Here is a 72,089-nt window from a genome sequence, read left to right on the forward strand (position 1 = left end):
TTCCCGCCTCCCCGAAAAGACCGCGAAACCCCCAAGCTCCCAGCCTCACAAGACAAAATAACATTCCCCATTGGTTAACAAATGAATACAATCCCCATATCAGCAAGTCCAAAGCTAAACAACTGCGAGAGAAAACACTTATCAAACATAAAAGCATTCCTACTCTAGCAAACCAAAGAAGCCATTTTGATTAACATGCACAGTACATTGTACATTCTCCCCCCACCAGCAAATGTCATGCCCTCATGACATTACCAGAGTTCCCCAAGGCTTCTTGCAACACTCAAAACCCAACGCAGGTACAGAAAGCAGCGACATAACTACCCAGAGCAGTAGAAATCACACTCGGTTCTCCTGGCACCACATATGTCAACCGTTCTGGGGGGCGCCTACTCCTGTGAGATCTCCGTACTCCTTCTGCCGACCCTTCCGCCTCACTGGGCTTCCTCTTCACCTGCGAACCCTCTGCCTTGGACACCCCAGGTCTACCTGTCAGATCCTCACTCCCTCCCTCACGGGATTCCCCCTTCACCCGAGAACTCTCTGGCTCATGTTCGGGTTCCCCCCTCTCTCCCCCCAACACTGGCTGTCTCTCCATCTGACCATCAACACCTTCCCTCCTCTCGCCCAACTCAGTAGGGGAAGGGCCAGGAGCCTCCTCTTCTGGTACTGGAGCGCCAGCGAATGGGAGCAGGGGCCACTCATCTGAGTCGTCATCTTCCGAATCGGTATCCATTCCCGGGTTAAAGACCCGTCTCGTCTCTTCAGCAGCGGGCTCTTCCCTCGCTCCGCGCCCTCGCAGAGTCCTTGTACTAGGCACAACCTCCCTCTCTGGCTCCTTGTCCACCCGCACCGCTTGGCCCAGGGGCAGCAGGTGATTCCGATGGAGCACCTTGATAGGCCCATTCCTAACCTTAGGTTTCACCCGGTAAACTGGTAGATTCGGCATCTGACTCTCTATTACATAGGGGGCTGGCCGCCCATCGATCTGCCAACTTGTGCTTACCGGGGAGTCCCAAATTCCGTAAAAGGACCCGGTCGCCCGGCAATAATTGGGCAAACTTCACCTTTTGATCATACCGCATCTTATTCCTCTGATTTTGTTTGGTAGCCGTCGCCTCGGCCAACTCGTACGCCCGCTGTAACTCCCTCTTCATGTCGGATACATACTTTAGATAGGGCTTCCCGGGCAATTCACCCACTCCAGCCCCAAGTCAATGGGCAACCTCGCTTCCCGCCCGAACGTCAGACAATAAGGCGATTACCCTGTAGCATCATTGCGTACAATTGTAACAGTGGACCAATTGTCCAATATGACAACTCCACTTATTTTTCTGCCCAATCTCCAGCGTCCCGAGCATGTCCAACAGGGTCCTGTTGAACCTCTCTGACTGAGGATCTCCCTGTGGGTGATGAGGGGTATTCCTGGATTTCTCAACCCCAAGCACAGTCAGTAATTCATGGAGAAGGCGGCTCTCAAAGTCCCGACCCTGATTACTATGGATTAGCCTGGGAAGGCCATAATGAACAAAATACTTCTCCCATAACACCTTCGCCACTGTCGTCGCCTTCTGATCCTTAGTGGGCAATGCCTGAGCATAGAGGGTGTAATGATCGGTGATGACTAAGACATTCGCGGTGTTGCTGCTGTCAGGCTCAATCGACAGGAAATCCATACACACCAGGTCCAGAGGTCCCGCACTCTGCAAGTGCGACAGTGGAGCCGCCGACGCTGGTAGGGTCTTCCTCCGGATGCAACGACTGCAGCCCCTACAGTATTCTTCGACCTCCCCCCTCACCCGGGGCCAGTAGAACCGGTCTTTGAATAATCTATAGGTCTTTTCTACAAGTGTCCGGAATCATCATGTAAGGCCTGGAGTACAGTCTGCCGATACTCCTCCGGCAGGACCAGTTGCCAACGGCGGGGTTGGTCCTGAGGTGCCGTGACCCGGTACAAGATTTGGTTCTTTAACTTCAACCGACACCACTCCTTCAATAACAGAGGCACGGACGGGTGTTTCGCCTTCTCAGCCAACGCCACATCCCCCTTCTCGACCGCTCTCCACACAGTGCCAAGACCCGGGTCATTCTGCTGAGCAGCTGCCACTTCCCCCGGACTCAGTTCTGGCAACTGTTTAGTCCGCAGTGCGGTCAGGTCACAGTAAGCTAGGGGTATGGCGTCGTCAAAAACCCCCAAATGGTCCACGGCTCTCTCCAGCCTTCCTCTTCCCTCGGCCTTCACCGTGATAGCAAACTGACACATAGCCTTCACTCCAGGGGCAGGGACACTCTCCCACTCCTCGTCCTTCTCCTGTTCCCCCGGCTCCTGACGTGACAAAGCATCTGCATCGACCTTCTTGCTTCCTGGGCGGTACCTCAGGCTGAAATCATATACCGACAAGGCCGCCAGCCACCGATGTCCTGTGGCATCCAGCTTAGCCGAAGTCAAAATATAAGTGAGAGGATTGTTATCTGTTCGCACCTCAAACTTGGCTCCGTACAGGTAATCGCCCAACTTGTCCACCACCGCCCACTTCAGCGCCAGGAACTCCAACTTGTGAGTGGGATAGTTTATCTCAGATGGCGACAAGCTTCGGCTGACAAAGGCTACCGGTCTCAATGCTTTGCCATGCTCCTGGTACAGAACAGCCCCTAGACCCTCTCGGCTGGCATCCGTGTGCAGCACATATGGCTTCTGGGGATCGCCAAAAGCCAACACTGGGGCCTGGGTCAGTGCCCTTTTCAAAGATCGGAACGCCTCTTCACATCGATCATCCCATCTCGATCCAAAGGCCAACACCGGGGCCTGGGTCAGTGCCCTTTTCAAAGATCGGAACGCCTCTTCACATCGATCATCCCATCTCGATCCAAAGGCCAACACCGGGGCCTGGGTCAGCGCCCTTTTCAGAGATCGGAACGCCTCTTCACATTGAGCATCCCATCTCGAGCCAAAAGGTTCCGCCGGGCTCCAGTATCCTCCAGCGTCTTGTCCCCGGTCCCCCTTCCTCTACTTTCCCACCGGGGGATAGCCACACAACAGCTGAGTCAACGGGTGACACATTTTTGCGTATCCTTTCACGAATCTGCGGTAATACCCACAGAACCCCAAAAATGAGCGCAGAGCGTTCACGTTCTGGGGTCTCGGCCAGGTGGTCACGGCCTCTATCTTGGTTGGATCAGTAGTCACTCCCTCTCGCGAAATGATATGGCTAACGTAGCTAACCGACGACTTGCAGAACTGGCATTTTTCCAGGGAAAGCTTCAGCCCTTCTTCATTAAGCCGGCCTAATGCCTTTAACAGCCGCTCTTCATGTTCCTCCAAAGTCGATCCAAACACTATCAAATCGTCCAGGTACACCAGCACATCCAACAGGTTTATATCCCCTACAGTCCTCTCCATGAGCCTCTGGAAGGTGGCTGGGGCCCCCGATATGCCTTGGGGCATTCGTTCGAACTGAAAGAACCCCAGCGGGCAGATGAAAGCGGTCTTCTCTTTATCGCCCGCACTCATCGGGATCTGGTAATACCCACTTCTTAAGTCCAGCACACTGAACCGCTTCGCTCCGCTCAGGCAGGCCAAAGCGTCTTCGACCCTCGGGACGGTATATTGATCAGGGACAGTTCGCTGATTCAAAGTCCTGTAGTCAACACACCCTCCCATTCTTCTTCCGTGCCACCACTATTGGGGACGCATAAGGACTTCGAGACTCAGCTATGATTCCGGCTTCCTTCAATTGGCGCAAGTGCTGCCGCACATCCTCAACATCCGCCGGGATCTCTCTGGGAACGGGGTGTCTTCCGTCACCCGGATGGTGTGGCGAGTGCTTTTGGAGCAGCCCACGTCAAACTCGCCCCGAGAAAAAACAGCTTCCATCTTCAGCATCTTCTCCACTAGCCTGCGTTTCCACTCCGGCGACACTGGGGAATCCCCGAAGTTAAAGGCTTCAGCGGTCAGCTCCCTTCGATGCTCCAATCCCTCCCCGTTAGGGGTCCTCACTGGTGCGCTAGACATTACCGACACCGGGAACAGATGTGCCAGCGGCATTCCCCTCTTAAAGGTGATTTCTCTTGCCGTGGTGTTCCTGACACTTATAGCTATACGCCTCGCATGTACCACCCCTGGTCTCTGCACTTCGGGCCTCACCAGCGCCCCCGCCGGAAATCGTGTCTCCACTTCAAGATCGTCCGGGGCGTCTACTAACAGGGCTTCGCTCGTCGGCACTCCGGGGAATCTGGGGGTCCCCATCACGAGTGCTACCTCCCCTGGTCGGATCACCTTGGGCCTCGCCTGCGTACACCACACCGTCCCTCGTTTACACTCCGGGTCCAGCCCTTGGGGGGCAACCCCTTCTTCGAATACCGCTCGAAACACTGGATGCACCGAGAGGGTCTCCAGAAAGTGTTCCCTCCCCCTCTCCTTACAAGCTCCCAGGAGCCGTCGCACAACGGGGGAGTTAGTCCCCACCAGGAGGGCAGCACCACCGGTTTCCACCGGGTCCGGACACACCAACACCAACGTCTCAATAGCTTCGGACACTCCCACATCGCCCTCCGAGAACTCCAATCTCACCGATAGGTACCCATCGTACGGGTAATCACCCTCGTTCACACCCCAAATCTGCAGGGCGTCAAATGGGGTTACGGGCAAATGCTTTAGATATTGGTTGTAGAAAGACCGGTACAATAAGGTCACCTGCGATCCCGTATCCAGAACGGCTTTTGCATAAACTCCCTCTATCCGTAGACCCACACTGGCACGGGGTCCTACCAGCCCATCTGGAATAGAGGCGTGGGCACCCGGTGGTCCCCTGGCTGATCTCTGGGAACGTGTTCCTACAGAGGCTCCAGTCCGTTCCCTCACTGAGCCTCTCCTAAGTTTCCCGACACCTCTCCCTTCTTAGTCGCGGGGGGTTTGTCCTCCGCGGGACTCCTTGTCTCTCACAATCCCACCGCAAATGTCCCTCCTCTCCACAGCTTTAGCACATCCTTGGCCGCCCACAGTCCCGCCTGAAATGCCCCTCTTTCCCACAGTTAAAGCACAAGATGCCTGCCGCCCCTCCTCTCCCAGGACGGCCCCCGCTCCCAACCCACTGCACGGGCCGCCCCCGGGAATGAATACCTTTCCTGTTCTTCCCCTCCAGAGGGGGGGGAACCCCCTACTGTCCTGGGGGTTTTCAGTCCTCCACCCAGCCACCACTTCCTGTATGGCTGAGGATCGCTCCCGGTGACCCGAGCCCCTTTTCCACTCCAACGCTCTCTCTTCCTCCCGCACCTCTCTGATCAGTTGCCCGAAGGATGGAGGGGGGCCCTTCCTATAAGCCTGCCGGATAGTCCACGCCACCTTGTCCACCTCCAGAGAGCCACTGAATATCTGACTCACCCTCACGCTAGCCACGTCAGGCGCCTTCACTACCCCCCGGCGCCGCAGCACCGAGAGCATCCCCTCCATCCGAAATATGTACTCGGAGGGCTTTTCCCCTCTCCATTGATCCAGGCGTTGGAACTCTACAAAAAGCAGCCAGGGTTCCCCTGACAACCCAAACACTCCCTCCAAAACTTCTATGCATTCCTCCCCAGGCTTTTCAGCTTTCAATTCCCGGACTGTTTTGGCTGCCGAACCACTCAAACTTCCCACCAATCGCCGCCTCTTCTCCTCCTCCGAACCTGGCCACTCCTCTAACATCAAAGACGTGTGCTCGATCCAGGTCTCATAGTCCACCTCCCCATCCGGGGTAGGCTTGGCTCCGGAGAACACCCCCAGCTTCAGCAGTGGCCTCTCGGCCACTCCCACTAGGGAGTTTAGTGTGGCTGCCAGCTCCGAGGCTTCCCCCCCTACCTGGGGGACGGGGCCTAGTCACGCCTCCCTCCTCTGACCTCCCTTTACTAGTGCCGGGCACCTCTCTGGGGGCCACCCCTAGCTCTAGCTCCTCTCCGGTGTCTCGTCATCCTCATCCTCCGAGAGGGTGTGGAGCCCCCACGGCCCCGCCTCCCCCGGAACACTGACTGTCGCCGGCAGTTCCAACGTCATGACGTCAGCACTCGTACGAACCAACACCCAACTAGACTCTACCTCTTTACCACACCGTCTAGCTACCAATTCTACCTGCCCAATACCCTTCACCAAATTCAACCCCCGCACTAATGCGTCTCCCGAAACTCAAAAATCCACTCCGCTCACTGCACAGGCATACTGCACCGGTACATCTTCCAACTCGCACCAGTTAACAATCTTATCTCTGTCCATCTCCGCGCTGCTGCCTGCGCGATTCCACAGCCCCTGACAATCCAATCCCGGATGAGCCCCCACAAATGTAACACTTACCCAACAGGCTGGTACATGTCTAGGGGAAAAGGAGATCCAGCCACTCACCAACCCCACCTCCCATACATGCAGGTGCTGTAAGAATCAAGTTTATGCTGCGTGTTCACACACAATATCAAACTCACACCAAATACCGTTATGGAATACACTTTAAAGATTTTACTAAAACTAAGAGAGTACTGTGCAATACAGTATATATGAAGGAAAAGAAAATAAAGTAAAAGGCGCCAACTTATCAAAGTTCAGTCTGTTTAGTGCACATCGTTGGAGCTCAACCATCGAACCATTCGACCCCTCGTCACTTTCCTCCGACCTCCACGTCCTTGCACCTGGGACCACCCCCGGTGGTCGACCGAGCAGTGCAGCGCACGTCCACCTTCCTTGGCGTCTCCTTCCCGCCTCCCCTGAAAAGACCGTGAAACCCCCAAGCTCCCAGCCTCACAAATAAAAATAACATTCCCCATTGGTTAAAATAGGAATACAATCCCCATATCAGCAAGTCCAAAGCTAAACAACTGCGAGGGAAAACACTTATCAAACATAAAAGCATTCCTACTCTAGCAAACCAAAGAAGCCATTTTGATTAACATACACAGTACATTGTACATTTGTAAGATGCATGTTATGAATATTTAGAATTAAAATTAAAAACTCAGATACTTTTGATCTTATATATTTATAGAAGGGTGATACATAGTACAACAAAGAAGACCTTTCACGTTGCATTCAGCGGGCAGGCGGCTTATTAACAATGAGCTACCAGCTTCCATTCTGTGTTTATTGTTGCAATTTGTAATAGTGTTGTATCTTGAAACCCTGATACTGTAACTATGTTGAATCCCTAAAATGCTTCAAAGTAAGGGTTGTGGCACGTCTATTATTCAGAAAAATTATGGATTATATTCATTAACAGAGTATCTCACAATTATATTAACACAGATTTCAAAATTATATTAACGTGATTTCAAAAGGATATTGACATCGAGGAAAATTCCAGCTGCACAGCAACAAAGGCTATGTGTGTGTGAGCATTTCAGTCATGGCACAACCACACACACGTGCAGCTTAGAGACAATGGTGATCTGCACCAACTGCACATCTGGCTGCTGAAATTGTAATGTCAAAATGTTACTCAAGTTTATGTTGTGCTGACTCTCCCAGACAGAATATCTGTCACCACTGAAGGCTCCTGCCTTCAAATGATTTCCCTGCACCTTGCCCGCTGATCCATGGGGAATGTGTCTACGTGTTCTCTGAATCCAATGGTCCAATTGAGGGTGAAAGACCGGAGATCTGTTACCTGAGAGATAAATTGGTTTATTATCGCTAAAAGCACTGAAGTACAGTGAAAATTTAGTCTTGCATGTTGTCTGTACAGATCAATTCATTGAAACAGTGCATTTAGTAATGCAAGGTAGCACAATTGCAAAATGCAGATCCTTCCCTCTCTCTCTTGACGGCGAGTGAGAGCCTGTTGGACCTCAAGTCGGAGGGGCTTGGAGAAGCATTGTGGATGATTGTAACATTGGAAAAGCGAGTTGCTGATCTCCCCTCGTGTTATTGCAGGAGTGATCTCTGTCTCTCTCCCTCAAAATGCTGGAGGAACTCAGTAGGCCAGGTAGCATCTACAAAAGAGTACAATTGACGTTTTGGGTCAAGACCCTTTGGTAAGACTGGAACATTTTTTCTCCAGTCCTGCCGAAGGGTCTCGGCCCGAAACATTGACTCTGGTCTCCTTTGCTTTTGCTAATACTTGCATGGTGGTGGGGGGGGGGGAGTTGTTCAGCGATTCTGCTGGTGCAAGTGGGGGGAGGGGGAGGAGTAGATCGATGCTTTTGCTGTTGCTTGTGTGTGGAAGGGGGAGGGGGCCTCATGGTTCTGATGTTACTATCTTCCATTCTTTGGGTTTTTTTTTGTTTTGGGGATGTCTGTGAAGAGTCAAAACTTCAGGTTGTACACTCCATACAAACTCTGATATTAAATTGAACCATTTTAGCAAGGTGTTCCAGTTACAGAGTAAGTGCAGTGCAGACAGACAGTGAGATGCCAGGTGTAATAGGGTAGATTCTGAGGTTAAGTGTCCATCTTACCACCCAATAACAGCAGAGGTGGAAGCTTCCCTTGAGTATGTGTGTCCAGGCTGTTTTATTGTCTACTCAGCTGGGTATGTATGTATGTGGCGATGGGAAGGGGAGAGAATGTTTGGGGTGGATTGTGTCTAGGATGCTTTAGTGACTCGTTGTGAAGTGTAGACAGAGTCCAGAGAAAGGAGGCTAGTTCCATGAAATACAGACCTATGTCCACTACACTCTGTAATTTCAGAATGGTTACCATACCAAGCCATGGATAAACACTTGTATATAGCACTATCTAAATGTCTTAGGTACATACACATATGTACTGTAGTTAGGATACCTAAGAATTTGTAGGGACTTCTGGTTCGATGCTCGACTGCTCACATACCAGATGGAGATACAACTTGTCAGGATGCTCTCAAAGGTGTTCCTATAAAATGCCATTAAGATGAGGGTGGCAGGCCTTGCTTTACTCAATCTCCTTAGGAAGTGGAGACCCTGCTGTGTCTTCCCATTCAGGGAGGTGATATTAAAGGAGGTCATCTGTGACGTGAACTCCCAGGAACTTGGTGCACTCTGCGTTGTATTCTGTGTCGAGCATTTATTATGTGTATGACCAGTTACCATAATACACATAATAAATGCTCCAAGCAAAGGGAGTAAGTTATGTAAACATGAGGAAATCTGCAGATGCTGGAAATTCAAGCAACACACATAAAACGCTGGTGGAACGCAGCATCTATAGGAAGAAGTACAGTCAACTTTTTGGGCCGAGACGTCGACTGTACTTCTTCCTATAGATGCTACCTGGCCTGCTGCATTCCACCAGGAATAAGTTATGTAAGTTATGTACTTGTGTTTTGTTATAGACAGTTTAGTTTGGTTATGGGGACCGCCATGTGTCATATCTTTTGTCAACTGCTTAATTGTGTTTAATTGCATCGCTTTAAGATTGTATGTTTTGCTCGTTGCTAATAAAGGATCGACTTTTGGAACATCATTACTGGAGTGATTGAAGAACACGTCATATGAGGTGACAACTTGTGTTAAGTCGCCAGCGGGGGGATTGGTTGTTAAAACAAGATGCTACCAGTTGTACTGTTGGAAGTATCCAGACTGCTTGCATTAAAGACTGGTACGGTAATCTGAGCGCATAAGAATGTAACAAAATATGCAGAGAGCAGTGGGCACTGCCCAGGACATTGTGGGCACATCCCTCCCCATCATGGGTAGTGGCTACAAGAGACGCTGCCTCAAGAAAGTAAGATTTATCATCAAAGATCCCCACCATCCAGGCTGTGTTTGCACTCATTTCAAGAGGACTAAGATTATAAAAGCAAGGATATAATGCTGATATAAGACACTGCTGAGGCCTCACTTGGAGTACTGTGAGCAGTTCTAGATCCGTTATCTAAGAGAGGATGTGCTGACATTGGAGAGGGTTTAAAGGAGGTTAACAAGTGTGATTTTGGAATGAAAGTGTTATCATTTGAGGAGTGTTTGATGGCTCTGAGCATGTACTCGCTGGAATTTAGAAGAATGAAGGGGTATCTCATTGAAACCTATTAAATGTTGAAAGGCCTAGATAGAGTGGATGTGGTGATGATGTTCCCTATAGCGGGGGAGTCTAGGACCAGAGGGCACAGCCTGAGAATAGAGGGATGTCCATTTAGACTGGAGATGAGGAAGATGGCTATGAATCTGTGCAATTTATTGCTACAGGCAGCAATGGAACTGGGTCATTGGGTGTATTTAAGGTGGAGGTTGATAAGTTCTTGATTAGTCAGGGCATGAAAGATTACAGGTAGAAGGTGAGAGATTTGGTTTGAGAAGGAAAATGGATCAGCCATGCTGAAATGGCAGAGCAGACTCAATTTTTCTCCCATCTCTTATGGTCTTATCCTCTGACTTCATTTTTATACAATGCTTTATTCTTTATCATTGTTGAATGTTGCTTTTATTTGCATGTTCCCTGACCAACACATCACAGCAAATTCCTAACACATGTAAATGGAATGTGCGTGGCGAATAAAATCAATTCTTGATCCTTGATCAAGACCGGCTACTTCCCTTCCATCATTCTTGAACCAAGAGGCTAATCACTGTAATTTAGCAAAAACATGACAACTCTGATCACTTTTACATAAAAATGAGTACTTTTGTTCTAATCTTCTTTTCTTATGTGAGGCGGGGACACCTCTTTTCCCCTTTTCGGCGAGAGAGAGTCTATGGTGTGTCGAGTTGCTGGGTGAATGAGTGGTCGTCGTCTTTACTGGTGCTTTGCTGTACACTTGAGTGTTTGGTGGAGGGTGCTGATGCTATTTTGCTGGTGGGGATGGGGGGGTCATTGCCTTGCTGCTGCTTGTGCTTGGGAGGGGGAGTTGGGGGGCTTTGGGGTTCTAACATTTAACTGTCATTCATTCTTTGGGGCACTCCTCTGTTTTCATGGATGTTTGTGAAGAAAAAGAATTTCAGGATGTATATTGTACCAATTTCTCTGACATTAAATGTACCTACTGAAACCTATTATAAAAATGAGGTGGTTGAGTGGAGGTGCGTCTCTACCAAAGATGGTATAAGGCACACCTTCCACCGCCCCCCACCTGACCAGGATCACGTGAAGCCATGGGAGCAGGTGGTGGACAGTCGTACGAGCAGCCAGTGCAGATCACAAGTCCTGGTTATGCGACCACTGAAGCCAGGCAGACAATCTCTGAAGAGTATTGATAATGGCTGGGGGTCGCCCGTCTTGTAAAGACGCTGCCCAGAAGAAGGCAATGGCAAACCACTTCTGTAGAAAAATTTGCCAAGAACAATCACAGTCACAAGACCATGATTGGCCATCTCATAAGACAAGAATCGGAATCAGAATCAGGTTTAATATCAGTGGCATACGACGTGAAATTGGTTGCCCTTGCGGCAGCAGGACAATGTAATTGCCAAATGAAATAAGTAGTGCAAACATAGAAATAATAAAAGAAGTAGTGAGGTTGTGTTCACGGGTTCAATGTCCATCCAGAAATCGGACGGCAGAGGGGAAGATGCTGTTCCTGAATCTTTGAGTGTGTGTGCCTTCAGGCTCCTGTTCCTGATGGTGGCAATAAGGAGAGGGCATACCCTGGGTGGTGGGGGTCCTTAATTATAGACCGTGCCTTTTCAATGAATAGTTTTGTTCTAATTTGAATATGATAAAATATGTATAACGTAGACTCAATTTCTGCTTTTCTTGTAAATACTGCTCATATGTTGCTACGACGTGCTTGTAACCGCACACGTGTATACATGGAGTGGCATCCGCGCCGGACTCCGAGGCGTGTGGTGTCGGGTTCGAATCCGGCCGGCTCCTTGCACGCTTTTCCATCCGGGTTGGGTTGAGCGTCGAGCCTCGTTTAAAAAAACACACTGAAAGAAAAAAATGATAAGGAAACGGCAAGGTTGCAGCCCGACTTGAGGAACAACAATACTTGCACACATGACGTGACTTTGGCTTGAAAAGAGAGAGAGAGAGAGAGAGAGAGAGAGAGAGAGAGAGAGAGAGAGAGAGAGAGAGAGAGAGAGAGAGAGAGAGAGAGACAGAGAGACAGACAGAGTGAGAGAGAGAGAGAGAGACAGAGAGAGAGAGAGAGAGACAGACAGACAGACAGAGAGAGACAGAGAGAGAGAGAGAGAGAGAGAGAGAGAGAGAGAGAGAGAGAGAGAGAGAGAGAGAGAGAGAGAGAGATCTCCCCAACTCACCTCAAGACCAACATTTATGTGACAGCTCACCGCGGGAGTTTCCGTGCAGTGAGCACTAGCTGTTCAGCATTCAGTAAATAAACTTTTTTAAAAAAAAAATGGCATAACTGGCTTTCCGTGAAATATCTGGTACTCTGACTTAACTCCTGTTTGTCTCTCTCTTGCACGTTGAGTCTACACTTCCTTCAGTACAGGTTGCGGGTGAGGAGTTTGTACCGAAGCCTATTTCCAGTCGAGTCCAGTTTCCTCGTATGAAATGTTGGACAGGACTGGAAAGGAAGGGGGAAAGACGCCAGAATAAAAAAAAATATGGGGAGAGAGGAAGGAATTTTCTGTCATGTGCAAAGAAAAACTTACTTGCAGCACAGGTGGCGGACTGTGATATTGTGACTAATCTCATCTCGGTCTCGGCTCAACTCTCCTGCCTCCTGCCTGCAACCCTCGGTTCGTCGCTGATGAGTCTTTTTAAGCACCTCGGCCGTGCAGCGGAGCGTTGCTTTAAGAGTTAGGGAGACCCTTGTTCCTTATATGGGAGGACAAGAGGCTGCTGAGAGACCAGGCGAGGGGGGAGTGAGGGTGAGAGCGTTCCTCCAGCAAGCCGCACTCACCCTTTGGGAAGTGGCGAGGCATGGGCTGGAGGGGTGGGGGCGGCAGGTGCTGCTGTTGCTGCTGCCCGTTCTCCCGGCTGAACGAGGACAACGCGCGCTTCGCCTTGCTCGCCCTCTTCATCCTGTGCTACCTGGTGCTGGGCGCGGCCGTGTTCTCGGCCATCGAGCGGCCGCGGGAGCTGCGGGCTCAGCGGGCGTGGGGCCGGAGGCTGGCCAACTTCAGCCGGAGTCACAACGTCAGCCGGGGTCAGCTCGCCGCCTTGCTCCGGGAGTACGAGAAGGCGTACGGCGCCGGCATCAGGGTGGACCCGCTTAGACCCAGATGGGATTTCACGGGAGCGTTCTACTTCGTGGGGACCGTGGTCTCCACTATAGGTCAGTGTATGTGTGTGTATTGCAGACTCATTGAAAGCGGGAGGAACTGTGCGGGTCGAGCAGCATCTGTACTGTGTGTGTGTGTGTTTGGCGGGGGGTGGGGGGTTGGTCCGGGGGGGGTGGGTGAGGAAGGCAAGGAATAAAACTTCAGATTTCAACGTATATCGTCTCCTGTGCCCCCAAGAACATAAAAGTGTTCCTTTCAGTTCAATCTGTCCTATTTGGAAGGATAATCTTGCAGTTTCCTCAAACAGAATTTCAAAAATCCTTGGAGCGAGCTCTGATGCGAATCCGCGGCTGCAGTTTAAATACTGTACAGCTCCAAGACCCCCCGGTTCGATCCCGACCCCCGGCGTTGCCTGCACGGTATTTGCACCTCCTCCACCGTGACCGCGTGTCTTCCCCCCCCCCCCCCCCCCGGATGCTCGTGTTTCTGCTCACATCCCCAAAACGGTTAATTTGCCGCGGTGAATTGCCGCGGGTGTGTGGGTTAAATGGCTTTAAAAAGGTTTCGGAAGGAGTTGTGGAGCTACGTGAGAGGGGATGGGGCTGGTGGGATAGTTGCCTTATCGACCGGCATGGGCTCGATGGGCTGAAGGTACCCCTTCTGTGGTTAAAAATAATACGATATATCCCTCTTAATTGATTTGACCCACGAATAATCTTTGTTATATAGCACTGAACTGCTTTATGGCGGTGAGGCAAAAGCTGAGAGACATGGGCTCTTTGTTCACCTCTTTTTGTTTAACTGCTTCCTTTCCTTCAAAATTGGAGGCTGACTGAAGGGAGACTGACAACTGCCATCCACTCCCCCTCCCCCTCCCCACCCCTTCCTCTTTTCCTCCCCACCCCTTCCTCTTTTCCTCCCCACCCCTTCCTCTTTTCCTCCCCTCCCCTTCCTTTCTCTCCTTCCTCTTTTCCACCCCTCCCACACACTCCCCCCACTCACCATCCACCCTCCTCCACCCGCACTCCCTTTCCCCTCTCCCTCTCCCCTCCCCCTCCATACCCTTCTCCCTCTGCTCTTCTTTTCCCCCTCCCACCTTCTTCTCCCCTCCCTTTCTGCTCCCCCTTCCCCTTTCACCCTCCTCCCCTCCCCTCCACCCTCCCCCTTTCCCCTCCCCCTCCCCCTCATTCCCTTCCCATGCCTCCCACTCCCTCCTGCCTCCCCCTTCTCCTCATCCTCTCCCTTCTCCTCCCCCTCCCCTTCCCTTCCCTCTCCTTCCCCTCCTCCCCTCACCCTCCACCCATCTCCCCATCCCTCTCTTCTCCCCCTCCTCCTCTCCCCTTCCACCCCTCTCATTCCCCTCCTTCCCCTTCCACCTCTTATTCCCGTCCATGGATACTGCCTGACATGTTGAGTTTTCACACACATTTTTGTGTGTTACTCTGTATTTGGTTTCACTAAATTCTCACCAACTCTGTGTTATTACAGTCCCTTCTCAACCACTCTGCTCCAAGACCTTGATATGACCACTCTTCCGCCTAGCCCCTTTCCAACTCCTATCTCTTCCCTTCAACTCAGCTCCCACCCGTTACCCTGTCCCAGTGCACCCAAGAGTCAATTGACGACACAATTTGTGGAAACTAACATCCACTCTGTGGCCACTTTATTAGGTATACTTGTACATCTGCTTATTAATGCAACCAATCATATGGCAGCAACTCAGAGCACGCGGACATGGTCAAAAGGTTCAGTTCTTGTTCAGACTAAGCATTAGAATGGGGAAAGAGGTGTGATCTCACTGTGTAGGACCATGGAATGATTGTTGGTGGTTTGAAGAAGTCAGAAACCGCTGAACTCCTTGGATTTGCCCACACAAGAGTTCAAACTAATTTGGTTGGGTGATGGGGACTGGAGCGGAGGGTTGTTGGTTTATAGGCAGAGGCAGTGTGTAGGGAGAACAGGGCAGTTGATAGGGCAAAACTGCACCCTGTGGGATGAGCTGCACTGTAAAAGGGGGACAAAATCAAAATGTGTTATATATGAATGCATATAGTATATGGAATAAGGTAGGTGATCTTGCAGCACAGTTAGGGATTGACAGGTATGAGGACGTGGGCATCACTGAGTTGTGGCTGAAACGTTGAGGGCTAAATGTCCATGGATACGCATTGTATTGAAAGGATAGGCAGGTAGGCAAAGGGGGTGGTGTTGCGCTCTTGGTAAAATTGAAATCAAATCCTTCGCAAGAGTTGACATAGGATCGGAAGATGCAGAATACTTGTGGATAAAATTAAGAAACTGCAAAGGTAAAAAGACCCTGGTGGGAGTTATATACAGGCCTTTGAACAGTCGCCAGGATGTGGGTTACAAATTACAATGGGAGATAGAAAAGTCACGTCAAAAGGGGAATGCTGCAATGATCACGGGGGATTTCAATATGCAGGTAGATTGGGAACATCAGTTTGGTGCTTGGATCCCAAGACAGGGAATTTGTAAAATGCCTACAAAGTAGCTTGTGGTCGAGCCCACTGGGGGACTCAATTATTCTGGATTGGGTGTTGTGTTATGAACCAGATTTGAGTCAGGAGTTTAAGGTAAAGGAACCCTTAGGAGGTAGTGATCGTAATATGATGGAATCCATCTTGCAGTTTGAGAGGGAGAAGTGAAAGACAGATCTATTAGAATTACAGTGGAATTAAGGAAATTACAGAGGCATGAGAGGATCTGTCCATAGTTGATTGGAAGGAAACACTAGCAGGGATGATGGCATAGCAACAATTGCTGGAGTTTCTGGAAGCAAATCAGAACATGCAGGATAGATACATCTCAAAGAAGAAGTAGTGTTCTAAAGGCCGGATCAAAGGATCAAAGGTTCATTCTATTATCCAAGTATGTATGCAGAATACAACTCTGAAATTTGTCTTTGAATGACGCAACTGTGGCTGAAAGGCCAACAGAAAAGCCAAAGAGAGGGCATATAATAGAGCAAAAATTAGTGGGAAGTTAGAGGATTGGGAAACTATTTAAAACCAACAGGAAACACCTAAAAAGCCATAAGGGGTGAAAAGTTCAAATAAGCTAGCCAATAATATGAAAGAGGATACCAAAAGATTTTCAGATATTAAAGGAGAAGCAAGAGTAGATATTGGACTGCTGGAAAATGACTCTGGAGAGGCTGTAATGTGGGACAAGGAAATGACAGATGAACTGAATAAGTATTTTACTTCAGTCTTCACTGTTGAAGACACAAGCAGTACACTGGAGGTTCGAAATTTTAGGCCGATTAGTCTGACCTCAGTGTTGGAAAGATGTTGGTGTTGATCGCAAAGGATGTGGTTTTGGGCTACATGGAGGCACATGGTAAAATAGGCCCTAGTCGGCATGGTTTCCTCAAGGGAAAATCTTGCCCGTCTAATCTGCTGGCATTCTTTGAGGAAATAATAAGCAGGATAGATAAAGGAGAATTGGTGAATGTTGTGTACTTGAATTTTCAGAAGGCCTTTTACTAGGTGCAGTGCACGAGGCTGCTTAACAAGATAAGAACCTATAACCTTACAGGAAAGATACCAGCATAGATAGAACATTGGCTAATCGGCAGGAGGCAAAGAGAGGGAATGAAGGAAGCCTTTTTTGATTGGCTGCCGGTGACTAGTGGTGTTCCACAAGAGTCGGTGTTGGGACTGATTCTTTTTGTCTTCTATGTCAATGATGTGGATGATGGAATTGGTGGCTTTGTGGCCAAGTTTGAAGACAATACGAAGGTAGGTGGAGGGGCACATAGTATTGAGGAAACAGGGAGGTTGCAGAGGGTCTTGGACAGATTAGAAGAACCGGCAAAGAATTCAGTGTTGGGAAGTGTTTGGTCATGCACTTTGGTAGAAGAAGTAAAAGTGTAGACTATTTTCTAAAAGGGGAGAAAATTCAAAAATCTGAGGTTCAAAGTGACTTGTGAGTCCACCTTGCAGGATTTCCAAAAGTTTAATGGAGAGGTAGGCAAATGCAATGTTAGCATTCATTTTGAGAGGACCAGAATACAAGGATACAATGCTGAGGCTTTATAAAGCACTTGGAGAATTGTGAGCAGTCTTGGGTCTGACATTGGAGAGAGTTCAGAGGAGGTTCACGAGAACGATTCCGGGAATGAAAGGTTTACTGTAGGAGGAACAGTTGATGGTTCTGGGCCGTACGCACTGCAATTTAGAAGAATGAGGGGGGATCTCATTGAAGCCTATCAAATGTTGAAAGGCCTTGATAGAGAGGTTGTGGAGACAATGATTCCTATGGTGGGGAAGCACAATGAGGGATGTCCATTTAGAAAGGAGATGAGGAGTAATTTGTTTAGCCAGAGGGTGGTGTATCTGTGGAATTCATTGCCGTAGTCAACTGTGGAGGCCAGGTGTCTGGTATATTTTAGGCGGAGGTTGATTGTTTCTTGATTATTCAAGGCATGAAAGGTTATCGGGAGAAGGCAGGAGAACGAGGTTGAGAGGTGATTGGAGCAGCCATGATGAAATGGTGGAGCAGAGTTGATGGGCTGAATGGCCTAATCCTGCTCCTATATCATATGGTCTTATGATAAAATTCTATAGAGTTTACAGAGAATGGTGCATACGAGGGGTGATTGATAAGTTTGTGGCATAAGGTAGAAGGAGTCAATTTTAGAAAACCTAGCACATTTATTTTACAACATAGTCCCCTCCTACATTTACACACTTAGTCCAGCGGTCGTGGGGCATACGGATCTTGGATAAGTTCATGGCCTAAGGTAGAAGGAGATGAGTTATTAACTTCAAACTTTTTGCATTATCACTCAAAGAGTTGACTTGCATGTGCCTTTAACGAGAGCTGTATAACTCATCTCCTTCTACCTTAGGCCATGAACTTATCAATCACCCCAGATGTGGACACTTTCTGGAGGTCCAAGATGCGTATGCTCCACGACCACTGGACTAAGTATGTAAATGTAGGAAGGGACTATGTTGAAAAATAAATGTGCTAGGTTTTCTGAAATTAACTCCTTGTACCTTAGGTCACGAACTTATCAATCACCCCTCGTTGAACAAACATCCGGTGAGTGGCAGTTCTGTGGGCAAAAACACCTTGTTAATGATGAGGTCAGAGGAGAACAGCCAGACTGGTTCAAGCTGACAGGAAGGAGACAGGAACTTGAATAATGACAGGCTACAACAGTGGTGTGCAGAACGGACAACACGTCGAGCTTTGAAGTGGCCGGGCTATGGCAGCTGAGGACCGCGCCAGGTTCCGCGCCTGCACCTAATCAAGTGGCCACCGAGCCTGCGTGAACGCAAGATGAACACGCGTCGTTCTGGCCACTAGACAGAAAAGCATCGTGTTCTGCTAATGCTCTAAGCTCAGATAGACCAGGATTTTGAAATAACGTTTGAAACATCTCAGCAGATCAGCAGAAAGTTCAGTTAGCATAAAGCAACGTTGCCCACAGACAGTATATGTAGGGGTTGGGTTTTCAAAGTGTTAAGATTGTGGTATGAAAGTCTTGGCTAAAGGGGAAGAGGGCAGGTGAAGTTCTGTCTAAAAACCTCCATGCACTTGTCCCTCCTTGTCTCTGTAGTGTTTGAACTACATCCCTCTTTTCCCCCCTTCAGTTCTGGTCTCCTGTGTATGTGTGATCTTAATTATTTTACCAATGGCAGCCATGCAGTAATCTCCAGTGCTGCTTTCCTATAACCGGCTCTGTGAAATGTATCTCTCCGACAAAGGTTTCAGACACTTCCTTATTACTTTGGTTAGGGTTTTGTGAAACTCGTTGAGAGATTTAGCTCTGTTAAGTATTCTGTGCAAGTGCTACAAAGTGTGTGTGTGTGTGTGTGAGAGAGAGAGAGAGAGAGAGAGAGAGAGAGAGAGAGAGAGAGAGAGAGAGAGAAGGAGACACTGTGTATGAGTGAGAGACAGACTGTGTGTGTGAGAGAGAGGCTGAGTATGCATGTGAGTGAGGGAGAGTGTGTGTGGGTGAGAGAGAGAGGGTGTGTGTGTATGAGGGAGAGTGAGAGAGATAGAGTGTGCATGCTTGAGGGAGGAGAGAGTTTGTGAGGGAGAGTGTGTGCTCATGAGGGAGAGAGGGTGTGTGTGTGTGTGTGTGTGTGGAGAGAGGGATTGTGTGTGGGTGAGGGAAAGGGAGTGTGTGTGATGGAGGGAGAATATATATGCATGAGGGGTAGAGAGTTTGTACATGCCTGAGACACAGGGAGTGTGTGCATGTGTGAAAGAGCCTGCACGCTTAACAGAGAGGGAGTGCGTGGGTGCGTGAGGGTGACAGAATGTGTGCGCGTGACAGAGAGTGGGTGTGTTTGAGAGAGATAGTCTGAGACAGAGAGAGAGAGAGAGAGAGAGAGAGAGAGAGAGTCTGTGAGGTAGAGTAAGGGAGAGAGAGAGTGGGTGTGTGTGAGAAAGAGAGAGAGAGAGAGAGAGAGAGACTGTGAGTACAATTGGTTTCATTATTGTCACCTGTACCAAGATCCAGTGAAAAGGGTTTGTTTGCCATCTACTCAGATCATTCCATGCTTTGTGGAAGTTCAAAAGATAGAAAAAAATGCAGAACATAGTTTACAGAGAGTGCGGTGCAAGTAAGGGCCACTTTGAGGTAGACTCAGACATCGCAAATTCATTCTAACGTTCCTTACAGACCCCATTAGGGAGCTGGAGCTGGATTACTCTGGAGAATGAGGAGGTGATAGACTAAAGCATTAGGGTAGCCACCCCTAAGATGGAGAAGGTGAGTCGGTGGGTGTCTGTCGAGAGAGGGAAAGTGAATAGCTGGCCAGTGCCTGTGGCTGCTCCTCTCAATAACAAGCATACCACTTTTGATACCGTTGGGAGGGACGACCTACCAGCAACCAGCTCCGAAGGGAAATGGAGAGGAGGTAGAGAAGAGAGGTTGTGATAGGGAGTCAGGGGAATAGAGTTTTTGTGGACGAGAGAAAGACTCACAGATGGTGTGCTGTCTTCCAGGTGCCAGGGGCAGGGATGTCTCAGACTGGTTCCATAGCATCCTAAATGGGGAGGGTGAGCAGACAGAAGTTGTGACACATATTGGAAAAGAGTTGAGGTCCTGAAGGGAGATCTAGGGATCTAAGAAGAAAGCTGAAGAGCAGGATCTCAACAGTAGTAATCCCTGGATTATTGCCTGCCACGCCCCAGTGAGGGTAAGAATATGTTGGTGAAGAATAGATGCAGGGGGCAGGGGTTCATATTTGTGGATTACTGGGATCTCTTCTGGGGAAGTTATGACCAATTCAAATGCCAGCCCAGATCGGAAGTGAGAGCCAATTTCACTCGCTCTCTGTGATCTTCACTCCTCTCTCTTCAGGGCGCCAGAGCCGTTGGCTGTTTTGTTGTTTGATCAATTTTAACACCGGCTCAGATAGACTGAAAAGTCAGTGCGTCGGGCGATTCTGCTCGTTCCCTGTGATGGTTATCTCAGTGGTGCTGAGACTATGAAGGCTGTCCCCGCTAATGTGATGAACCGACAAGTGAGGCTTCGGGCCTACTCCAGGGTTTGGATCTCAGCATGCAATTTTGGTTCAGAACGCTGTTGCTCGCTTCAGCTGTTTGCGTGATTTGTTCTTTCTTTCTCTTCTGCATCGGGTGTCGGTCTTTTATTTTTGTTTTTATTCTTTAATACGGGTTCTTTCAAGTTCCTTGCTTTGTGGTTATCTGTGAGCAAACAAACCTCAAGATTGTATAATGTATACATTCTTTGATAATAAGTGTACTTGAATCTTGAATCTGTACAAAAGGGATGGTTTACATCTGAACTCGAGGAGGACTCACGCTGCCAGGTTCAGGAGCGGTTCTCACCCCTCAACCAGCAGGCTCTGGAACTGAAGAGGATAACTTCACTCAACTTCACTCTTGCCTCATCATTGAAATGTTTCCACAACCACTGGACGGAGACCAGTGGCTCTGGGACAAGCATAAACACAAGAGGTTCCGCAGAGCAACAACGCACAAAATGCTGGAGGAATTCAGCAGGTCAGGCAGCATCTATGGAGAAGAATACAGAGAGAGCTTGCTTTGTGCTGAAGCCCTTCTTCAGGACTGGAAAGGAAGGGGGTGGGAATAAGAAGTTGGGAGAAGGTGAAGGAGTGCAAGCTGGAAGGTGATAGGTGAAACCAAGTGAGGAGGAAGGCAGGTATGTGGGGGAGGGGGGGATGCAGTGAAAGCTGAGAGGTGATAGGTGGAAAAGGTAAAGGATTGAAGAAGGAGGAATCTAATAGGAGAGGAGGATGGACCGTGGGAGAAAGGGGAGGGGAACCAGAAGGGGTTGATGGGCAAATGAGAAGAGAAGAGGTAAGAGGGAAGCCTGAATGGGGAGCTCAGAAATAGAGAAGCGGGACAGAGGAGAAATTATGCTTTTGGCACATTGGCCTTCATAAATCAAAGTACTGAGTGCAGGAGATGGGATGTTATGTCGAAGTTGTAAATAAAATGTTGGTGAGGCCTAATTTGGAGTATTGCATGCAGGTTTGGTCACCTACCTACAGGAAAGATGTAAATGAGGTTGAAAGAGTACAGGGAACATTTACAAGGATGTTGCTGGGACTGGAGAACCTGAATTATAAGGAAAGATGGAATAGATTAGGACTTTATTCTTTGGCATGTAGAAGATTGAGAGGAGATTTGATAGAGGAGTACAAAATTATGAGTGGTTTGGATAGGGCAAATGCAAGCAGGCTTTTTCCACTGAGGTTGGGTAGGACTACAGCTAGAGGTTGTGGGTTAAAGGTGAAAAGTGAGAAGTTTAAGGGGAACATGAGGGGAAACTTCTTCACAGAGGGTGCTGAGAGTGTGGAATGAGCTGCCGGCACAAGTGGTGCATGCGAGCTCGATTTCAGCATTAAAGAGAAGCTTGGGTAGGTACATGGATGGTAGGGGTGTGGAGGGCTGTGGTCCTGGTGCAGGTCGATGGGAGTAGGTGGTTTAAATGGTTCGGGATGGACTAGATGGGCTGAAGGGCCGGTTTCTGTGCTGTACTTTCCCACGACTCTATATATAGTTCTGACTCAGACCGAGTCTCACATCTGTACCTCAGTAGGTGACAAAGCATGGCAGTTAACCTGTCTGTACTCAGTCAGTCAGCCTCTTACTGCTAGTCTAGAATAAATATTTATTGTGATACCGGACGGGATTAATTTCTACTGCCTATCACAACACTGTGTATATAACAAAAGGGAATAATTAACTTTTATGCTTTTCAACAACCATAAAATATTCTGTGATATCATCAAATGATACTGCAGTAGCAGATGGAGATTAAAATGTGTTAGTGATATCCAAGTACCATGGGGCGAAGAACTCCAACAAGTCAACAGCTAGTGCTGTAAACCAGAAGGTTCTATCGAACGTCACCATCTGGTACGGGGTGGTGGTGGAGGGGACTACCGCACAGGATCGAAGTAAGCTGCAGAGAGTTGTAAACTCAGTCAGCTCCATCGTGGGTGCTAGCCTCTGCAGTATCCAGGGCATCTTCAAGGAGCGATGCCTCAAAAAGATGACGTCCATCATTAAGGACCCCTCACCAGGACATCCCTCTTCTCCTTGCGGCCATCAGGGAGGAGGTACAGGAGCCTGAGGACACACAGTCAATGACTCAGGAGCAGCTTCTTCCACTCTGCCATCCGATTTGTGAATGGACATTGAACCCATGAACACAAGCTCACTACTTTTTTATTTCTATTTTTTGCAGTACTTGTAATGCACAATTTTTTCTCTATTATTACAGTTTCAAGAAAAAGTTTGTGAACCCTTTGCAGTTACCTGGTTTTCCCAACTGTGAAGCATGGTGGAAGGTGCATCATGGTTTGGGACTGCTTTCCTGCCTCAGGGCCTGGATACTTTGCAGTCGTTGAGGGAACGATGAATTCAACATTTTACCAAGACATTTTACAGGAGAATGCCAGGGTAGCAGTCTGTCACCTGAAGCTTAATGGAAGTTGGATGAAGCAACGAGACAGTGATTGGAAACACAAGAGCAACTCAACAACAGAATGGCTTAAAAGGAAGAAAATTCGTGTTTTGGGATGGCCAAGAAATAGTCCAGATCTGAACCCAACTGAGATGCTGTGGCCTGACCATCAGAGGCTTGTTCATGCAAGGCATCCCAGAAATATTGATGAACCGAAACTGTTTTGTATGGAGCAATGGTCTAAAATTCCTCCAAGCTGACTGCAGGACTGATCAACCGGAAATGTTACTGGGAACATTTGGTTGAAGTTATTGCTGTACAGGGAGTCACACCAGCTACTGAAAGCAAAGGTTCACCTACTTATTCCAACAAATACATGTAATATTGGATAACTTTTCTCAATAAACAGGTGAACAAGTGTAATGCTTTTTTGTGTTATTTATTTAATTGGGTTCTCTTTATTAAGTTTTTGGACTTGCGTTAAGATCTGATCACATTTTAGGTCATATTTATGTGGAAATAGGGAAAATTTTACAGGGGACACAAAACTTTCTAGCACCACGGTAGGCCTCAAAGTTAACAAATTTTACGACATATGCTGGTGATATTAAATCTGATTCTGATTACTTTTATCCATGGGGAAAATGCTCTCAGAAGGACAAGAGAAATATAGCACAGGAACAGGCCATTTGGCCGAAAATGTTGTGCCAAATCAGCTGATGAAGGGTTTCGGCCCGAAACGTCGTCACTACCTCCTCCCATAGATGCTGTCTGGCCTGCTGAGTTCTGCCAGCACCTTGTGTTTTTAAAAAGTAAATCAAATGTTATTCCCTTGTCTGAGAAAGCTAATAGGGATAATCCTGGGAATTATAGGCCAGTGAGTGTTACTTCAGTGGCGGGCAAAGTATTGGGGAGGATTCTTAGAGATAGGACTTGCGAGTGGTCAGTGAAGTGTAGTGCGATTAGGAATAGTCAGTGTGGATCTGTGACTGTCACGAGGCTGATTGACTTCTTCGAGGAAGTGACAAAGCGAGATGATGAAGGCAGATCTGTGGGCATGATGTAAATGGGAAGGCTGTTCAACAAGGTTCCTCATGGTACACTCATTCAGGAAGTCGGGAGGGAAGGGATCCGGGGAAAACCAGCTGCACGGATTCAGAATTGGCTTGCCCACAGAAGAAAGAGGGTGGTAGCAGATGGAAGATGGAGAAGCAACACCTCATATTCCGTCTGGGTAGCCTCCAACCTGATGGTAAAACAATTTCCCTCCCCTCCTCTCCTCTTCTATTGCCACTCTGGACTCTTACCTCTTCTCACCTGCCTATTACCTCCCCCTGGGTCCTCTCCTCCTTCCTTTTCTCCTATCAGATTCCTTCCTCTCCAACCCTTTACCTTTCCCACCCACCTGACTTCTTCAACTGTCACTTTCCGGCTATCCTCCATCCCTTCCCCGTACCTGGTAGGTTTGTTCTTAATGAAGGCAAGCTTGGCGTGGGTAAACGCTAGAACATTTTATTCTGAACTGCTCCAGCTCAATGCTGAGCACGTGTGACCAGGTCACCATCGAAACTTCCGATTAGACCGTAAGCTATAGGAGCAGAATTGGGCCATTTGGCCCATCGAGTCTGCTCCGCCATTTCATCATGGCTGATTCAACTTTCCTCTCAGCCCCAATAGCCTGCCTTCTCACTATATCCCGTCATGTCCCGATGGTTGAACCACCCACATTGCCCACTGGGAGCTGAAGTTCTTTATCAGATTAGATTAGATTCAACTTTATTGTCATTGTGCCGAGTACAGATACAAAACCAAATGAAATGCAGTTAGCATCTAACCAGAAATGCAAAGAATAGTGTTATTTACAAAATAACTGTGAATAAAAAGTAAGTGCTACAGCACACAAATATAAAAGTACTGAGACAGTACAATATGGGTGCAATACTGCTTAGCGCTGTGATTATTGACACATAATTCACTGCATTTTCATTCTGGCACCTTCTCCCTTCCTTTCCAGTCCTAAGGAAGGGTCTCGGCCCAACATACCAACTGCTTATTCATTTCCATAGATGCTGCCTGACCTGCTGAGTTCCTCCAGCGCTTTGGGTGTGTTGCCTTGGATTTCCAGTGCCGGCAGAATTTCTCATGTAGATGGTGTATATTCTGCCTGGAGGTCTGTGACTAGTGGTGTTCTGCATGGACCTGTTCTGCTCTTTGTGACTTTTATTAATGGCTTAGACGAGGAAATAGAAGAACGTGTTACTAAGCCTGCAGATGGCATGAATGTTGGTGGTATTGTGGACAGTGTAGAAAGCTGCTCTCGGTTACAATAAGACATTGATCGGATGTAGAGTTGTTCTGAGAAGTGACAGCGAGACACAAATGAGAGAAAATCTGCAGATGCTGGAAATCCCCTCTCCAAATCTAACCTCTCTCCTTCCGAACGCACTCTTCTCCACTCTCCCTGAACTAATCCTGACCTCACCATCAAACCTGTTGTTGTAGTCTAACGGACCGACCTCTACCTTGCTGAGGCCAGGCGACAATCCCCAGACACCTTTTGCTTACCCCTTGACCTCCCCACTAAAGAGCACCAAGCCATTGCCTCCCACACCATCACCAACCTTATTACTTGAACTTCCAGTAATTGCCCCCCCACCTCCTTTCCCCATTCCCATTTTCCTCTCTCACCTTATCTTGCCATCACTTCCCTCTGATGCTCCTCCCTCTTCCCTTTCTTCCACGGCCTTCCTTCTTCTCCCTTCAGATTCCCCCTTCTCCAGCCCTTTCACCCATTGACTTCCCAGCTCTTTACTTCACCCCCTCCCCCAGTTTCACCTATCTCCTACCACCTTCTAACTCTGACTTCTCATTCTTTTTCTCCAGTCCCGATGAAAGGTCTCAGCCGAAACGTTGACTGTTTACTCTTTTGTGTGCAATATGTATTACTGGGGTTGACACGTATATGGTTATATACACTACATAAATGTATATAGTTAAATGACACTAAACTTGAGTTGACTTTTCTATAGATGCCACCTGACCTGCTGAGTGACAGTGTTTAATCTGGAAAGGTGTGAAGTAATACACTTTGGAAGGACAAAGTTAAGGGCAGGATCTTTAGCAGTGTGAAGGAACAGATGGATATTGGGCTTCATGTCAATAGGTTCCTCAAAGTTGCCGTGCAAGTTGATAAGAAAGTATTATTAAGGTTACTAAGAAAGCTGTGCCAGAATCTCCGTGGCATCCCAGTTAAAGTGGTCTTCATGTAATGAGATCAGTCACAGTGATAGAGGCGTATAAGATGCAAACACTAGGAAATCTGCAGATGCTGGAAATTCAAGCAACACACACAAAATGCTGGTGGAACGCAGGCCAGGCAGCATCTATAGGGGGAAACACTGTTGACGTTTCAGGCTGAGATTGTACTCCTGCCTCCTCCCCTCACCTTCTTATTCTGGTTATGACCCTTCACTTTCCAGTCCTGATGAAGGGTCTTGGCTCAAAACACCAATTGTTTATTTCTGTCCATAGATGCTGCCTGACTTGCTGGGTTCCTTCAGCAACTTGTGCATGTACCTTACTCTTAAACTCAATCCCTACTAATCAGATTCAGAATCATTAATCCCATTTTGTTCTCCCTATATTCCCATTCCTCCAAGAGGACCACAGCCTTGTCATTGGGTTTGGAGGCTTGCATGCCTCAATGACCCAGAGAGCTATGCCGGTTGGAGTCAGAGCTTTATCCTTTGGCTCTTGGTAGGGTCATCCGTGTCAAACAGGTCAAAGGGTAGAGGCCAGACTAAGAGTGGCCCACTGGTCCTCCAGGTTCGGGGGTTCAGCTCAGGCCTAACAACGCTGACTGGTCAAAAAATTGTTCTGGGAACAGCAGTGAACAATCCTTCTATATCTCTGTGCGATGGTATAGACAAATAGGGATGGTGAATCTTCATTGCTGCTCAAAGTGCAGAGAGTTGTAAACTCAGTTAGCTCCATTGTGAGCACTAGCCCCTGTAGTATCCAGGACATCTTCAAGGAGTGATGCCTCAAAAAGGCAGCACCCATCATTAAGGATCCTCATCACCCAGGTCATGCCTTGTTCTCATTGCTGTCATCAGGGAGGTACAGGAGCCTGAAGGCACACACTCAGTGATTCAGGAACAGCTTCTTCCCCTCTGCCATCTGAATGGACATTGAACCCATAAACAGTACCTCACTACTTTTTTAATTTCTATTTTACACTACTTATTTAATTTAACTATTTAATATATAGTTGCTATAATGCACAGATTTTTCACTATTGTTGCAGATGCAAGAAAAAGTTTGTGAACCCTTTGCAATTACCTGGTTTTCTGCATAAATTACTCATAAAATGTAGTCTGATTTTCATCCAAATCACGTTAATAGTAGACAAACACAATCTGCCTAAACTAATAACACACAAACAATTGTACTACTCATCAATGCTGAGTACTCTGTTTAAACATTCACAGACTAGGTTCAAAAACGTCGGTGAACTTCCGGGGTAATGGCTTCTACCAAAGCTATTTGGAGTCAGGTGTTCCAATCAATGAGATGAGACTGAGTGTGAGGGTTGTAGAGGTACCCAGCCCTATAAAAAAGACACACAAGTCAGGTTATTGACAGAGCCTGCTCTTAAAGAAAGATCTCTTTATGTCCACCATACCTCGGTCAAAACAACTTTCAGAGGACCTTGGAAGAGGAATTGGAGAGATGCATGAAGTTGGAAAAGGCTACAAAAGCATTTCTAAAGACCTGAGTGTTCATCAGTCCACAGTAAGAGAAATTATCCCCAAACGGAGGAACTTCAGTACTGCTGCTACTGTCTGCAATGTTAGCAAATTTCATGATGTATGCCGGTGATATTAAACCTGATTTTGGTTCTGAAAATGTGCTTTTATGATGCTAATGTTGCTGCAAGTTGTTTTTGCATTGCACCAGTGCAGACACATATTGACAGTAAGCTTAACATTGACCTTGACTTTGAAGGACCCGTTTCCCTTCTCCATTGTTCCAGGCTCCAGCATCTATGTTCTTGGAGTACATGGTTAGTGGTGGGGAGGGCTCTGGGTTTAAGGACCCATTTCGGTGCTCAGTGGTGGCTGAAACCAGAGTGGTTCACAGGAGTGAAACAAACTCCAATTAGTTGAAGTTCTACCAGCATTTTGTGTGTTGCTCCAGATCCCAGATTCCGCAGTCTCGTAAGACCATTTGGACCATAAGACATAGGAGCAGAATTAGCCCATTTATCCTTTCAAGTCTGCTCTGCCATTGGTTAATGGTTGATTTTTATCCCTCTCAACCCCATTCCCCTGCCTTTACCATGTAAACTTTGACTCTCTTACTAACTGGAACCTATCAGCCTCTGCTTTAAGTATACCCAATGACCTGGCTTCCACAGCTGCCTGTGAAAATGAATTCCACAGATTCACCACCCTCTTGTCTAAAGGTGCCATGGTAGCACAGTGGTTACAATGACGCTATTGCAGCTCGGGGCATTCCGGCGTTTGAAGTTCAATCCTGGCGTCCTCCGTAAGGAGTTTCTGTACGTCTTTCCCATGGAGTGCGAGGGGGCTCCTCTGGGTTCCTCTGTGGTGAACTACATATACCTGTTTGGACACCCCCCCCCCCCCCCCACCGGCTGACTGCTCCTGTGGCTCCTCCCACAGACCCCGGTATAAAGGCGATTGGAGGCACTGCTCCTCCCTCAGTCTCCAGGATGTTGTGTGGTGGTCACTTGCTGCTTGTGCTTTCTTCCAGCCAATAAAAGCCTACCTTAACTCATGTCTCAGAGTTATTGATGGTGCATCATCCTCCCACAGTCCAAAGACATACAGGGTAGGTTAATTGTCTTTGTAAATTGATCGGTGGTTAGGTTATGGATTAATTGGGGATGTGGCTTGGAGGGTCAGAAGGTGCTATTTTGTGGTGCATCGCTAAAATAATAAAAGATTAAAAAAAAATGAAATTCTGGTAAAGAGGCCCTTACCAGGAAATGGTTATCACAGGAGAGCCCCACTTTAAATGTATGGATGGAAATTACAATGGACATTTACAAAATGGAGAAGATAACAGCATCTGTTAATCATATTTTGGAACAATTTGATTCATACTGGGAAAAATGGTTTAACTACATAACAACATATACAAAATGCTGGTGGAACACAGCAGACCAGGCAGCATCTATAGGGAGAAGCACAGTCGACGTTTCGGGTCGAAACCTTTCGTCAGGACTAAATGAAAGAAAAGATAGTAAGAGATTTGAAAGTAGGAGGGGGAGGGGAAAATGCGAAATGATAGGAGAAGACCAGAAGGGGTGGGATGAAGCTAAGAGCTGGAAAGGTGATTGGCGAAAGTGATACAGAGCTGGAGAAGGGAAAGGATCATGGGACGGGAGGCCTCGGGAGAAAGAAAGGGGGAGGGGAGCACCAGGGGGAGATGGAGAACAGGCAGAGTGATGGGCAGAGAGAGAGAAAAAACAAACAAATAAATATGTCAGGGATGGGGTAAGAAGGGGAGGAGGGGCATTAACGGAAGTTAGAGAAGTCAATGTTCATGCCATCAGGTTGGAGGCTACCCAGCCGGTATATAAGGTGTTGTTCCTCCAACCTGAGTGTGGCTTCATCTTGACAGTAGAGATAGGCCTTCCTCGTGTTAACTACATAACACCTCATAGGCTTGATTTTATTCTCACAAGTCAATGAATCTGTTGTAAAAAAAGATCACTCCCTACTTGTACATAGTTTGCTTATTTAGATTGTTCTCTCTCTCCTCTCCTTTCTATAAGTGTATACCTCAGATAATTATTATGTGCAGATTTGTGACAAATATGATTATATGATATGTATTTCAGATACTGTACATATATGTTATGGAAATGTTTGATGATAAACTTCAATAAAAAATAAATTACAAAAAAAAAGAAATTCCTCCTCATCTCTGTTCTAAAGGGATGTCCTTTTATTCTTAAGCTGTTCCCTCTGGTCCGAGACTCTCTCACTATGTTCTAAAGGGATGTTCTCATCTCTGTTCTAAAGGGATGTCCTTATATTCTTAAGCTGTTCCCTCTGGTCCTAGACTCTCTCACTTTAGGAAATATCCTCTCCATATCCACGCTATTTAGGCCTTTGAATATTGAATAGGTTTCGAGGAGAAGCCCCTTCTTGTGGCTACCTGAAACTAAAAGAGACTGAGGGTTTCGCGGGGTAATCTAACGCTCGTTCTTCTTTGTTCTCTCTTTCGCAGGCTTTGGGATGACCACGCCGGCAACCACTGGTGGCAGAGCCTTCCTGATCTTCTACGGCTTGGCAGGCTGCGCCGCCACCATCCTGTTCTTTAACCTGTTCCTGGAGCGGATTATCACGCTGCTGGCGTTCGTCCTGCGCTGGTTCCATCAGCGGGGGCTGCAGCAGGGCGGCGAGGAGGGCTCGGCCGCCTGCCGGGCGTCCGTCCACTCGGGGGAGGTCGACAGCCTGGACGGCTGGAAGCCCTCCGTCTACTACGTCGTGCTCATCCTGGGCCTGGCCTCGCTCGCGATCTGCTGCTGCGCTTCGGCCATCTACTCGCCCATGGAGGGGTGGACATACGCTGAGTCCCTCTACTTCTGCTTCGTGGCGTTTAGCACCATCGGCTTCGGGGACCTGGTGAGCAGCCAACGGCAGGCCTACCCCCACCAGACGCTGTACCGCGCGGCCAATTTCCTGCTCATCCTGGTGGGCGTCTGTTGTATCTACTCCCTGTTTAACGTCTTCTCCATCATCATTAAGCAGTTCCTCAACTGGCTGCTGAGGAAGATGGAATGCCGGTGCTGTCGACGCCGGAGGAAGCCGCGGACACACTGCAATGCAGTGCACCCCTTGGCCTCCAAGTCCAGGAGGCAGGACGTCTCGGTGGAGACGGTGTGTGACAGCGAGACCGAAGGGCGGCGGATGTCGGGTGAGATGATCTCCGTCAAGGACTTCCTGGCCTCCAACAAGGTCTCCTTGGCCGTCATGCAGAAGCAGCTGTCCGAGACGGCCAACGGGGGACCCAGGCAAAGCCACTCTCGGTACAATGGTCTCTCTGGAGGTGTTGGGGCCTTAGCTATCATGAACAATAGGCTGGTGGAAACGAGCGTGGACAGGTAATCTTCTTGGGCGGAAGACGTCAGTGGTGGCAATGCAACTGAGGTCAATATCATAGCTGAAGGATAGATCCCCCCCACCCTCATTAACTAGAATGAGGAGTTACCTGCATCTTAAGAGGAGGGAACAAGGACAGGGCACCACCATAATGGGGTAAGAGTGGCTCTCGTTCTCAGCTGGTTGGCTCGGGCTGGTGCAATAGTGGCGATGGGGTATCTGGACTTACCTTGGCTGGAGATCTGGCTCCTTCACGTGGCGGAGAGCAGCAAGGTGGGCTTCATCTTCCGTCTCTCCCGAGTGGCAACACTCAGAGGTCCGCAGTGAGTAAGGGGCAGTAGAGGGTGCTGGTACCTCTAGAAGGGAAAGGTAGATACCAGGTTCAAATATTCAACTGAGCGATGATTTTAGAGCATGCCGGCTATGTGGAACGAACTGCCAGAGGAATTGGTAGTGTTGGGTATGATTTCTAGGTTTAAAGGACATTTGGACAAGTACATGGATAGGAAAGGTTTAGAGATGTGTGGGCTACATGTAGGCAACATGGTTGGCATGGACTAGATGGGCCAAAAGGCCTGTTTCCTTACTGCATAGCTCTATCATTCCATTAATGTCCTAAAATTCTTTAAGGCTCTTCGCAAGAACATCATCAAGAAATGCTGATACCTGGGCACTTTGAGGGCAAATGATCAGAAGGTCAATCAACATATGAGGCTTTGAGAAGCAACATAGTCAAAGAAAGAGAGATCCACTTTGGAGGGGGATTTCCAGCACCTGGATAATGGAGGAATAGGCATCAGTGTGATCAAGGGGTTGGATATGGAAGAGCACAGACTTGACTTAAGAGACACTATTATTCCAAAATATATTGACCTTGCAATCTACCATGAATTATATGGGAAGATGGCTAGTATTGAACATGTCTAATTTACAGGGTCTTGCAAAATCCATTGCGAACTGTTAAAAAATGTGTAAATATCTGTAATATTGTTAATAAAAATGTCAAAAATGCTGCACCATTATACTTAATGTACACTCAGTGGTCACTTTATTAGGTACACCTGCTCATTAATGCAGATATCTGATCAGCCAATCATGTGGCAGCTACTCAATGCATTGAAGCATGCAGACATGGTCAAGAGGTTCAATCGTTTTTCTTACCAGAATGGGGACGGAATGTGACCTAAATGACTTTGACCGTAGAATGATTGGTTTATTTATTGAGAGACACACAATGCAGAACAGGACCTTCTGACCCTTTGAGTCGCACTGCCCAGCAACCCCAATTTAACCCTAGCCTAACCACGGGACAAATTACAATGACCAATCGGTACGTCTTCCTTCCTCCGTGACCCATGCAGTCACGTGGAGAACATACAAACTCCTTACAGGCAGTGGCGAGAATTGAACCCGGGTCGTCTGCACTGTAAAGCGTTGTGCTCACCACTATGCTACCGTTGGTGCCAGACGGGGTGGCGTGAGTATCTCAGAAACCGCTGGCCTCCTGGGATTTTCACCCGCACCTGTCTCCGGCACTTACAGAGAATGGTGCAAAAAAACCAAACAGAAGTCCAGTTCCATGGGCAAAAATGCCTCGTTAATGAGAGAGATCAGCTGAGAATGGCCAGACTGGTTCAAGCTGACAGGAAGGTGACAGTAACTCAAACAATTTTACAACAGTGGTGTGCAGAAAAGCAGCTCTGAACGCACAACATGTTGAACCTTGAGGTGGACGGGCAACCATATACTCAGTAGACACGTTATTCAGTACAGGAGGTCATTGAGTGTATATTTCCGCTAAAGGAGATCAAAGTACTATAAATATAGGCTAGGAACTAGTAGCTCAAAGGGGATTTCAGGAGGAACTTCCTGACCCAAATATGGTAGAAATGTGGAACTCTTTACCACCTTGAGTGCGTTAATGTCAATACATTAAAATGGGAAGATGATAACAGGAAGTCATGCTGTTCCCAGGTCAGTAGTCTAGTCAATGGTTCGATGGCTCCACTTAATATCACAGAATGTAGAGAATATACAACCTGAAATTCTTACTCTTCACGGACATCCGCAAAGCAAAAGAAACCCTCCCTCCCCATGGAATGAATGACAGGAAAGTATACAAGAACCCCAAAGTCTCGTCACTCAGTAAGGCTGCCACATTCATAGACCATGTGGAACTCAGTATGTTCGGGATCTGGAGCAGCAGCTGGATGACCTTCGGCACGGACGGTAGAGTGAGGAGATAATCGATCAGAGTTACAGGGATGTAGTCAACCCGAAGTTGCAGGAGGACATAGGAGCAGAATTAGACCATCTGGTCCATTGAGTCTGCTCCGCCATTCAATCACGGTTGATCCTTTTTTTCCTCTATCTCCTCCTCAACCCCAGTACCGGGCCTTCTTCCCGTAACCTTTGATGCCATGTCCAATCAAGAACCTATCAATCTCTGTCTTAAATACACCCAACGACCTGGCCTCCACAGCTGCATGTGGCAACAAATTCACCACCTGGGTAGCTGGGTGACTGTCGGGAGAAGGAATGGGACAGTGAATAGGCAGTGAGCACAGAGCACCCCTGTGGCCATCCCCCTCAATAATAAGTATCCTGTTTTGGATACTGTTGTGGGGATGAGGCCTTTATTCAAAGGTTGTGCCCCCTGGTCCTAGACACCCCCACCATCCTCTCCACTTCCACTCTATTGAGGCCTTTCAACATTTGATAGGTTTCAATGAAATCACCCCTCATTCTTCTGAATTCCAGCGAGTACAGGCCCAGAGCCATCAAACCCTCCTGATATGATTAAACCTTTCAATCCCGGAATAGTTTTCATGAATCTCCTTTGCACCCTCTCCAATGTCAGCTCAACCTTTCTTCGGTAAGGGGCACAAAACAGCTCAGAATACTCCAAGTGAGGCCTCAGTAGCATCTTATGAAGCTTCTGCATCACATCCTTGCTTTTATATTCCAGTCCTCTTGAACTGAATGGTAACATTGTCTGTAAAAATGCTTTGTTGAGTCGAGCCGACTGGCAGGAAGAGGCTGTACCTGAGAGATTTCACACTCTCCGTACAAATGCCTAGGGTCATGTAGACTAGAAGGAGGTGTCAAATATGAACTTCAGATCAGACCTCGGTGAAAGTATTTTGTTTTTGCCAATGCTCTGAGTTGTTAATTAACTCAACAATCAGCAGAAAAAAAGCCATATTACTGGGAAACAGACAAGGCTGTCTCTGTATATCTATATCTCTATATATCTAATGAGTGAGATAAAGTGTGGAATAGGCCCTTTAAGCTTTTCAAACTGGACCACCCAGCAATCGCCCGATTTAATCCCAGCCTAATCACAGGACAATTTACAATGACCAATTAACCTTCCAACCGGTACGTCTTTCGACTGTGGGAGGAAACGCGCAGAGATTGTAAAAACTCCTTATGGGCAGTGGCGGGAATGAACTCTAGCACTGTAAAGCGTTGTGCTGACCACAATGCTATTGTGCCACCCTTAATCTGGAGCAAAACAAAAAAATTGCTGGAGGTACTTACCAGGTCAAGTAGCACCTGTGGAGGCAGAGGGATACTTAACATTAATCAGTCCCCTCTTCTTCCCCACTCTGACTTTCCTCTTACTTCTTCTCTTCTCACCTCTCCTCCTTCATGCTCTGGGCCTGTACTCGCTGGAATTCAGAAGAATAAGGGGTGATTTCATTGAAACCTATTGAATGTTGAAAGGCCTCAATAGAGTGGAAGTGGAGAGGATGGTGGGGGTGTCTAGGACCAGGGGGCACAACCTTTGAATAAAGGCCTCATCCCCACAACAGTATCCAATACAGGATACTTATTATTGAGGGGAATAGCCACAGGGATGCTCTGCGCTCACTGCCTATTGTCCACCCTCCTCTCCTTTCCAATTCCTTCTTCTCCAGCCCTTTACTTCTTCCACCAATCACATCCCAGCTTCTTTCGTCTCCCCCTCCCTCCTCCACCCACCTGGCTTCACCTTCTACTCCATTCCACTCCCCTGCCTTCTTAATCTGCCAGTCTTCCCCCTTCCTTCCCACTCCTAATGATGCGTCTCAGCCTGAAACGTCAACTGTTTATTTCCCCTCCATAGATGCTGCTTGACCTGCTGAGTTCCTCCAGCATTTTGTGTGAGTTACTCTGGAATTCCTGCATCTGCAGAATCTTTAACCTTGATCAGTTTGCAATTTTGCTCCAGATTCCAGTTCCTGTGCATCTTTTGTGCCTCCATCTTGCTGATGAGCGGGAATGGGAGAAAGAGTTAAAATGGTGGGTGACTGGAAGTTCACAGTGAACTGAATTTTCCCCTCCCTGAAGACACAATTGGTATTGGTTTATTAATATCACACCTACCGAGATACAGTAAAAATCTTAGTCTTGCATGGCATCCATAAAGATCATTTCAAAGCACAAGTGCTTCAAGATAGTGCACATGAAAAACAATAACAGAATGTAAAATATACTGTTACAGGACATGCTGCAAGTTAGGCCATGCTCTCTTCCTGCTACTGCCATTAGGAAGGTGGTACAGGAGCCTCAGAACTTACCCACCAGGTTCAGGAACAGTTACTACCCTTCAAACATCAGTCTCTTGAACCAAAGGGGATACCTTGACTCAACTTCACCTGTCCCCCATCATTGAAATGTTCCCACAACCTATGGACTCAATTTCAAGGCCTCTTCTTCTCATGTTCTCCATAGTTATTGCTTATTTATCTATTGAACAGTTTGTTGTCTTCTGCAGGCTGGTTGAACGCCCTAGTTGGGCGGTCTTTCACTGATTCTGTTATGGTTATTATTCCATAGGATTTATTGAGAATGCTCGCAAGGAAATGAATCTCAGGGCTGTATACGGTGACACGTATGTACTTTGATAATAAATTTTCTTTGAACTTTGAACTACAATTACAGAAGAAGTAAAGTGCAGGTCAATACTAAGGTGCATGGCCATTATAATGTAGATTGTGAAGGCAAAATTCATCTTTATTTCACAAGAGGTCCAGTCATCAGTTGGATACAAGCTGTCCTTGACCCAAGCTTTGGTAACTTCAGCCTAGAGATAGAATGACCGGGGTGGGAGGGGTCATTGATAACATCAGCCGCTTTTCTGAGGCAGCTAGAAGTCTAGACAGGGTCCACAGAGGGGAGGCTGCTTTTTATTATCGTCTGGGCTGTGATTGCAACTCTCTTCAATTTCTTGTGTTCTTGAGTAGAGCAGTTCCATACCAAATCCTGTTGCAGACTGGATCTTTTCAGTGGTCTGTCTATAAAAGTTGATGAAAGCCAATGGGGACATGCCGAATTTCCACTGCAAAGATTCAGTCCCACCTGGTAGAGATTACTTGACTTCTATTAAGAAGTCAATTGATGTCTCTTGAGGTTCTTGAACTTTGTATTAAATCGCCCACTTCAACTCCGATCAGTTTGTCCAAGATCTCTTGCTCCATACTAATGAAGGTCAAAAAAAAGTTCTACAAGTGTCAACACCTAGGAACAGAAAAAGCTACAGAGAGTGGTGGATATATCCCACTCCAACACAGGCAAACCCCTCTCTACCACTGAGTGCATCTACAAGAGGTGCTGCCAAAAGAAAGCAGCATCCTTCATCAAGGACCCCAATTATCCAGGCCACGCTGTCATCTCGCCGCTATCATTGGGCTGGGGTACAGGAGCCTTAGATCCCACACCACCAGATTCAGGAACAGGTATTATTCTTCAACATTCAGGTTCCTGAACCAACATGGACAACTCCACTCACCTTGACTCTGAACTGATACCACAACTAACTCGTTTACTTTCGAGGACACTACAACTCTCAGTATAATTTTTAATTTTAATTTTCTTAAATTTACACATTTTTTCTTCTTTTGCACATTGTTTGCCAGTCTTTGTTTATTTATAGTTCTCATAAATTCTTTTGTATTTTATCATTTTCCTGTGACTGCCTGCAAGAAAATGAATCTCAAGGTAGTATATGGTGATATATACACACTTTGATAATAAACTTACTTTAACTTTGACAAACATCACTCAACATTTCAATATTCACATTATTGGCTTCCACATTCACCAATGATCTCAGAAATTTCATGTCATAACAACCACCCCTATTTTTTCAGACAAGGATTGTATTAATATTTGACACACAGTTTTGATCATGTCTTAGTTATTTCTATTTATTCCATGTGATTAAGTTCATTCATTATGAGCCATGTAAGTATGACATCATTGTTTTGTACCATGTCATATGACAATATCGTTATGAACCATGTCATATGACATCATCATTATGTACCATGTCATATGACATCATCATTATGTACCATGTCATATGACATCACTGCTACGTGCCATGTCATATGACATAGGTGATCACGGTCTGTTCATGACTATGATTATTCTTGGGAAATTTTTCTACAGAAGTGGTTTGCCATTGCCTTCTTCTGGGCAGTGTCTTTACAAGACGGGTGACCCCCCAGCCATTATCAATACTCTTCAGAGATTGTCTGCCTGGCGTCAGTGGTCGCATAACCGGGACTTGTGATCTGTACCGGCTGCTCATATGACCATCCACCACCTCCTCCCATGGCTTCACATAACCCTGATAGGAAGGGGAGAGGGGCTAAGTAGATGCTACACCTTTTCTAAGGGTGACCTGTAGACTCGCAGAGAGAAGGAGTGCCGTACACTTCCTTTGGTAGAGACATATCTCCACCCTGCCACCCAATGTGAACAAGTAGAAGCAATGTCATTAAAAAAGTCAGTCCATCAGAATAAATATGCGTAACATTATAGCATAATGTCGGCGATGTCGGAAGATGTTATGGACTTTTTAAGACTTATGGTTTTTATAATCTGTGTTTTTCACCCGTTACTTTTCCATTTTGTTGTGCAAGGGGAAGGGGTTTGCAGGTTGATTTCTTCTTGTTCTGATAGTTTGGGACTGTTTGGGGTTCGATGTACTCATTCCGTTTTGTGCATGGGAGGGGATTTGGGGGCTGATGATCGCAATGCCGTTTTTATGTGTGCGGGGGGGGGGGTGTGTTTGATGTTTGTCTCTGAACGACTCATGTCTTTTCTTTGTTCTGTGGCTACCTGGAGAAGACAAATCTCGAAGTTGTATAAGGATTCATACTCTGATAATAACAGAACTTTTGAACTGAATGTACCCAAGGAAACAGTAGAGGCATGGAACATTACAGCACAGAAACAGGCCCTTCAGGCCATCTGCTCCATACCAAACTGTTGCTCTGCTTCATCCCAATGACCTGCGTCTAGCCCATAGACTAAAAGACCTGTTTTCATTTTCGCCACTTTTGTCTTGTTCCTTCTTCTCACCTTCTGGGTACTAAAGGGTTAACTCTTTACCCTTTGTCCATGCTACGACACACCTTCAAAGCCGAGCCTGATTGTTACCCTGCAGAGACTGTACCTGGAGATTATTTAAATGGCTATCTCATCAGGAAACCAATTTACTGACTGCGCTGGATGAAAATGTCCCGAGAGGTTTGTCGGCCACTTTGATTATCAGCTGGCGTCAGAAGTGAGTGCCAAGTTGTCAAGGGCCTGGCCAGTTAGTCTGTCATCAGTCACAAGTGCCTCTCAGTGTTCCCACTCTCAAACTTGAAACGTGAAATAAAATCTATTTAAAACCAACAGACCAATTCCTCTCATTACTGGAAGTCTCTTTCTGACTCTGAAATCAGCATGCAATCTAAAAGCAAATCAAATGATCAGATAAAAGATTAAATAAATATTTATATCAGTGTCACAGAACTCAAAGTGCTGGCCATTGTGAAGAAATTCACTGATAATGTCATTCCAACACTTTTCATTCTCCACAGTTCCAAATCTTTAACCGTTTCCTGGTTAATCTCGCTTCCTATTGGTTCAAAGTTCAAAGTACGTTTATTATCAAAGTATGTATGCAGTACACAACCCTGAGAGTTTTCTTCTCTACAGACAGCCACAAAACAAAGGAAACCATGGAACCCATTCAAAGAAAAACATCAACCTCTCCAACACTCAAAAAATTAAAAAAATTGCACAAACGGTAAAAACAGCAAGAAACACCGAATATCAAACATAAACCCACAAAAGTCATCGAACGAGTCCAGAAGAATTCAGTTCAGTTCAATCTAGCACTCTGTCGTTCGTTATCTACAGGGTGCCCCGATCAAAATCACACAAAATAAAAAAACAAGGAACGACCAGAATCCAGGAACACATCGTAACGTGAACTGCAAAGTCCAATCCACAAACTTTGTCAATTAAACCTTGCCCGAGACCCAGGGCCCCGACAGCATTGAAGGAGGGGGAGACCCTTTGAGTGCTGTTGCATTAAATTAACATGTCTGCAAAAGGAAAATGTGGATATGGGAAAACGAATTTGTTGCAAATGCTCAGCACTTATTCCCGGAGTTTACTGTATATCGTTATTTGAGACCGATATCTCTGCAGAAGGTGTGATTAGAAAATGATTCAGAACAGAGGGAAGGTAATTAAAAATACAATTTTAGAGGTATAGGGTATAAAATTGCCATGGCGCACGCTCTCTGGACTGGTCCCAGATGTGGAGGATGGCGGATTCTCTCTCTCTGTCATGGCGGTTGTTGGCAATGACACAACCCAGGAGCGGAGGAACGGCAGAGACAAAAACAAGAGGTTTGACATTGGAGTGCCAACAGAGCCTCGGGTGCACGATCAAGAAGCAAATCATTCTCCACAAACACACAGGAGAACTGCGCTTGCAGAGCACAACGAGAATCCTTTTTAAATAATCATAGAATGCCAGAGACACGTGCCTGCCACAATTAACTTGACAAGAGTAAACAGAGAGCAGCTGGGCAAAGCGGCAATCAGTAAATACAGGAGCTCAAGAAACCCTGAAGCCCAACACTCTGCCGAGGTCTGAAGGACTCATGACAAAACACTGCAGATACCGGAAAGCTGAAATATACATAATGCTGGAAATACTCAGCAGGCCAGGCAGCAAGGGTAGAGAGAGAGAAAAAAAGAGCTAGATTTATAGTTTCAATAAACAATCTGGTGGAAGAAGTCAGTGGGTTCAGCTGCGGCTGTGGGAGGATTAACATTTTGTCCAGAAACACCGACAATTCTTTCGTCCCACATATTGTCGCTCGCTCTTCGGCAGTCTCTTGAGGTTTTGTGTGATTGGTTGATGATTTAAAATCAGAGCTGGCTAGAACAATTGGGTGGAAAAATAGTGTAGCGACACTTTACAGTACAGACGACGTGGGTTCAATTGTACAAGGCATTGGTGAGGCCAAATTTGTAGTATTGTGTACAGTTCTGGTCATGAATTATAGGAAAGATGTCAACAAAATAGAGAGAGTGCAGAGGAGATTTACTAGAATGTTAACACGAGTGAGTCTGCAGATGCTGGAAATAAATAAAAACACAAAATGCTGTATTACACTGTGACTCAACGTCAGGTAAGGGGTCAGATCACTAAACCAGAGGGTTATAGATCCAAGATGGCGGCGCGACGCAGCTTGCAGCGGCCACTCCGGAGCTGATTATTTGTTATTTGTGAAGCGGGGTGCAGTGCGCAATCATAATCGGTTGAAAACGGACGTGGGAGCACGGAGAAACATCTGGAAATCTCCAGGAAGACCTTCTTCGTTGCTGCTGCTGCTGTGAGGTCCGGGTCTCTGCTGAGAAGAACAGGCCCCCAGTCCTCAGGTTCGCGTTGCCGATGGCCATTGGCGGGGGCGTCTTAATACGTTCGGCAGAGGATGGTGCTCGGAGAAGCTGTGCCGGAGGGGCTGATCAGCGGTTCGGAGGCTCGGAGGTTCGACGGACTTGGAGTCCGCTGCGGTCAGGTTGCTTTCAGTGTGTGTTGTGTCTGCGAGGCTGGGTTCGACGGAGCTTTCATTGTGTGCTGCGTCTGTGAGGCTGAGTTGGGTGGCGCCGTGGAAGTCCATAGCGGGGGTATTCCCTTCTGCCGCCGGCATGGGATGACGAGTCTATCGGGACCCTGAGGACTTGTGAAAACTGTGTGATGGTTTCTTTCGAACTTATAGTCTTTTAACATCTTTGGACTATTTTTACTGTGCCCATGGTCTTTTTTTTTAATCAATTATGCTATTGCTTGCACTGTTGTAACTATGTGGTTTTGTGCAGGTCTTGTAGCTTTAGTTTTTGGTCTTGTTTTTGTCTGGTGGATTTGGAGCTCCTTTCCGGGGAACGCGCTAGATGGTAGCGTGATATTAATACGCAGCAGCCTCTCCGGACTCTGGATTGGGGATTGCCAAACGTTATGTGGATTTTCTGGTGTAGTCTGTTTTGTCATATGCTTTTGTGATATCATTCTGGATATCATTTGTGATATCATTGTCTCATTTTTTAACTGCATTGCATTTGTGGTTTCTAAATGACAATAAACGGAATCGGAATTAGCACAGCATTTCCAAAGAGGAAGCTGTCAACCACCTACTGTTAGACCGTGTTTGTCTGAGCACCCACACAAGGTTCAAGTCACCATTTGGGAGTACGATTTTCCAGCCCTCCTGTTTTAAAATATCCTCAATTACACTGTAAATACTTCCTCGGGAGCCCTGGAAGAATTTTACCAGCCAATTTAGTCTTTTAACAGACTGCTTACTAAACAATGAACAAAGACTTCTCCTTAATCAGCAACTTCACGTGGAAGCTTACAGCCTGTTTATTTTTCCTCGGACTCTGCACAAATTGCGTCGTTGGGGTATTCTGTATTCCCCAAACCCTCTGACGTGTGAAGCCTGTGTGGAGGACTCGTCGGTCATGAACTGATGGCCTCCAGTTCACTAACAGAACAGCTCCCCTTTCTTTTATTTACAACACAGAATACGTCCTTCCGGTGCTTTGAGCAATCCCCGATTTAATCCTACCTAATGAACTTACAATGACCGAATGACCTACCAAACATCTTTGACCATGGGTTGAAGACGTTCCTCCCGCGGTCTTTGGAAAGCGAAGCACCCGGAGGAAGCTCACGCGGTCACGGGGGAAGACCGTACAAACTCCATACAGGCAGCCGCAGGAATTGAACCTGGGTCGCCGGTACCGTAAAGCGTTGTGCCAACCACTACGGTACCGTGCCACCCCCATAAGCACAAGAGATTCGGCAGATGTTGGAAATCCAGAACAACACACACAAGATGCCGGAGGAACTCAGCGGGTCAGGCAGCATCTGTGGAGGCGAATAAACAGTCGGTGTCTTGGGTCAAGACCCATTGTCCTGACGAAGGGTCTTGGCCCGAAAAGTTGACTATTTATGCTACCTTTAACTGTCTCAAATGGCACTTGAACCTGGAACCTGAGAAGGAGGCAAGCACATCAGAATGTTCCTCGCTGGAATTCAGAAGAATAAGAGGAGATTTTATAGAAACATATAAAATTATGAAAGGCAACATGAGTGAATCTGCAGATGCTGGAAATAAATAAAAAACACAAAATGCTGGCAGAACTCAGCAGGCCAGACAGCATCTATGGGAGGAGGTAGTGACGACGTTTCGGGCCGAAACCCTTCATCAGGAGTGAAGTAACATGGGATGGTCAGGGGGAGAATAAGAAGTGGGGGGAGGGATAAAGTAGAGAGCTCGGAAGTGATAGGTTGGAGGGAAATGGGCTAGGGGGAAGGTGGAGAATTATGGGAAATAAAAGAGAAAGAAAGGTAGGGCTGGGGGGAGATTATAGTGAGGGGGGAAAAAGAGAGAGAAAGAGAACCAGACTGAAATAATAGATAGGGATGGGGGTAAGGGGGGGCAGGGGTATCAACAGAGGTCTGTGAGTTGGATGTTCATGGCGGCAGGTAGGAGGCTACCCAGGCGGGAGATAAGGTATTGCTCCATCGACCTGCGCGTGGCCTCATCTTGACGGTAGAGGAGGCCATGGACAGATATGTCGGAGTGGAAGTGGTCTGTGGAACTGAAGTTTGTGGCCACAGGGAGATCCCGCCACTGCTGGAGGACTGAGTGCTGCTGTTCGGCGAAATGGTCTCCCAGTCTGCGGCGGGACTCCCCAATGTATAAATGGCCACATCGGGAGCACCGGATACAGTATCTCACCCCAGTTGACTTGCAGGTGAAGTGGTGCCTCACCTGAAAGGACTGTCGGTTGGAGGCTACCCAGATGGCGACACTGATTTCTCTAACTTTCGTTAATGCCGCTCTTCCGCTTCTTACCTCATCCCTAATTATTAATTTTTTTTCTCTTTCCCTCTCACAATAACTGCTTGCCTGTTCTCCATCTTCCTCTGGTGCTCCCCTCCCCCTTCCTTTCTTCCAAGGCCTTCTGTCCTATGATACGCCCCCTTCTCCAGCTTTGTATCCCTTTTGACAATCAACTTTCCAGCTCTTAGCTTCATCCCTCCCCCTCCTGTCTTCTCCTATCATTTCGGGTCTCCCCCTCCCCCTCCCACTTTCAAATCTCTTACTATCTCTTTTTTCCGTTAGTCCTGACGAAGGGTCTCTACCCGAAATGTTGACAGTGCTTCTCCCTATAGATGCTGCCTGGCCTGCTGCGTTCCACCAGCATTTTGTGTGTGTGTTGCTTGAATTTCCAGCATCTGCAGATTTTCTCGTAACTGGTCTATAATTTCCTTTCTGCTGCCTTCCTCCTTTCTTAAAGAGTGGAGTGACATTCGTAATTTTCCAGTTCTCTGGCACCATGCCGGAGTCCAATGATTTTTTTTGAAAGATCATTTCTAATGCCACCACAATCTCTAATGCTGCCTCTTTCAGAACCCTAGGGTGCAGTTCATCTGGTCTGGGTGACTTATGTACCTTTAGATCTTTCAGCTTTTTGAGCACCTTGTAATAGTAACTGCACCCACTTCTCTTCCTTCACACACTACAACATCAGGCACACTGCTAGTGTTTCACCACAGTGAAGGCTGATGCAAAACACTCATTTAGTTCATCAGCCATCTCCCTTGTCCAGCGTTAATTATTTCTCCCGCCCCATTTTCTGGTGGTCCTATATCCACTCCGATTTCTTTTTCATTTTTAACATACTTGAGAAAAAAAACTTCTTTTATATTATTTGCTAGCTTGCTTTCATATCTCATCTTTTCCCTTCTAATGATTTTTTAGTTGCTTTCTGTAGCTTTTTAAAAGCTTCCCAGTCCTCGATCTTCCCACTAATTTTTGCTTTGTTGTATGCCCTTTCTTTTGCTTTTACAATAGCTTTGGGTTCCTTTGTCAGCCACAGTTGCACTATTTTACCATTTGAGTATGTCTTCATTTTTGGAATACATATGTCCTGCATCTTCCTCAGTTTTCCCAGAAATGCACGCCATTGCTGCTCTGCTGACATCCCTGACAGCAGCTCCTTCCAATTTACTTTGGCCAACTCCTCTCTCATACCACTGTAATTTCCCTTACTCCACTGAAATACTGCTACATCACACTTTACTTTTTCATTATCAAATTTCAATTGAACTCAATCATATTGCGATCACTGGTTCCTACGGGTTCTTTCACTTTAAGCTCCCTAATTGCCTCTGGTTCATTACATAACTGATCCCCTAGTAGGGTCAACGACAACCTGATCTAAAAAGCTATCCCTTAGGCATTCAACAAACTCACTCTCCTGAGATCCATTACCAACCTGATTTTCCCAATCGACCTGTATGTTAAAATCTCCCATGACAACCATAATATTGCCCTTTCGACTTGCCTTTTCTATTTCCTGTTGTAATCTGTGGTCCACATCCCAGCCACTGTTGGGAGGCCTGAATGTAAATGTCATCAATGTCCTTTTACCCTTGCAGCTTCTTAATCCACCCACAAGGATTCAACATCTTCCGATCTTATGTCACATCTTTCTACTGATTTGATGCTATTCTTTACCAGTAGAGCCACACCACACCCACTTCCTACCTTCCTATCCCTCCGATATAATGTGTAACCTTGGACGTTCAGCTCCCAACTACAACCATCCTTCAGCCATGATTCCGTGATGGCCGCAACATCATATTTGGCAATCTGTAATAGTGCAACGAGATCGTCCACCTTATTTCCTATACTACGCACATTTAGATACAACACCTTGAGTACCGTATGTGAAGTCAGCTCCAGAGGACCGGACGGATGAGATCTGCAGTGAGATCCAACGGCCAGGTTCTGCAACAGCCTGTCTAGAGCGTAGGGCATGACACGGCACAGACGACATCATGGTCATCTACTGTAACCAAGGGATACCCCAGTTTGTGATGTTTGTTTGTACCACTGGACATGGACTTCTGAGGTCAAGAGAGTTGAACTGCCCCTGTGCAATGGCTTTTACACTTTAAGAATGCTCCTCCACATGTTGCCATTGGACATGATGGACAACCACCACAGTATTAGGTACTTCAACACTGGGGAGAAAGATACTGGCTGTCTACTCTATCTATATTTCTCATAAATTTCCATCAGGTCTTTCCTCAGCCTCCGCTGGTCCAGGAAAAACTGTAGTTTGTCCAGCTTCTCCATTCCAGGACGAAGGAGATGTCTTCCTTTCTTCCACCATCAACTCTGCTCTCAAACGCATCTCTCCCATTTCCCGCACATCTGCCCTCACCCCATCCGCCCACCACCCCACTCGGGATAGGGTTCCCCTTGTCCTCACCTACCACCCCACCAGCCTCCAGGTTCAACATATAATTCTCCGTAACTTCCGCCACCTCCAACGGGATCCCACTACCAAGCACATTTCCCTCCCCCCCTTTCTGCTTTCCGCAGGGATCGTTCCCTACGCGACTCCCTTGTCCACTCGTCCCTTCCCTTCCATCCCTTCCCACCGATCTCCCTCCTGGCACTTATCCTTGTAAGCAGAACAAGTGCTACGCCTGCTCTTACACTTCCTCCCTCACCACCATTCAGGGCCCCAGACAGTCCTTCCAGGTGAGGCGACACTTCACCTGTGAGTCGGCTGGTGTGGTATACTACGTCCAGTGCTCCCGGTGTGGCCTTTTATATATTGGTGAGACCCGACACAGACTGGGAAACCGTTTCGCTGAACACCTACACTCGGTCCGCCAGAGAAAGCAGGATCTCCCAGTGGCCACACATTTTAATTCCACGTCCCATTCCCATTCTGATATGTCTATCCACGGCCTCCTCTATTGTCAGAATGATTCCAAACTCAGGTTGGAGGAACAACACTTTATATACCGGCTTGGTAGCCTCCAACCTGATGGCATGAACATTGACTTCTCTAACTTCCGTTAATGCCCCTCCTCCCCTTCTTACCCCATCCCTGACGTATTTAGTTGTTTGCCTGTTCTCCATCTCCCTCTGGTGCTTCCCCCCCCCCCCCTTTCTTTCTCCTGAGGCCTCCTGTCCCATGATCCTTTCCCTTCTCTAGCTCTGTATCACTTTCGCCAATCACCTTTCCAGCTCTTAGCTTCATCCCACCCCCTCCGGTCTTCTCCTATCATTTCGCATTTCCCCCTCCCCCCCACTACTTTCAAATCTCTTACTTCTTTCCTTTCGGTTAGTTCTGATGAAGGGTCTCAGCCCAAAACGTCGACAGTGCTTCTCCTTATAGATGCTGCCTGGCCTGCTGTGTTCCACCAGCATTTTGTGTGTGTTGTTTCTCCATATAATGTACGCCCTCAAATCCAGGTAGCATTCTGGTGATCCTTTTCTGCACCCTCTCAGTACCCTCCGCACCCTTCCTGCAAAACTTTTTTATGCCAACTTTTTTTTTACCATTATCTGAAGGGTCCACAGACCCCAGTTTGGGAACCCTCGCTGTCACGGGTGACCAGAATTGAGTGCAGCACTCCAAATGCACCTAACCAGAGATTCATGGAAATGCAGAATTCCTCCTGACTCCTGAACTCAGAGCCTCTAATGCCATACACTCTCTTTACCACTCTATTGATTTTCAGGGAGCTATGGTCCCGCATCTCAACTTCGCTCTGTGCATCCAAAGTTAAAAAAGAAAGTTGTAAGTACATTTATTATCAAAGTACGTACACATTATATAACCTTGAGATTTGTCTCCTTACAGGCAGCGACAAAAGAAGAAGACCCAAAAGAACCCATTAAAGGAAGAAGACAGTCAAACACCCAACGGAAGAGAGGAAACAAAAACAATAAAAGTAAGCAAATAGCATTCCGAGCAAAAGTGAGTCCTCAGACACGAGGCCCAGAGCAGGCCTCAGCCTCAGTTCAGCGCAGAGCTGAGTCGACGTTGCAGAGCAGCGAGCAGACCCAGCTCCCGCCCTTTTCAATCCATCTGGCCCAGTGTTTAAATCGTCCAAATATCGGATTGTTCCTTGCACTAGGACCTGGGCCCTGTTGTAACGATACCCTCTGGACTCCGCTGCCAGGTTTCGGCCTGTGCCCGGCCTTTGCAAATCGATCAAGCCTCGCTCTCGGTTTATAGGTGGACAGGCCTCAATTCCGCCTCTGCTCCACACCGACAGGAAGGAACAGGAGAGCTCTCTCTGTTATGTTATGGCCCTTCAAGGTAGGCCACCCAGCAACCTCTGATTTGACCTTAGCCATATCACAGGGACAACTTACAATGATCAACTAACCTACCAGCCGGTATGTCTTTGGACTGTGGGAGGAAACCGGATCACCCGAAGGAAACCCACGCAGTCAGAAGAATAGAAGAATACCCTTATCGGGGCGCTGTCATGACAAGCTTTTTGCCCCGATATTTTTGGTGATTGCTCATCATGTGGTGTTTCTGTAGCATTCTGAATTTTTTTTTTTTTACGAGGCTGAGTTGCTAGCTCGACTCTCAACCCAGCATGGATGGAAAGCGTGAAACTCGGGACCATTTGCTCCGGACAGTGCTGATGACACTACGCCACCAACAGGCCTATGCAGTCACGAGGGAGAACGTACAAACACCTCACAGGCAGTGGCGGGAATTGAACCACGGTCGCCGGTACTGTAAAGTGTTGTGCTGATCACTCCGCTACAGTGCCGCCCCATTTTGTAGCTTCAAAACGAATTCAAAATAAGACATGGGAGTCTGAAATGTGACTCTAACTTCAGGGTTACCTCAAGCGAAGCCCGCACAAATCACGTGGAACCGTGATGATGTATGCAATTTACGTATTTATACATATAATAGATTATTTAAATAAACAAGAATGCTTAATCAACCTATATATACACATATATGGTATATATACAAAATGACTCAATACACATCACTCCCCTACTGTCAAGGCCAACACTTATCCCTTAGTTTCCTGTGCATACGTTGAACATACAACATTGAACCCTACAGAACAGTACAGGCCCTTCGACCCCTGATGTTGTGTCAATCTTTTAACCTACTCTGAGATCAATCTAACCCTTCCATCCTACATAGCCTTCCATTTATTTTCCGATCATCCATGTGCATTTCTAAGAACTTCTTAAGAGTTCCTAATGTTTCTGCCTCTATCACCACTCTTGGCAGGGCGTTCCACGTGCCCACCACTCTCTGCATTTAAAAAAAAACTTACATCTGACATCCCTCTTATACTTTCCTCCAGTCACCTTAAAACTATGCTCCCTGGTTTCTGCCCTGGCTGTCCAGTCGATCTATGCCTCCTATTAGGGGGCATATTTAAAGCAGAGGTTGATAGATTCTTGATTAGTCAGGGGATGAAGAGATACGGCGGGGAGAAGGCAGGAGATTGGGGAGGAGAGGGAAAATGGATCGGCTAAGGTGGAATGGTGGAGCAGACTTGATGGGCTGAATGGCCTATTTCTGCTCCATATGGTCTATCAGCTAATACAGGCATATACTTGCGCTCAAGGTCTCTCCATTCAGTGACACTCCCCATGGCCCTGCCATTCACACTGTATCTTTTGTCTTGTCTTAACTTCCCAAAATGAATCTCCTTGCACTTGCCTGAGTCAAATTTTATCTGCCATTCCCTATCCTACTTGTTGTAACCTTGGACCACACCTCTTCACTGTCTGCTCACGTGGTCTGTACAAACCAGCTGTGCGGTGAGAAAAGCACAACAGCGCCTCTTTCGCCTCAGACGGTTGAAATTGTTTGGTATGGGCTCCCAAATCCTAAGAACTTTCCACAGGGGAACAATTGAGAGCATCTTGATGGGCTGCATCACTGCCTGGTATGGGAACTGTACCTCCCTCAATCACAGGACTCTGCAGAGAGTGGTGCGGACAGCCCAGCGCATCTGTAGATGTGAACTACCCATGATTCAGGACATTTACAAAGACAGGTGTGTAAAAAGGGCCCAAAGGATCACTGGGGACCCGAGTCACCCCAACCACAAACTGTTCCAGCTGCTACCATCTGGGAAATGGTACCGTAGCATAAAAGCCAGGACCAACAGGCTCCGGAACAGCTTCTTCCACCAGGCCATCAATCTGATTAATTCACGCTGATACAACTGTATTTCTATGTTATTTTGACTGTCCTGTTGCACATACTATTTATTATAAATTACTATAAATTGCACATTTAGATGGAGACGTAACAAAGATTTTTACTCCTCATGTATGTGAAGGATTGAAGAAATAAAATCAATTCAATACTACAGCACCAATTTCCTTGTCCTCCTCAGACTTACTAATATGTTACCTATGTTCTTATCCAAATCATTTAACATTAACTTTTTTTTTTTATACACAGAGTGTGGTGGGTGAGTGGAACAGGGGTGGTGGTAGACACAGATACATTAGGGGCATTTCATCGTCTCTGTAGACGAGGCCACGGACAGACATAATGGAAATGTTGAATTGTAATGGGGTAGCCACTGGGAGATCTTGCATTTTGTGGTAGAGAGAACACAGGTTCTCTCTAAAGTGCCCCCCCCCCACCCCTAATGTGCATCGGGTTTCACCGATGTTTGAGAGATGTTATGTTCTTACAGCGACTCTGCACTTGTCCCTGGGCAAAGCCTAGCCCTCGAGAGCCAAGCCTGTAAGCTGTCCGCTGCTCATCACGGCACCCTTGACCTATTGCACAAATTTGACATCTAATCAAAGCAAGCACGGGGATGATTGAAAAACTTTGTATTTGTGAATCAGCGCTCAGTTAATCTTGCATGATTACATAAATTATATCCTTTCTCATCCGAGTCTCAAAGAAATCAAAGCCGAATCCTCACGGACTGAATTAATGTCCGTTGCATTATTCTGTACAAGGACCTCCAAGTGTCATTTGCCCAAAGCTAGTAATTGCCTTCTGTCAGATCCAGCTGTACGAGCCCTGAAGTTTCCTGCCTTTATTAGAGTCAGGAACCGCTTGCGTTGATGGCTGCCCGAAGGTGATGCACTTTATTATGAGCCACACGCACAAAATGCCGGAGGAAGTCAGCAGGCCAGGCAGCAAGAGGAAACAGCCGATGTTCTGGGCCAAATCCTGCCATAGGCCTCGACCTGAAACATCAACTGTACTCATAGAACATAGAAATTTACAGCTCATTACAGGCCCTTCAGCCCACAATGTTGTCCCAGCCAGGTAACCTGCTCTAGAGACTGCCAAGAATTTCCCTACCGCATAGCCCTCTAATTTTCTAAGCTCCATGTACCTATCTAACTCTTAAAAGACCATATTGTATCTGCCCCTATCACCTTCACTGGCAGTGTATTCCACACACACACACCTCTCTTTGTGTGAAAAACTTATCCCTGACATCCGTTTTGTACCTGTTTCCAAGGTAGGTCTTTGGTTGAACAAGGTATGCCTTTGTTCTTTGGAGTGTAGAAGGTTGAGGGGGGTCTTGATAGAGGTATTTAAAATTATGAGGGGGATAGATAGAGTTGACGTGGATAGGCTTTTTCCATTGAGAGTAGGGGAGATTCAAATAAGAGGACATGAGTTGAGAGTTAGGGGGCAAAAGTTTAAGGGTAACACGAGGGGGAACTTCTTTACTCAGAGAGTGGTAGCTGTGTGGAACGAGCTTCCAGTAGAAGTGGTAGAGGCAGGTTCAATATTGTCATTTAAAGCAAAATTGGATAGGTATGTGGACAGGAAAGGAATGGAGGGTTATGGGCTGAGTGTGGGCCAGTGGGAGTAGGTGAGAGTAAGCGTTCAGTACAGACTGGAAGGGCCAAGATGGCCTGTTTCCGTACTGTAACGGTTATAAGCACCTTAAAACTATGCCCTCTAATGTTAGCCAATTTCAGCCCTGGGGAAAAAGCCTCTGGCTATCCACACAATCAATGCCTTCTTCCCAGAGAAAGAAATCAAACTCTTTTCCATAGATGCTGCCTGGCCTGCTGAATTCCTCCAGCATTTTGTGAGTGTTGCTCGGATTCCCAGCATCTGCAGATTCTCTCTTGTTTGAGATTTTCTCTTGTTTGCATTTCATTATGAGGTCATTCTCCTATCTACTTAGATGCCAGCTCTGTGTCAGAAAACCTATTGCTACAAGCCCAAAACCAAGAAAATCTGCTGATGCTGGAAATCCAGAGGAACACTTGCAAAATGCTGGAGGATCACAGCAGGGCATCTATGGAAATGAGCAGACAAGACGAACTCACTTCAGGATGGGAATTTTGACTTTTAAAATCACTTTGAATCTTGTCTCTGTTTCGGTCAAACGGTTTTGAGTCCTGGTGAAGGGTCTCGGCCCAAAATGTCGACTGTTTCCTCTGTTCCACAGATGCTGCCTGGCCTGCTGAGTTCCTCCAGCATTTTGCGTGTCTTGCTGTGGATTTCCAAAATCAGCAGGTCTTCTTGTGTTTGATGTAGTTCGAATCCACCTTAGACTGTTGACTTACTCTTACTCTCTTTCCTTTTGGTTAGTCCTGACGAAGGGTCTCAGCCCGAAACGTCGACAGTGCTTCTTTCTATAGATGCTGCCTGGCCTGCTGCGTTCCACCAGCATTTTGTGTGTGTTGTTGTAGACTGTTGACTACTGTGCTCAGTTCTGGCTGCCTCACTACAGGAAGGATGTGGAGGCCATAGAAAGGGTGCAGAGGGGATTTACAAGGATGTTGCCTGGGTTGGGGAGCAGGCCTGATGAGAACAGGTTGAGTGAACTTGGCCTTTTCTGCTTGGAGCAAAGGAGGATGAGAGGTGACCTGATAGAGGTGTACAAGATGATGAGAGGCATTGATCAAGATAGTCAGAGGCTTTTTCCCAGGGCTGAAATGGTTGCCACAAGAGGACACAGGTTTAAGGTGCTGGGGGGTAGGTACAGAGGAGATGTCAGGGGTAAGTTTTTTTACTCAGAGAGTAAAAATGGGCTGCCAGCAACGGCGGTGGAGGCAGATGCGATAGGGTCTTTTAAGAGACTTTTAGATAGTATGGAGCTTAGTAAAATAGAGGACTATAGGTAAGACTAGTAACTTCTAAGGTAGGGACATGTTTAGCACAGCTTTGAGGGCCGAAGGGCCTGTATTGTGCTGTAGGTTTTCTATGTTTCTATGTTGAAGGAAAGAGAGTGACTGTCATTAGTTGCAGAAACTTTATTTACAAGGAGTCTAACATGAGGTAGTGTGGCATTGTTGGAGCTGTCATTTTGCAGAATCAGAATCAGGTTTAATATCACCGGCATGCGTCGTGAAATTTGTTAACTTTGCGGCAGCCGTACAATGCAATATGTAATAATAGAAAAGAAAAGCTGTGAATTGCAGTAAGTGTACGCTGATTAGAAAGGCTGGCTCTAAGATGGACACATTTGGGGCTGTAGTAGAACGAAGGATCCTACAGACAATCCTGGCAATTCTAGACAATGTTTCCCACCCTCTGCACGCCACCTCGGCTGTACAGAGGAGCCTTTCAGTAACAGACTTAGACCGCTATGCTGCTCCAAAGAGCGCTATATGAGGCTATTCTTACCCTCAGACACTAGGCTCTTTAATGAGTCAACCTATAGCTGGGGAAGTGATGGTCCCCTCTTTGTGGTAACCTTGACCTTTCCCACCCACCTGGCTTCACCTATCACTTTCCAGCTTTCCCCTTCTCCCCGCCACTTTATTCTGGCATCTCCCCCCCCACCCCACCCCGTCCTTCTCAGTCCTGAAGAAGGGTCTCGGCCCAACTCGTTGACTGCTTTCTCTTTTCCATGGATGCTGCCTGACCGGTTGAGTTCCTCCAGCAGTTTGTTTGTGCCGTTTAGGAGTTTGTACCTTGTCTCCCAGACCGCGTGGATTTCCTCCAGGTGCTTGGCTTTTCCTCCCACAGTCCAAAGATTTACCAGTCGGCAGGTTAATTGCCATTGCAAATTGTCCCGTGGTAAGACTGGGATTAAATCAGGGGATTGCCGAAGGTGCAGCTCGAAGGGCTGGAAGGGGCTAGTCTGCGCTGTATCTCAGTAAATAAAAATAAATAAACAAACAAACCAGGGGTTCTGTACCTATTTCGATGCCATGGTTCCTTACTGATAACCGAGGGTTCCATGGACCCCAGATTGGGAATCCCTATCCTAAACATGTGTCCATATGCTGATCAGCCCCATCATGTCAAGGGAAGCTATGTTCCTTAAAAACTGTTCTTAAAGACCTTTCTTGTCTGAGCTGACTGCACACATCCTTCCCTGGACGTTATCTTAACCCTTGCCTTGCAGCAACTTCCATACTAGACACACGCAATGCTTTCGATTGTATTTGGATCACTTACTTACCTGCTACCCGTTACACCGCTGGCGTTTAGGGCAGCGATGAAGGTCCTCCATCTCTGGCGGTGTTCAGGGCTTCCTTCATCGTGTCAGTAACTTCTCCGTTTTCACTACGGTCTGTCATGAAAGTCCCGGGTGGAGACTCAGGAATACCGTCACACTCAGATGTAGAAGGATTCTTCATTGCTGTTTCTGTAACAGTTTTGTTTTACCAGTCAGAGTTGTTAGCCCTGAGCTGAATCCCTGAACCTGGAGGGCCGCTGGTCCACTCTTAGCCTGGCCTCTACCCTTTGACCCGTTTGGCATGGGCGACCCTACCAAGATCCAAAGCATAAAGCCCTGACTCCAGCCAGCATAGCTCTCCGGGTCACTGAGGCTCGCAAGCCTCCAGACCACGACAAGGTTGTGTTCCTTTCAGAGGAAATGAATTTGGATGCCTGAGATTAACGTTGGTCAGGTCAGATCCCAGGATGTTTGGCATCACGGAGTTTCACAGGCAATCTCCTCTGGAAGCCTTGAATGAATATTTCAAACAAGAGAAAATCTGTGGGGCGACACTTCACCTGTGAGTCTGTTCGGGGTCATATACTGTGTCCGGTGCTCCCAGTGTGGCCTCCTGTATATCAGTGAGACCCGATCTAGATTGCGAGACCCGACGTAGACTGGGAGACGGCTTCTCCGTCCACCAGAGGAAGCAGGATCTCCCAGTGCCCACCCATTTTAATTCCACTTTCCATTCCCATTCCCATTCCAATATGTCAAGCCATTGCCTCCTCTACTGCCGTGATGAGGCCACACTCAGGTTGAAGGAACAACACCTTATATTCCGTCTGGGTAGCCTCCAACCTGATGTCGATTTTTCGTACTTCCGATATTGCCCCACCTCTCCTTCACCATTCATCCTCTTTCTCACCTTATCTCCTTGCCTGCCATTGCCTCCCTCTGATGCTCCTCCGCCTTTACTTTCTTCCATAGCCTTCTGCCCTCTCCTATCGGCCTCCCCCTCCTCCAGCCGTGTCTCTTTCACCAATCAACTTCCCAGCTCTTTACTTCATCCCTCCCCCTCCCGGATTCACCTATCACCTTGTGCTTCTCTCTCCCCTCATCCTCATCTGCCTTTCTCCAGTTCTGCCTCAGGGTCTCAGCCTGAAATGCTGACTATACTCTTCTCCACAGAGGCTGACCGGCCGCGGTAGCATTTTGAGTGTGTTGCTTGACAGAGTATTTGCTGGCTCTCTCCTGACACCTGGTGGTCACTTCACACTGGTTAAACAGAACTGGGCAGATTATCCTTTAGCTCGTGCTTGCAAGCTCTGCAAACGTTGTTCATTTGCTTCCTGGTACAGTCATTCGTCTGTCCATGATGTGCCGTGTTGTATGACGGCGACGATCATGGCCTTTCCATGATTGCCCCTGGCAAATTTTTCTGCAGAAGTGGTTTGCCATTGGCTTCGTCTGGGCGGTGTCATTAGAAAGACAGGCGACCCCAGCCAGTATCAATACTCCAGAGATTGTCTGCCTGGGTGATGGGGGTCCTTAATGATGGATGTTCATTCAGAATAAACTGAGCCTACAGAGGCCAGAACAGTCTGACCAGATTTCTGCTTCTGGAACATAGCGACTGTGCTAATGGACCCTTCACATGTACTGCAAACTTATTGATTACTGTCTGGCACTACACAGCTGAGGAAAATGTTCCTGCCATGGCTGCTCTAAATCTTCTTATCACCTTATGTTTACACCATAACTGCAGCTGGTGTATACATCAGCCATTGTCTCCTTGATGGAGCAGTCTTTAAGCAATACTTGGCGGGTTTACTCAAAGTTTATGTGCAAGTGAAATAGAAAATATCCAAGAGGGCCACAACCTTGTCGTAGTTTGGAGGCTTGAATGCCCCAATGACTTGCAGAACTATGTTGACTGGAGTTAGGGCTTTATGCTTTGGGTCTTGATAGGGTCGCCCATGACAGACAGGTCAAAGGGTAAAGGTCAGACTAAGAGTTGTCCACCGGTCCTCCAGGCTCAGGGGTTCAACTCTGGGTCAACAATCCTAACTGGTCAAACAAAGTTGTCATGGAAACAGCAATGAAGAATCCTTCTACATCTGAGTGTGACGGTATTCCTGAGTCTCCACCGGGACTTGTGTGACTGACAGGAGTGAAAATCGAGAGGAAGTTACTGACACGATGAAGGAAGCCCTGAACACCGCCAGAGATGGAGGACCTTCATCGCTGCCCCAAACACCAGCGGCGTAACGGGCAGTAAGTAAAACAGAAAAATTAGATTTTGTTAATAAAACTGCCAGACTGACTTAATCATCCATCGGGTTCACCAAATGTCTTATAGGGATGGTGATAGGTTGTCCTTGCACAGGGTGGGTCTAAGTGTGATTGCAGTCTGCCAGCAGATTGTAAGAGACATAGGAACAGGATTAGGCCATTCAGCCCATCAAGCCTGCTCCACCATTTAATCACAGCTGATTTATTATCCCCCTCAACACCACTCTCCTGCCTTCTCACTGTAACCTTTGACTACCTCACTATTCAAGAGCCTCCATTTTAAATACACCCAATGACTTGGCTCCACAGCAGTCAAAGTTACAGGGTTAGATCCCGACTGCCCTTTGAATGGACTTGGCAGGCCTGTCTGTCTCTCAGCTGGTAGTCCACCACACCTTCCCAGTGCATCCAGCCCAAGATCGTCAATTCCACTCCCACCCCATCCCCAGGAGGGCCACATCTGAGGATAACTAATTCTGTGGTGGAAACACAGGTCTCAAAGGGAACTGGAAAGGCACTGGAGACCCCTAGAAGAGCAATCCCATCAGTCCCATTACCCTCCTCTTTCCCAAAACCCAATTCAGATCTCAAACGTTCCCCCCCCCCCCCCCACTTCCCTTTCCAGTGCTCTAACTGTTTCGGTTAGAGTCATAGAGCACTACAGCACAGAAACAGGCCCTTTGGCCCATCTAGTCTGTGCCAAACAATTACTCTGCCTAGTGCTGCCGAGTCACACACAGTCACACACCCCGTACCCTTCCCATTCATGTATCTCTCCAGACTTCTCGTTTCCAATGGGTAGAAAAGGCTCTGGGACCATACGTCATCCCAGGGTAAGTCCTCAGAGTGTGCGCGGCACAACGGGCAGCTGTGTTTACAGATGTTTTTAATCTCTCCCTCTCCCAGCCCTCCTGCTTCAAAACATCCTGCTAAAAATGCCAAGATAACATGTCTGAACGACTGACATCCTGTCGCACTCACCTCAATAATAAGCAAACGCTTTGGGAGGCTGGTCATCTGCAGCTGCTACCACCCACACTGGACCCACTACAATTCGCCTACTGACACAACCGATCGACAGATGACGCAATAGCCACATCTCTACACACTGTCCTTACACATATGGAGAAGGGTGCTTATATGAGAATGCTGTTCTTGTACTAAAAAGTTCAACATTCAACACCATAATTCCCTCCAGACTTGACAAGAATCTTAGAGACCTCGGCCTTCACCCTGCCTTGTGCAGCTGGATCCGGGACTTCCTGTCAGATTGCTGGATGGTGGTAAGAGTGGGCTCCCTCACCTCTGCCCTTCTGACCCTCAATACAGGAGCCCCTCAGGGCTGTGTACTAAGCCTCCTCCTTTACTCCCTGTATACCCATGACTGTGTCACCACCCACAGCTCCAATTTGCTGACAACACTACACTGATCGGCCTAATCTCAAATAATGATGAGGCTGCCTACAGGGAAGAAGTCATCACCCTGACACAGTGGTGTCAAGAAAACAACCCCTCCCTCAATGTCGCAAAAACAAAGGAGCTGGCTGTGGACTACAGGAGAAATGGAGACAGGCTCATCCCTATTGACAATGGATCTGGGGTTGAGAGGGTGAACAGCTTTAAATTGCTCAGCATAAACATCACCAAGGACCTCATGTGGTCTGCACACATCAGCTGTGTGGTGAAAAAGGCACAACAGCACCTCTTTTACCTCAGGTTTGATATTTGTTTGGCATGGGCCCCCCAAATCCCAAGAACTTTCTACAGTGGCACGATTGAGAGCATCCTGACTGGCTGCATCACTGCCTGGTATGGGAACTGTACTTCCCTCAATCGCAGGACTCTGCAGAGGCTGCCAGTACTGGAATCTGATGCGAGTAACAGCCTGGAGGAATTTAGAAAGGGATTGATGCTTCCAGCTGAAACCCAGCATCAGGACTGAGAGCGGAGAGGGAAGATGGAGGAACATCAGAAGTGAGAGGTGGTTTGAGAAGGGGTGGTGGATGACGGGCAGATGGAATCAGGGGAGGGGTAGGGACAGAGTTGGAATATCTATCAGGAAGAATCATCTTCAGTTTGTAAGGATGACTTACTTCAGGGGTAGCTGTCTGATTCACTTTTTATTTTGGCATCTTCCCCCTTCCTTTTCAGTCCTGAAAAAGGGCCTCAGCCTGAAATGTCAGAATTAGGACATTTGGCCTATTAAGTCTTCTCCACCATTTCATCATGGCTGATCTATTTTCCCCCTCTGCCCCAATCTCCTGCCTTCTCCCCATATCCCTCTATGCCCTGAATCATCAAGAATTTATCAACCTCTGCCTTAAATGTACATAAAGGCTTGGCCTCGACAGCCACCTGTGGCAATGAATTCCACAGATTCACCACTCTCTGGTTAAATAAATTCTTCCTCATCTCCATTTTAAAAGGAATGTGTGAGTGTGCGAGGGATTTCCAGCATCAGCAGAATCTCATGTTTATGATTCACTGTGGGGTGTGTAACTAGGAAATTGTTCTTACCACACTTCACTCTGGAAAAATCAATTTTATATTATGTAACAGTGTTAAAAAAGAGCTCCTTTCTTTGTCTGGGTTTCAAGGCCTACTCTTGGGCTCTGAGATCTACAGATGTGAATGGTCCCTTTGCTATTTTTAAGTCATGGCAGAGATGAATACATCATAGCATTGTAACAAATATCTTTTATTGACAAGGGAAAGATAAGCTACTTGTTTGACCAAGGCATAGGCAGTAAACTCCTAACAAGGTTTATACAACAGTAAACAGACAAGACAAGCAATAATGAGAATAAACAAAACGTTTATTATGATGACACACTTATCTCAGCAAGGTGAAGAAAACATTAAAACATCTTTATCGATAATTCCTTCAGGCTGTAATGGGGATAAGCTCCATTAAATAAGCTCTATTAAATATTCTCAATGGTGTGTGCCTCAAATAGCCTCTGACGACCAAGTCCAGATCCTGGTCTTCATGTGTAGCTTGACCTTTAAACCTGGCGGGATTATTTCTACTGAAAGAGAAGGGGCAAAGGTGGCTTACTGGCACCTTAAAACCAGTCACTTTGGGGCAGGTGGGGGCGCCGTGGTTGGCAGCTCATCTAGGAGAAGGAAAACTCTGATCTCAAACCTCTGCTGCCTTGCGGCTGCGCACATTCATTGGGAAGGCTGCGGGAGTAAAACTAGAGGGAAAAATCCTTTTGTTGGGGTCCCTGAGGGAGTCTTATGTGGAGTTCAATGCCGACTGGCGACTCCTGTGGTGTTGCTGGTCCCAAAATGTTTAGGTCTCTGCCATTCCTTTGGGTTCATTGGATGCGTGGAGAGATGGAGCTTGCTACATGGGCAACAGCTTGCTCTCCATCTCGAACTTCCCTGGCTTGCGCATCTAGACAGCTAGGATGTAATATCCATGGTTGACCCTGACTAACGGAGGCCTCAGAATCTTCATGAATAACAAACTAGAGCATATAGTGCTCTAGTGCAAATTGACTGTGGTTTACTGCGTGAGATTCTGGCAGTGCCCCCTAACTCCTGCAAAGGGCCCTTCCATTTGGCCTCTCTTTAAAAGAACACTAAAGTGAGAGCAGTAGAATATCAGGAACCTGTGCAATTGAAGTCAAGTCAAGCTGAAGAAATTTGGCCTGTCCCCTAAAACCCTCACTAATTTTTATAGGTGCACCATAGAAAGCATTCTTCTAGGGTGCATCACAACCTGGTATGGAGTTGTCCTGTCCAAGACCGGAAGAAGCTGCAGAAGATCGAGAACACAGCCCAGCACATCACAAAAACCAATCTTCCATCCTTGGACTCACTTTACACCACACGCTGTTGGAGCAGTGCTGCCAGGATAATCAAGGACACAACCCACCCAGCCGACACACTTTTTGTCCCTCTTCCCTCCGGGAGAAGGTTCAGGAGCTTGAAGATTCGTACGGCCATATTTGGGAACAGCTTCTTTCCAACTGTGATAAGACTGCTGAACGGATCCTGACCCAGATCTGGGCCGTACCTTCCAAATATCCGGACCTGACTTGCACTACCTTACTTTCCCTTTTCTATTTTCTAATTATGATTTAATTTTTATTTAATTCGATTTGTACTTCAGGGAGCATAAAGCGCAGAATCAAATATCGCTGTGATGATTGTACGCTCTAGTATCAATTGTTTGGTAACAATAAAGTAAAGTCACTTTTATTGTCATTTCGACCATAACAGCTAGCACAGTACATAGTAAAAATGAGACGTTTTTCAGGACTGTGGTGTTACACGACAGTACAAAAACTAGACTGAACTACGTAAAAAAAAAAAACTACACTAGACAACAGACCTACCCAGGACTGCATAAAGTGCACAAAACAGTGCAGGCATTACAATAAATAATAAACAGGACAATAGGGCAAGGTGTTCAGTCCAGGTTTTGGGTATTGAGGAGTCTGATGGCTTGAGGGAAGAAACTCTTACATAATCTGGTCGTGAGAGCCCGAATGCTTCGGTGCCTTTTCTCAGACAGCAGGAGGGAGAAGAGTTTGTATGCGGGGTGCGTGGTGTCCTTCATAATGCTCAGAAGTAGGCTTAATATCACCGGCCTATGTTGTGTTGTGAATTTTGTTCTTATACAGCAGCAGTACATAACAGTAAAGGAAAATTGCAGTAAGTACATATATAAACAAAATTAAATTAAAATCAGTAGTGTAATAATAACAACTGAATTGCAGTAAAAGGTACATGGCATGTTTTGTAGATGTATTGTTACATGCCATATCATATCACATGGGTGATCATGGTCTTTGATCACGATTGTTCTTGTCAAATCTTTCAACAGAAGTGTCTTACTTCTGGGCAGTGACTTTACAAGACGGGTGACCCCAGCCATTATCAATACTCTTCAGAGATTGTCTGCCTGGGGTCAGTGGTCACATAACTAGGACTTGTGATCTGCACCGGCTGCTCATACGACCGTCCACCACCTGCTCCCATGACTTCACGTGACCCTGATCGGGGGCTAAGCAGGTGCCACGCCTTGCCCAAGGGTGACCTGCAGGCTAGCGGAGGGAAGGAGTGCTTCCCTTACTCTTGGTCTTCTCCAACAATAAAGTGTAAATCAAAGACTTCTGACCTTTTTCTTTGCAGTCATATTCAGAATAACCACTGCTGATCTTCGTTTTTGGTAGGACAGCAAATTCAGAGAGTAGTAAAATTACTTATTTACTGCCCATTATGCCGCTGGTGTTTAGGGGCAGCAATGAAGGTCCTCTATCTCTGTTTGTCCTTGGCCATCTTCTCTAATGTGTTCCAGGTATGTTTCAGCTTCCTCAATTGCACACTGATCTAGAAGGATTCTTCAGTGCTGCTTCTGTGACAATTTTGCTTGACCAGTCCGAGTTGTTTGCCCTGAGCTGAACCCCCGAACCTGGAGGACTGGTGGACCACTCTTCATCTGTCCTCTACCCCGTTTGCCATGGGTGACCCTACCAAGAGCCAAAGCACAAGGCTCTGACTCCAGCCAACATAGCTCTCCGGGTCATTGAGGCACGCGAGCCTCCAAACCCTACGACAAGGTTGAGGTCCTCTTGGAGGAGAGAGCAGTTCTTGGTTAACCACATTACTGTGGGTCACATGAAGGACAGATGAGGCAAGGGCAACAGATTTCCTTCTCCAAAGGACTTTTGAGAACTGGCTAGGGTTTTTATGAACAACTGGCAGTTTGATGGTCACCAGTTTTCTTGCAATGACTGGTATAACATAATAATTGCATTTCAGCTCCTTAGTTGGTGAGGCAGAATTTTGAATTTCTATCTCCAGATTGATAGTGAAAGGCCTCGAAGTTTAAACAGTACCCCACCATTTCAGTGTGGTGGGGTGGAGATATGTCTCTGCCAAAGGAGGTGCAAGATGCTCCTTCCTTCGGGTAGCCTGCGGGTCACCCTTGGGCAAGGGGTAACACCTGCTTAGCCCCACCTCCCCCCTCACCAGTGAAGCCATGAGAGCAGGTGGTGGATGGTTGTATGAGCAGCCGGTGCTTGTCAAAAGTCTTGGTTATGCCACCGCTGGTGCCACGCAGACTATCTCTGAGGAGTATTGATAATGGCTGGGTGGGGGGAGAGTGGTCATCTTGGAAAGAAACACAGACACCGTAGAGTGTACTGTCGACGTTATGGACAGGTCTCGGCCTGGCTTGCCGAGTTCCTCCAGCGTCTTGCATGTGTGTTGCTCTGGATTTCCAATACCTGCCGGTTCTCTCTTGTTGGAAAGTCGAAGAATGCACATGTCACCATAAACTACCTTTTCATCCTGTAAAGACACTGCTCAGAAGAAGGCAATGGCAAACCACTTCCATAGACAAGTTTACCCAGAACAGTCATGGTCATGCGGCCATGTCATATGACACAGCACATGGTGATGACGAAACCACCATTTCTGTACTGCCTTTTGGATCGGATTGTCCAGAAAATTCTTGTGAAGTCAAGGAGGAGGCAAAAATGATAGCTGTTTTGTTAGGTGTTTCTAACAAAGAAATAACAGAATCGAACTCACTCTACTGCAAGATAGAATAAAGAAAGAAATGAAGAAAGACAAAGAAGTCGTGGTTGGCTTTATACTGAAAACCAGCTCAAACTAGACAAGGACAGCCTCTGAAGTAAGTTGGTTTATGCTGGCGTGACACAGGCTCCAGACAAAGAAACTACGGGAAAAAGTAGAATCAGCTACTTGCTCTAAATGTATTGAAAATTTACAGGACAACAGGCGACTGTCGAGATATGCAAGCAAGAATAAAGAAAGTTAAACTACAAGGAAAGTGACAATTTAGACCAACATGTCAGCCCAAGCCCAATCCCCTTTGAAGGCCTTCTCTGCACCGGTGAGACCCGCTGTGAATTGGGGGGACTGCCTCATCGAGCACCTCCACTCCATCTGCCGAAAGCGGGAATTCCCCGTGTCCAAACATTGTAATTCCAATTCCCATTCCTATTCCGGCATGTTGGTCCTCTTGTGCCAAAATGAGGCCACCCTTGTGGTGGAGGAGAACCTTATAATCTGTTTGGGTAGCCTGTAACCTGATGGTATGAATATACATATCTGCTTCCGGTTAAAAAAGTGTCCCTCCCTCTTTCACCTTCCTCTATTCCCCACTCTTGACCTTTTACCTCTTCTCACCTGCCTATCACTTCCTCCTAGTGTCCCCTCATCCTTCCCTTTCTATGGTCCACTGTCCTATCAGATTCCTCCCTCTCCAGCCCTTTGCCTTTCCGACCCACCTGGCTTCACCCATCACCTTCCAGCTATCCTCCTTCCACTCCCCCCCCGCCATCTTTCTCTTCTGGCGTCTTCCCCCTTCCTTCTCAGTCCTGAGGAAGGGTCTTGGCCAGAAATGTCGGCTGTTTATTTGTTTCATAGATGCTGCCTGATCTGCCGAGTCCCTCCAGCATTTTTGTGTGTGACCCTTCTGAAGATCTATGGGCTGAAAGGAGCATTCCACTGAGGCTACTATCAGACTTTTTAGCTGGATTGTGGGCTGAATGTGCTATGCTGGTCCATCAGTCTATCATGTCTTATGGCCTAAAAATAGATTGCAACCTACAAAACAAAATCTTTTTGGACAAACATGCATCTCCACCCTACTTCCTTTGACGTTCACAGACAAATGTGCATCTTATTTTACAATTTAACAATATTTACCGTGTATGTGTGTTCCTCCGCAATATAAACACTTCATTGAATGTGATCTAAATGAATGAGACACGTCATAAGCAGCTCCATCATATTTCGCAATGTTTGCAAAAACAGCTACTTCCCTTCGACCAGTCAGGTCCTGATCCAACCAGTACAACCCTAATCACTGCAGTTTAGCAACACTATGTGCACATTGAGAAATTTACCCCAAGATAGACTTCCATTATTTATTGTTCTAATTGTGCTTTCTTGTAAAAATTGCACTTGACTCATATTTAATGTGAGCTTTTTCATGCGATTGCCACTTAAGTGATGCTACATTGCCAGTGATGCTGCCGCAAGTAAGTTTTTCATTGCACCTTTGCACGCATGCAGCACTTGTGCAAGAGGCGAAAGATACGATTTTGACCATTGAATATGTCCTTGGCTATTCTTGGCCTCAACTCACTGGAGTTCAGAAGAATGGGGGGGGGGGGGGGAGAATCTCTTTGAAACCTATCAAATGTTGCAAGGCCTTGATAGAGGATGGTGGTGTCTAAAAGAAGAGGACACAGCCTCAGAATAGAGGGGTGACCTTTTAGAACGGGGCGAGGAGGAATTTCTTTAGCCAGTGAGTGGTGAATCTGTGGAATTTGTTTCCACAGGCAGCTGTGGAGGCCAAGTCATTGAGTATATTTAAGGGAGAGGTTGATAGATTCTTGATTGGTCAGGGCATGAAGGGATACACGGAGGAGATAGGTGATTGGGGCTGAGGGGGAAGATGGATCAACCATCGATGAAATGGCGGAGCAGTCTCAATGGGCCAAATAGCCTAATTCTGCTCCTATATCTTATGATTTTTATGGTCTTCTGTCCCAGTTCCACATTGCTCACAATTCCCTGATTGAATGTGTAGCCATCTCTTCTCAAGTTCAAGTTTGTTATTCAACCATACACATGCACACCGCCAAACGAAACAACGCTCCTCTGGGCCAAGGTGCACAACACAATGGATATAACTCACACACAACACATTAGGTAATAGAACTTCAAATAACTTGGCAAATACCGAGGTCCATTTATGACGCAAGTTAAAAAGTAAACATGCATAATACTGGTGACTCTTCATAGACTATGAGACCTGGGTGAAGGCAGGGTGTTCAGAAGTCTCACGGCCTGAGGGGAAAAAACTGATTCCTCCCTGTCCTCATGCTATGGTACATCCTGCCTGATGATAGATTGTTGGATAGACGGGAGAAATTGTCATCAGGTTCGAATATGGCCCAATTGTGGAGTGTGAGACTCCGAAGCAGGTCGATAGTTCACAGACTTTAATGCAAACAGAGTTTGAGGGAAAAGAAATCAATAAACACTAGGCCAAACAGGGCCATTAACTATGACTCTCAAATGGAACCTGAAGCCTACACGGCAGCTGAAGGGAATAACTAAATAAAAAATGATTACCTCTAGTCCTCAGAGCCAGTTGACTCGACAGTCCAGTTTTCTCAGGTGAGGCTGAATGCAAGCAGGCAGCGAAGCTTTGCTGTGCTGGATTCAAGTCTGAACAAGTGCTATGACAGAAAGAATGGAGTTAAATACTATCACAATGAAATAATAATTAGCTGACACGTGCACATTCACAAGCGCAATTGCCGCATCTGCTGTGCTGCCGAATCCGTGGTTGTGACAGAAATCATTGACAATGCTAAGGGCCCTGCGTACAAAAGCGCTTCTGGTAAACGTCATGGATGGGTGGAAGAGAGACCCTGATGGACCTCTCAGCGTTCCTTGGAAGGGCCTTACGGTCAGAGGCCTTGCAATTTCTGCACCAGATGGGGATGCAGCTGGGTCAGGGCACTCTCAATGGCGCTCCTCTGGAACGTTGGTTGAGCAATCAGGTGAGATCGTCTGCCATGTGCACTCCGAGAAACTTGGTGCTCCCAACACTCTCCCCGGAGGAGCCGTGTACGTGTAGTGAGGAGTGGTTAGCATGCACCTTCCTAAAGTGCACAATCAGCTCTTCAGCCTTGTCCGCATTGAGACTGAAGCTGTAGTTGCATCACTTTACCAGCCGCTCAACCTCCTGCTGTACGCCCACCTCACCATCGCTGTTGAGGCCAACCACCATTGTGTCATCAGCAAGCTTGATGTCTCATTTGAACTGGATTTATAAATAACTCACAAGCCTTTGGGGTGGAGATCTCCAGATATCAGTGCTGTCCAATGAATCATAGTTTCAAATGACTGCTTCCTTGCCCTGTATACAAATCTTTTTATCAGCAAGACTCTCCCAAATGTCAACATCTCCAGTCATGTTCCTTATATTTCAATAAGATTATCTCTCATCCTTCCAAACTGCAAAAAGCACAGATGGAGTCTTTCTAGCCACTCACAACTGGATAATACAAGTTAATCCAGTACAGGGCAAGCATTCCCAATCTGGGGTCCACAGACCCCTTGCTTAATGGTATTGGTCTGTGCCATAAAAAACATTGGGAACCCCTGATCAAGTGGTTCACTTCAGGATGATTAGTATATCCTCTGTTAAATAATGAGAACAAAACTGCACCCAGGTCACCAGGTGTGGTGTCCTTGTATAATAGTAAAATTACTTCTTTTAACCCCCCATCCCTTAGCAAGGAAGACTAATACACAGAGTGCCTTCCTCATAACTTACTGCACCTACCTGCTATCCTCTTTGTGCTCCATCTGTTACACAAGTGTGGCAGCAGACAAACCCAAGTGTAGAACACAGGCGTGGAGGCAGAGTCAGGAGGCATTATTAACATAGCGAGCATGGAGTCAGTATCCAGGAGTGATGCTGGACCTGGAACTGGTAGTCCTAAGAACCTTGAAACAAGGTTACTCACAGCAGAGACAACCAACAAACTGGCAGCTCCTTGTTGAGATCACAGGGTTTTTATACTGCATTTGCTGATGGAAAGCAGGTGTTTAGTTAGTGAAACCTGGGAATGATTGGAAACTAAATGAGGTGATTGAGGCCCAATTCCTGAGGTAAATAGCCAGGTGGGTGATTGCCAGAAGGGACCATGACACCATCTTAATATGCACCAATTGCATTGAGATTGAGAGACCATAAGATAGATAGACACTTTATTAATCCCACAGTAGCATTACAGGTGCATAGATATGCAAATATTAAAAGTAAGAAAGAATAAAAAAAGTTACCTTAAAAATAAGATGTAGCAAGCCAAAGACAACAAGATTTACAAGATTTGCAAGTTCACACCGATAAAATGATAATGCAGGAATTCGCACCAACCAGATAAGAAGTGATGGCAGTATTTCACAGATTGTCCGCGATATCAGGGTGTGGTAATCGGAGCTAAACAGAGCATAAACAGAGGTTAACAAAATGAGAGAGCCATCACTTCCCCAGCTATAGATTGACTCTTTATAGAGCCTGATGGCCAAGGGTAAGAATGACCTCATAGAGCGCTCTTTGGAGAAGCGCAGTTGTCTTAGTCGATTACTAAAAGTGCTCCTCTGTTCAGCCAAGGTGGCATGCAGAAGGTGAGAAACATTGTTCACAACAGCTAAGGTTTTCCAGAGGTTCCCAAGACCATAAGGTAGCGGAGCAAACCCATTTGGCCTATTGAGTCTTTTCCACAATTTCATCATAGCTGGTTCACTTCCCTCTTAGCCCCAATCTCCTGCCTTCTCCCCATATCTCTTCATGCCATGACTAATCAATAGTCCATCAACCCCTGCCTTAAATATACCCAATGACTTGGCTACCTCAACCACCCGTGGTCACATATTCTACGGATTCACCACTGCTGGCAAAAGAAATTTCTCCTCCTCTCCAGGATTGCCAGGATCCGAGAACAGCTCAACCCAAACAGATTCATCACGTTTCTCACAGTTATTTCAAACTATGAGCAGGACCGTTAGTTTTACTTTTTACACTCAGTGGCCATTTTATTAGCTAGACAAGGAAAGAGAGATGCAGTTTAGAGCATAAGATTCAAGATTCAAGATTCAAAAACTTTATTGTCATTCTAACCGTACTTCAGCTCTGCAGGGCAGAATGAGACAGCGTTTCCCAGGAGCAGTGCAATCATAACATAACAAACGCAACACTAAATAATAAACATAACAATAAATAGTAAAGCACAACAGCCACATGTCAGTTAAAAGCAAGTTATAAATGTCCAGTGCAAGTTAAAAGTGTCCAAAGCAGAGTCAGGTAGAGCAGCTATTTAGCAGTCTGACTGCCTGTGGGAGGAAGCTGTTTAGTAGCCTTGTGGTTTTAGTTTTGATGCTCCTGTAACATTTACCTGATGGCAGAAGAACAAACAGTTCATGGAGAGGGTGTGAGGGGTCTTTAATGATGTACTGTGTCTTCTGGAGGCATCAACTCTGAAAGAAGTCTTGGACAGAAGGTAAGGAGACCCCAATAACCTTCTCTGCTCCCCTAACCACCCTCTGCAAGGCTTTTTTGTCAGCAGCACTGCAGCTGAAGTACCAGGTTGTGATGCAAAAGGTCAGCACACTCTCAACCACGCCTCTGTAGAATGTAGTTAAGATGTTAGTGGGGAGTGATGCTTGTTTAAGCTTCCTCAGAAAATGCAATCTCTGCTGGGCCCGTTTCACAATCCCAGTGGTGTTCCTGGACCAGGTGAGATTGTCTGAGATCTGCACCCCAAGGAACTTGATGTTTTCCACTCTCTCCACTGTGGAGCCACTGATGCTGAGGGGTGTGTGCTCAGGCTGAGACCGTCTGAAATCGACAATCATCTCCTTGGTTTTGGTGACATTAAGCATCAAGTTGTTGTCACTGCACCAGCTCTCTAGGTGTTTGACCTCCTCCCTGTACATTGTTTCATCATTTTTGCTGATGAGCCCCACCACTGTGGTATCATCAGCAAATTTAATGATCAGGTTCTCCTTGAATCTGGCTGCACAGTCATGTGTTAGCAGTGTAAGATATAGGAGCAGAATTAGGCTGTTTATCCCATTGAATCTGCTCTGCCATTTCATCATGGCTGATCCATTTTTCCTCTCAGCCCCAATCTCCTGCTTTCTCCCCGTATCCCTTCATGCCCTGACCAATTACACATCAATCAACTCTCTGCTATGGTCTCCACAGCAGCCTGTGGCAAAGAATTCCACAGATTCACCACTCTCTGGCTAAAGAAATTCTTCCTCATCTCCACTCTAAAAGGGCGCCCCTCGATTCTGAGGCTGTGTCCTCTGGTCTTAGACTCTCCCATGATAGGAAACAGCCTCTCCACATCCACTCTATCCAGCCTTTTCAACATTTGATAGGTTTCGATGAGATCCCCACCACCCTCCTCATTCCAGTGAATACAGGCCTAGAGCCTTCCTTGTATGACAACCCTTTCAATCCTGGGATCATTTTTGCCAACCTCTTTTGAACCTTCTCCAAGGGCAGCACATCCTTCCTTTGAGAGTTTCAAATGCCAAGGAGAAAACATCACCAGTAGTCTGTCCTGGTCACACCACCACAGAGAAAGCTTACCTATGCCTCTAATTCTTTAGAAGGCTAAAGGAATTTGACACGTCCCCATTGACCCTTACTAATTTTTAATCAATATGAATCATAGAAAGCATCCTATCTGGATGCATAAACACTAGAAAGGGGGAGGGAGCAGAAAGCACCAGAGAGACATTCTGTAATGATCAATAAACAAAACTGATAGGCACATCAACCCCTAAATCCCTCTTCCCGCACAAAACGAAAAACTGAGCAAAACAGAACAGGCACATCGAGCCCCGCCCAATCCCTCGTCCAGCACAAAAAAAAACAAACAAAAATGGAACAGGTTCATTGACACCCAAATCCACCCCCCCCCACACACAAAAAAATGAATTAAACAGATCAGGCACATCAACCCCCAAATCCCTCTTCCCACACAAAACGAAAAACTGAGCAAGACAGAACAGGCACATCGACGCTCAAACCCCTCCTCCCGCACAAAAAAACCCAAACAAAAATGGAACAAGTACATTGACCCCCAAATCCCCCCTCCTGCACAAAAAAATGAACAAAATGGATCAGGCACATTGACCCCCCAAATCCTTCCTCCCGCACAAAAAAATGAGAAAATTGAGCGAGAAAATGCAGAATATATAAATTATAAGACTGAAAAAAAGTTTATAGTCCAAAGTCCATATCCAAAATGCAGAAAAAACCTGAACAACACTCTCCAGTGCAGTGGCAGGCTCTTTCCTCCCTGGTACAAAGTAACCAATCAAAAGATAGGCAGCCGGCGCTCCCTCTGCACTCGCTTTGATGCTTCAATTGCCCTCGTCACTATAGTCGGCGAATAATGGAAGTTTAATGGTCTCTATTCATTGGAGCGTAGAAGGTTGAGGGGGGATTTGATCGAGGTATTTAAAATTTTGAGAGGGATAGATAGAGTTGATGTGTATAGGCTGTTTCCATTGAGAGTAGGGGAGATTCAAACGAGAGGACATGATTTGAGAGTTAGGGGGCAAAAGTTTAAGGGAAACACAAGGGGGTATTTCTTTACTCAGAGAGTGATAGCTGTGTGGAATGAGCTTCCTGTAGAAGTAGTAGAGGCCAGTTCAGTTGTGTCATTTAAGGTAAAATTGGATAGGTATATGGACAGGAAAGGAGTGGAGGGTTATGGGCTGAGTGCGGGTAGGTGGGACTAGGTGAGATTAAGAGTTCGGCATGGACTAGGAGGGCCGGGATGGCCTGTTTCCGTGCTGTGATTGTTATATGGTTATATGGAAACGGGACCAAACATCAGCTTGTGCCCCATCTTGCAGCCTGGCCGCTACGAGGTCCACTCATGCTGTCTCAGCCTCCCGAATCCTCTCGGAGAGTGCTGGAACACCCAAACGATCTTCGAACGTCTGCACTCACCTCGAATCAGAATCAGGTTTATTATCACTGGCTTGCGACGTGAGATTTGTCCACTTAGCAGCAGCGGTTCAATGCAATACATAATCGAGCAGAGAGAGAAAATAATAAATAAAATAAAAATAATAATAAATAAACAAGTAAATCAATTATGTATATTTAATAGATTTAAAAATAAATGTGCAAAATACAGAAAATACTGTATATTTTAAAAAAGTGAGATAGTTTCCAAAGATTCAATGTCCATTTAGGAATCGGATGGCAGAGGGGAAGAAGCTGTTCCTGAATCGCTGAGAGTGTGCCTTCAGGCTTCTGTACCTCCTCCCTGATGGTAACAGTGAGAAAAGGGCATGCCCTGGGTGCTGGAGGTCCTTAATAATGGACGCTGCCTTTCTGAGACAGGCAGATCTCCCCTCAGCCTCCGCCGCCACTCCAGAGAAAGAACCCAAGTTTGTCCAATCTCTCGTTATGGTACATACCCTCTAATCCAGGCAACATCCCAGTAAACCTCTTCTGTACCCTCTTCAAACGTTAACGTCCTTCCTATGACGGGGTAATCAGAACCACATGCAATACTCCAGAAATGTATTCAAATACTCCCAGAGTGCTTATAAATATAAATAATAGAGTATATTTATTGCCAGTTTTTATTGAAAAACAGCACAGAATAGGCCATTTGGCCCTTTGAGCCATGCTGCCCAGCAATCCCCTGATTTAATACCCGCCTAATCATGGGACAATTTACCATGAACAATTAGCTTACCAACTGGTGGGTCTTTGGTTTGTGGCACCTGGAGGAAACCCACTCAGTCATGGAGAGAACGTGCAAACTTCTCACGGGCAGCGGTGGGTCGCCCGTACTGTAAAGCGGCGTGCTGACCATTACGCTACCGTGCCACCCTCGTGTATCTCATTGTAAATGCGAAGACGGCATAAAGTAGTCCAGTGAGACTTAGGGTGTAATCCCAGAGGGCAATCAGTTAACTTCATCAGCTGGTCATTACTGTCATTTCGGGATCAAAGATTCCAGTGTATGTTGTCTGTAATTCTGGCCTTTTCCAGCAGGGGGCATTCGCTGTCATTTTCCTCACAAGCATCATTAGTTGCTATGGGCAACGTCTCCAATGTGTTGACCCAAATTTAGCACAATTTAACATTGTAATATTTAGCATGCTTCATCTAAAACAGGAAAGCATTGAAACCTCCTGATATTATTTATTCCAGTCTCTGCTAGACTCATTAAATAAAATGTATTACACTCATATAAGCCAAATGGATCGTATTATATCAAAGTTCATAGTACATTTATTATCAAAGTACGTATGCCATATACAACTGTGAGATTTGTCTCCTTACAGACAGCCACAGAACAAATAAAACTCAATAGAACCTATTTTAAAAAAGGAAGCTTGTCAAACACCCAATGTGCAAGGGGGGAAAAATCGTGCAAACAATAAAAGTAGGTAAATAACATAGTGACATTCAGAACTGTAGTTCACAAAGGTGAGTCTACAGCTGTGAAGCCAGCCACTGCTGATTCTGGGGCAGGCCACTTCCTCA

The 72,089-nt window shown here is 46.7% G+C and overlaps 1 protein-coding gene across 1 annotated transcript; it reads left to right on the plus strand.

Annotated features, from left to right (window-relative positions):
- Positions 1-12,716: 12,716 nt before the first annotated feature.
- Positions 12,717-32,070, plus strand: LOC140716216 (potassium channel subfamily K member 13-like). Its single transcript, XM_073028835.1, has 2 exons — positions 12,717-13,115; positions 30,269-32,070. Exons 1-2 carry the CDS (start codon positions 12,761-12,763, stop codon positions 31,147-31,149), a joined length of 1,236 nt encoding a protein of 411 aa, XP_072884936.1. The 5' UTR covers positions 12,717-12,760; the 3' UTR covers positions 31,150-32,070.
- The last annotated feature ends 40,019 nt before the right edge of the window (positions 32,071-72,089 follow it).

The sequence above is a fragment of the Hemitrygon akajei genome, chromosome 25, assembly GCF_048418815.1.
Source record: "Hemitrygon akajei chromosome 25, sHemAka1.3, whole genome shotgun sequence".
Lineage (NCBI taxonomy): Eukaryota > Metazoa > Chordata > Chondrichthyes > Myliobatiformes > Dasyatidae > Hemitrygon > Hemitrygon akajei.

Excerpts from the sequence above, each read along its gene's own strand:
- LOC140716216 (XM_073028835.1), top strand. The coding sequence starts at position 12,761 with ATGGGCTGGAGGGGTGGGGGCGGCAGGTGCTGCTGTTGCTGCTGCCCG. Across the intron at positions 13,116-30,268 it reads GACCGTGGTCTCCACTATAG|GCTTTGGGATGACCACGCCG; the intron begins GTCAGTGTATGT and ends TCTCTTTCGCAG.